This window comes from Eschrichtius robustus, chromosome 10 (assembly GCF_028021215.1).
Source record: "Eschrichtius robustus isolate mEscRob2 chromosome 10, mEscRob2.pri, whole genome shotgun sequence".
Taxonomy (NCBI): domain Eukaryota; kingdom Metazoa; phylum Chordata; class Mammalia; order Artiodactyla; family Eschrichtiidae; genus Eschrichtius; species Eschrichtius robustus.
In genome coordinates this window covers 3,355,975-3,426,155 of record NC_090833.1, presented here as the reverse complement: position 1 = coordinate 3,426,155, position 70,181 = coordinate 3,355,975, and the positions used below count along the sequence as shown (strand labels likewise).

General features: G+C 55.4%; 1 protein-coding gene across 1 annotated transcript; it reads right to left on the bottom strand.

Annotated features, from left to right (window-relative positions):
- Nucleotides 1-12,601: 12,601 nt before the first annotated feature.
- Nucleotides 12,602-39,668, bottom strand: OLFM1 (olfactomedin 1). The gene is made up of 6 exons (XM_068553317.1): nt 39,485-39,668; nt 37,346-37,495; nt 31,878-32,033; nt 29,071-29,290; nt 20,714-20,820; nt 12,602-14,285 (listed from the first exon to the last, which is right to left on the bottom strand). The coding sequence occupies exons 1-6, from the start codon at nt 39,632-39,634 to the stop codon at nt 13,611-13,613; spliced, it is 1,458 nt and encodes a 485-aa protein (XP_068409418.1). The 5' UTR covers nt 39,635-39,668; the 3' UTR covers nt 12,602-13,610.
- Between the last annotated feature and the right edge of the window lie 30,513 nt (nt 39,669-70,181).

The following is a 70,181-nucleotide window of genomic DNA, read 5'->3' as shown; positions in this document are numbered from 1 at the left end:
CAGAGAGATTTCTCAGCCGTGATGCTGATGTTATCGAAAAATGATCTGGCACGGTACACAAACAGATGGCCCCAGCGTAGGGCCGTGCCTCTTGGAGGAGCAGTGCCGGGGAAATTATCCCCACCCAGCCAGGCCCTGCAGCCTGCAGGTTCCCCCTTAATCAACTCAGTGGGCGAGGCTGCTGGAGACTCAGATTTACACACCATGGGGGCTGGGAAGGAAATGGAGGTCACCTCCCTTCGCACAGAGGGCACGTCTCCCCGACACCCCACCTCTGCTTGCATACCCCCAGTGCCAGGAAGCTCACCCCCGGGCTTCCTGAACCCGCTCCTTGAACCTGCCAGGCCCCTTGCTGGCTCCATCTCTTAAGGCTGAAGCGGTCCAATCCTTCCTCATCCAGAAGTGGGGAGGCTCCCGAGACTGGAGGTGGCCAGCCCAGCTCCTGCCCAAGTCACGGGGCTTGTCAGGCCATGGCTCTCCGCTGCTCCCTTTGATTCCATGCCCCTTCCCCCACCCCCCACCTCTCCCTGTCCTAGCTCTGGGCCTTGGTTCCCTTCGCCACACCTGACGTGGACCCTTTCCCCCTATCTGAACTCACCCCGGCCTCCCTGATCCCGCGGTGAAGCCTTGAACTAGGGCCTGCCGTCCGAAGACGCCTCACTCCACCCTCCTGCTTGGACACCTGCCCGACCCCGGGGCTGGGGCCTTGCTCCCTGCAGCCTGCTGAGGGGAGGCTGTGTTTCCCGCCCTGGACCCCGCCATGGGTGGGCCCTCCTGTCTCCACATCGTCAAACCCTCTCTCCTCCTCTCTGCGAAGACCCTGCCTCTTCCTGCATGGACCATGCTGGGCGGCGCCCCCCCTCGTGGCCCCGTTGGAGTTCTGCGCACGGTCCCATCCCAGTGGCCCCTCGGCTCCCGACTCCGACTCCTGCTCATCCCCCAGCCTGGCCGCCCTGGTGGTGGGCTGTGCCCTTGACAGCCCGGGGCAGCCCCTCCTCCTGAATCCTGGTTCCAAGCCTCCGTCTCAGACCTCAACTCCTCGGACGTGGCCACGTTCTCACTATGAAACACGGCCGCTCCCCTGCTCAGCCCGCTGGGTTTTCCGGACTCTGTCACGGCCAGTGCCATCGGGCTGCCCTTCTCACTCTTCCGCTCCCTGGCCCTGCCCCCCAGCAAGCCGTGTCTTCGTGGACCAGCTGGGAATACCCGGAGAAATGGCACCGTGGGGCATGGTGCTGTGGATCTCCTCTGAATTCTGACCACAGATTCCAAACGGGCACCCAGCACGGCCGGCGGACCAGGTGTCACCCTGCCTTTCAAACCAAGATACTTCCGCTTCCTCTCCCTGGAGTCCAACCCCATCCTCGTCCGTCTCCTTCCACTGACGTTGACCTTGACTCAGTTCATTGAGAAACAGGAACAGACAGGAAGGAACTCATGTTATCCCCCCAGAACCCCCTATCTGCCTACCCCCTGCTGTTCCCAGCCCCCCATCTCGGGCCGGTTTTCCTGTGTCCTCCCCTCTCGACATCCTAAGGGTCCATCTCCTGACTGCCCTGCATCCCCCTTCCTGCACCACCGGCTTCTCCTGCTCTCTGATGGTGCCGTGAACGTGCCCCACTTCAACAGATCTGCCCTGGGCCCACCCCTTCTCAGCAAAGCCCCTTGGAGGGGTTACCAACGTGGGCCTCTGGCTCTGCTCCTTCACCTGCATCTTCTCACCCTCCCTCCGGGCTCCAGCCACCTGCTGGCTTCCTTTGGCTTTACACTCTCCAGGTCTGTGTCCATCTTGGGGACTTGGATCCAGCTGGGCCGTTGTGCCTCCGAGAGGGTGCCAGCCTCCTTATCGCCCATCCCGATTCATCCGGGCCCCTGGACGGCATCTCCCCGTTGCCCCTTCCCCCTCCACCACCATGCTTGGCGTTTGTTGCTAACTCTATCCCCCCCACCATGCGGTAGGCCCACGGAGGGGGGTCCTTGCAGCTGCCTTCACCACTGTGTGCCCAGAGCCTGACACGGCATCAGGCACATAGCAGATGCTCAGGATACAGTGGAGGGTGGAGGGTGGCCGGTATTTGGATAACTGAGCCCAGAAGCAGATACTCACGGCCCCGATCAACCGACACATCAGAGCAGCCGCAGAATAGCCATTGCCCAGGCCCCGAGCACAAGCCTCTCTGCTCAGACACCTGGGTTGGTGGTTCTTCGTGTTCTCCGTGGCTCTGGGCGGGGCTTCCATGCAGCAGGTGCCCGTGGATGGAACCCCTGGATGTCAGAACAGAAGGGCCTTCGATCTTGGAGCCTAGAAAGGGAGTGAGGTTGAGAGAGCCACGGCCTTGCCCGGGCCCAGCAAGCCTGCCTGGGCTGGGGAGACACTGACCCACCCCTCCAGGTCCTGGGCATGTCCGTCTCTCCCCTCTCATGCTTGTGTGTCGACCAGGAGTCGTGGAGAGATTGTCCCAGGCTCGAGGGCATGTGCCACCTTGACAACTGTGTCCCTGTCTTCTTCCCCAGGGCGGCCAGACCCAGTGTCCCCACCTCCCTGCCCTGCAAGCAGGGAAAGTTCTGGACCCCTGAGGGCTTTGCCTGGCATGTTTGTTAACCGATGGTTCTAACACCTGCACCCTCGCTCTGCTCCCACTTTCCCATAGGGGATGCCCCCGTCTTGGGGCAAATAAGAGCTTGGCAGCTGAGCTAAAATGACCTGTGGGTGGGGCTGGCCCCAAGCATGCTGCAGACCCCGAGCCGGAAGCACCCAAGTTGGGGTGGCTGCGTAATAATAGGGGTCTTGCATTCCAACAAGGCCTCTGTCCCCCGCTTGAGCGATTTGCCTCAAGGCACGTTGGTGAGATCCCTGGCTGGGCCCCATCAGGCTGGTGGGGGTCACGGCGTGGGCTTTTCTGGGGTTAGGGACATAGTCTGGGGTCAGGGTGGGGACACACGTGAGGGGCTCACGAGAACGGAATGGAAATATGACTTAATCCATTCCAAGGAGATCTACGGGGCACCTGTGATGTGCCGGCCTCGGTGTGAGGCCTGGGGACCCGGCGGTGAGTGCGTCGGAAGGGCCTTTGTCCTCCAGGAGCGCGTGTGATAAAAATGGGGACCTGGGAGGTGGGTGTCAGCCTGCAGAGCAGAGCTGGCTGAAACTGGTTTGAGGAAAACAATTTACGAATATTGTTCTCGAGACAGCCGGTGGCGTCTAATCAAATAACACTTCCCTAACTCACCGCTAATTTGTTCTTAAGATCAACCTTAGGAATCCTTCCGACTCGGGATCTATTTTCTGATTCTGTACACAGCCCAGGTTTGTCGTTTCATTTGACTGTTCTGAATAATTCACATCCTCCAAATTGCTCCGGCTCCTACTGCCGGGCGCCGAGGGAGAGGCTGCACGGTGGGGCGGGGCGGGGTGGAGTCCCACCCCCCCAGCCTCCTCTAGTGGCCCCTGGGGTTCTGGGCAATTTCCAGCTAAGCAGGACCGGAAGGGACGTGACTGGCCTCCGCTTCCCCCGGAGGAACTCGGGGCTTTCTGGGTCCTTCTCTTCCTTTTTGTGCCGTGGCCCAACTTGGAGATATGAGAAGCAGAAAGATGTGCAGAGACTCCACTCCGAGGGTCACGAAGAATCATCACCGGATGGACGCCCCCAGGTCCCTGAGCCCCCCCGCTCAACAGGACGGGCGTGCCCGAGGGGGGTGAAAACTTCTCCTCATTCCCAGGGACTCAGCACTCAATGTGCATCTCTCTGGAGGTCTGGAAGGATCTGTTCCATTGGAATGGGGAACTGACTCCGGCCAGAATTTGATCTGCATTTGGAAAGCCCGTTCCCTCCTCAATGTTAGCATGTACTAGGAGCACACCTGTCATTCATGCATCAGCAAGCGTTCACTGCACACTTACTATGTGCAGGCCCAGGGCTGGGCGCTGGGGATGCACGCAGGTGGACCTCTCCCACGCCGTCATCTACGGGGGGCTGGACACACAGACACCACAGCCGGTGTCTGATGGACGCACTCCTGTAGGCAAGCTGACCTGCAGGCGGAGAAGCACTTGGCCGTGTGAGCATCGGGGCCAACGTGCCAGGTGGAGGGGACAGCCAGCGAGAGGGCGTGAGGCTTCATCTGCGTGCCCTGGAGACGGTCACCTGCAGTCCGACACAGGCAGTGTCCCCTTGAACACGTGGCCTCGTGGCTCTGAGACGGGCTGTGGCTCTGGCCATCGCTCTGTGGTCCGGGAGGCTGGTCTCTGAGCACAAGGTGGTCAGCACGCCAACCTGCCTGCAGGAGGTCCCCTGACTGTTCCCACCTGAGCCTCCCAACCTGGGCCCCAAGGACTGCCATGATGCTGAAATGAAGTCGTGACCTCAAGGGCCCAGCCTGGAGCCCAGCACCCTGGGCTCCGAGGAACAGGCAGCCAGGCCAGCCAGCCCCAGCGCCCACGTCCAGGGCCCTGCCTGGGTGCTACCTGAGGGCTGGCGGCTCAGATGTCCCTTGTGGTGACCTGAGGGTGGGTCCTATGTGGATCCCGCCCCTCCAGGGTCAGGGGTGTGGCCACCGTCACATCGCTGCCAGCGGTGGAGCAGGGATTTGACCAGGTCACACTGACCTCCAGCACCTTCTACCTTTTTCAGTGTCCATAGAATCTCCCTTGGTGGTAAGTTTCCATGTCCCTTTTGGATTCCTTTGTAAAGATGGCTCCCCCTGAAAGCCCGTGCTGGGGAGGAGAGCGGGAGAAGGTGGGCGCCTAAGAACGGGATGTTTCTTACCCAGAAGATCACCTTTCAGATGACTTTAAGCCTGTATTTATAGAACCACTGAGGGCTGGAAGAGTCTACCTGAATTTTTCTGTTATTTTATTGCGCTGCTATGGGTGAAACCAGCTGCTGGTTTGGTATCCGAGAACTGGGGCCTCGTGACACCTCTGGAACCGTCTTTGTCTCCTCTGCTGGACCGAGAATGCCTTGAGGGCTGGGTGTCAGCATGGAGCTCGGCGCAGTAACTGAATTGCAGGGCTCACCGCCCAGGGCGGCCTTCACGCCAGCCTTCCCGGAACTGGTGCAGACGGACAGCCTCCTGGGAGGAAGGACATGAGAAAATTCTCCTTCTGGACATCATGTCTGAAGCTCCGAGACGCACAGGCCAGGCCTGGAGCCGCTGAGCTGCAGGAAAGCTTTAACTGAATGTCTCCTTTCCCGGCCCTTCCTGAGTGAACATCAGCTTCTCTGAATGACCCGATGCAGCCGCTGTTTGTCTTCTTTATTATGGCCTGCCACTGCCAATATAACCGGGACACCGGCGCCCGCGTAAGTGAGATAAGCAGCTGGTAGGAGAGCCTGTCCCGCTAATTGAAGGAGATGGCGGCGGGAGCCAGGAGCTGGGCGGAGGGGCAGGGTGGGCGATGTCGTGGGAAGGTGGGCACCCACGCGGTCTCTGGCCCCGTGGACAGCACGGGGGTCTGCGCTCATGTTGCTGGCCAAGACCATGCTGTTCAGGAGATCCATGTGCGCCACTGATGGGAGAAGCTCCGGGGGTGGCGGGGCGGTGGGGTGGGCAGGCAGGGGGAGGTCCTCCAGGAATAACCCGAGATTCAATAAGCAGAAATGAAACAATGAAGAACGTGCCCAGCAACATCATTCTCGGCAACCTTATTTTCAAGCCCCTAGCGGGAAGGAAAAGATCAATAAGGAAATTGCTGTTTCTTTTCAGAGTCAGCTGCTGGGGCCACCTGTGTTGTCAGAGCCCTCTCTCCGGGGCCCGACAGGGGAAACAAGGAACGGCCTGGGGTGGGGGGCAGCCCGTGTCCCTCCCCGCAATCGTGGGGACTCGGGCCAATTAGCAGACAGTGTATGACATCCTACCGATTTCTCCAAACACAGCTCTTCATTTGACACGAGCCGAAGGCCGGGTGTCCGGGATGCCCGTCCCAGGTCTGCCACTGACTAGCCATGCTAACTTGTTGAGGTGTTAACTAGTCTCTGTGGGTTAGGTGCCTTCGAAGGGGAGCAAACGGCTGAGGGATCATCTGACGGAAGACACAGGTTTCACCAGGCAGGGGCGGGAGGTGTGAGAGGGCCGAAGGGCTCCTCGCCTCGAGGCTGGAACCCCTGAAGTCTTCCGACGTGACGCCCGGTGCTCCCACCAGCCCAGGCGGAGGGTCACAGAGAAGCGGTCGCCTGCCCGGGGGTCAAGAGATGCTCCCTCCACACCCCTCCCCCGAGGCCCCTGACTGCAGCCCGTGTCCTGTGATGTCACTCTTCAGCTGTGCCCTCCCTCCATCGACGGCACAGGGCTCGGACCAGGTTGGGAGGCCTGGACCAGGGCAGGCGGGATGCAGTCTCCTGTGGAAGCGGGCAGTAGCCCCTCCCCTTTTGCCAAAGTAGAAATTAAACCTTGAAGGGGCAGCCAAGGAGGCTTCCAAGGCCTGCTTGCTGACCTGCAGCTGCTCCGAGTCTGATCAGGTGCTTGGAATTAGCCAGCGTGTGCGCGCGTGTGCCGGTATGTGCACGTGGGTGCAGGTTTGTGTACACGTGTGTGCAGGTGTGCGCATGGGGGGATGTGTGTGCAGGTGTGTGCACATGTGTGCAGGTGTGAGCACGTGGGTGCACACGTGTGTGCAGGTGTGGGATGCAGCGGGATCGAGGGCACAGAGAGGAGAGGCCCCGTCCCCCACCTGCCGGCCTCCCCCAGCGACGGAGAAGCAGAGATGGATGCCAGCCCTCCGCCTCCCTCTGCTGCCCTGCTCAGCGCCCACAGCAGTGACTCACCAGCACCTGGGGCTGGGCTGCGGGGTGAGCCCGGATCCTTACGGGCACACCTTTCTGGCATCTTCTGCTGCCTGCTGTGTGATGAATAAGCGTCTAGTGACTCACCAGCTGGAGGACAGGCCATGTGTGCCAACGGCCAGCCGAGGGCAGGGTGAGCAGAGCGCAGGGTCCAGAGCAGCCCCAGGTTGACAGCCGAGCTAAGGCGCCACATGGGACAAGGGATTTCCCTGAAGATCCTCCAGAGGACGGGACCTCAGCTTGCTTTAGAGTCCTGGCCAAGTCCCTGGATTCAGACATTCTGTTTAGAACAACAAAGAACGGCCTCACAGGGACACAGCATCCCAAAACTACTTTAATCTTTGCTGATCTGACGAAATTGGTGAAGGCAAAAAAATCCCACTCAGGTTGAATAATTACCCCTGGGGTGAGACTTCACAATCACAGGGATTAGGGGTCCTTGTACACAAACCTTTTAAAGAGCACTTTAAAAAGCAATGGAGTGGGGACTTCCCCGGTGGTCCAGTGGTAAAGAATCCGCCTTACAATGCAGGGGACGCGGGTTCCATCCCTGGTCAGGGAACTAAGATCCCACATGCCGCGGGAAGCTAAGCCCAAGTGCCACAACTACTGAGTCCTCGCGCCTCAACTAGAGCCTGCGTGCCGCAAACTACAGAGCCCACATGCTCTGGAACCCGCACGCCACAACTACAGAGCCCGCGTGCCCTGGAGCCTGCACGCCACAACTAGAGAAGAGAAAAACCCGCATGCCACAATTAGAGAGAAACATGCACACTGCAACGAAGAGCCCGACACAGCCGAAAATAAATAAATAAATAAAAAATAAATAAATAATAAAAATAAATCTTAAAAGAAAAGCAGTGGAGTAAGTGCCTATGTCTTGGAGGCCATGCATATTCACCTCTAGGCAAATTTATGGAAATTTATGGAAATGGTAGAATTTCCAGTGACAGCATCAAACAGACTCAGAAAGAGAAGAACCCGGAAATGGAGCCTAAGTATGTGGGACCCTCAGCCTAGGACTCGGGGTGGGGAGCTGGGCCATGTAATAACTCATGTTGGGACAGCTGGGCAGCCTTTTGGAAAAAGGTCAAAGTGGACCCACACGTCACACTACATAAACCCCAAAGGCACTGCCAGTCTTAATGTAAGAAGCAAGCCCGCATCAGCACCAGAGGAAAATAAGTCCATTCATTATGACGGCCCTTACTGTGTCTCGAGAGCCAAAAGCATTAGAAGGATAATTGATAATTCTGACTACATTTTTAAAAACCCACCATCACCAAAATCAAGATTGACAAACCACAGGATATTTGCAACTCCCAGAAACACAAAAGCTGACTTCCCACATATACAAAGAACTCCTAACATTTATACAGGAGAAAATTCTCAGCAGCTGAGTAAGGAAAAATGGGCAAAAAATATGAACTGAGAGTTCCCAGATAAATATTGTCAATGGCTTTGCAACATACAAAAGATGCTTCCCTAACTCTTCATAAGAGAAGTGAAAATTCAAAGTGCTGGGAGATAACCACGTCTTACCTCCCAGACTGGAAAACTCCCAAAGATTTTCCAAGCACTCCATAGGGAAATCTGCACTCTCGTACACTGCTAGAAGGAAAGTAAAGTGGTGCAACCCCATGGAAGGGAATTCAACAATACTGGGCAGAAGGACAGAAGCGTTTACCCTCAGACCCTTTATTCCAAAGACACATATCATGTGCAATACGTGATGCGATTTTACACGAGGTTATTCACCGTGGAATGGTTTTTAAGAGCAGACTATTAGAAACAACCCAAATACCCACCATGGGGGTGCTGGTGACACACACCATGCCACATCTACACAATGGGATACACACATCAGTGAAAAGGATGAGTTCCATGTCCCTAATGTCACCTTCAGGGAAAATTATGTGAAAACAGCAAGATGCAGTGTAATTTACAAGCAGGGTTTAGGCACAAATTGATGCCTCTCTTTGCTATTGGGTTCAAAGGACTCTATATCTCATTCTTATAGCCTGTGAAAATAATCTCTAACAATAGATTTACTAAAGCAAAATCCTGCTACAGGAGACCTGTTCAGTAACAATTCAGCCAAAGGAAATCAAATGGAGATGGTTCTCACGAGAGCTGCTCCTCAATACCGAAGATCTGGGCCACCGAGAAAGGGACGTCTTACCTGATGGTGAGGAGACCAGCCCCTTCACACCCTTAAGGCTCTGCTCTGCCTGGGCCTGATGACGCAGGGCATCAGATGGATGATCTGGCTTTGAGCTCCTGAGCCCCGGGGACTCAGCCTCACTCTTCGCGGACCAACAGTCCCCGGATCATGCTTCTTTCAGTGAAATGTGTCACGTCTTCCTGGGCCACGCCTACACAGGTGTCTGGACAAGGATTGGACCCAAGTCCACCTTCCCTCCCAAATCCCCGCTCCAGCTTCTAGGAGCTGCCTCTTGGGGTTCCTTTCCCTGTGAGCCCCGAGGAATGACCTGCTGCCCACAGTCCCGGCCCAGCTGCTACCTTCTCCAGGGACCCTCAATGGCCTGAAGGTTTCTGATGTGTCCCCGTGTTGGCCTGGGCTGTCCTGTGCACGTGGACACTCTTTCGTGGGTTGGAAGCTCAGATGTCCTGAGACAGTTTCCATCTGAGGACGGGGAGCCTGGTGCCTCTTCTACAGGTGGCGTGAGGTCAAAGGGATGCGGGGGAAGCAGGTGTCAACATCGGCTTCTAAGCAGTGACTATGCCCAATCTTTACCACTTATAATCTGCAAATGGGATTACGTTAAGTGTTCCAATTAAAGACAACGTTCTACCCCCTACCCTGGCCCGTTCAGCTACCTGAAATCACCATTGCCTTCTTTTCCCTTCTCACGGGTGGAGCCTGGCACTTCACCAGTCTGAGACCCCGCACTTCCCAAGAACCCAAGAGATGCCTCCTTCCTGGTCACTTGCGAGAGCTCGGCCACCCTCACCTCACGCCTTCCCTAAACGACAAGGGCATCGCGACTCCCGGAGCTAGAGGTGAATTCCATGGGCAGCTGTGTGGGGTCACCCATCACAGGCCTCCTTCAAGAAGAAACCTGCGGAAACTAGAAAAGTTCCAGGCCTACCCAGCTGCACCCAGGACTGGGCATCTCATGCTCTGGCCTCCGGTACCCACCAAAGAACTGCTGAGTTCTGATTCCAGGCCAAACTTTTAATAAAGAAAATTCATCTACAGATGTTCTGCCATCAGCCAATATATTCAGTTATTGGAATCCAGGAGATTTAGTGGCAAGCCGGTTGTTTTATTTGCTCTCTGGATGGAACCATTTCTCTTGCGTATTTAATATCCTGGAGGATTATTTTCCCCGGCAAATACTCAGTCGGAGACAGCAAATCCATTCTGAACCTATCAGGTCGTTATTTTGTCTTCTGGTGACTCAGAGTAGGTATTTGTACATTTGCTGTCTCCTATGCCATTAAGGGGAAATTATGAAGAGTTCGGCCCATAATTGCAGCTGTAATTACTTAACAATCCCTGCCTGATCCTGCCTGGACAGACTCCCATCACAGCTTCACACCGGGAATAAAGTCGGTGGCGTCTTAGACTGTCTTACTGAAGTCGGGGCTGTTCTATGAAGAACCAGCTCCTGTCTCTCCCGGGGAGGATTTTGCGCGCCGGCTCCCTCCAAGGTAACTTGCAAACATGAAAGTAGGAAAATGCCTCCCGCTTCTAAAAGTTTGAATGCCATGGCTGTGGCAGTGGCCTGTGCAAGTCTTCTTGCTCGGGGAGGACTTGCAGCTAATGAGGCTCTAACTGAGTGTCAGGCGTTTCCTACCATCCCCACCCCGCTTCCTCCTCACAGTTCAGGGTATCTGGCGAACGAAACCCAGTAGCAACAAGAAAGCAAGAAAGGATTTTTTGGATTATTTTGTCTTGGGCTTGGTGAATTAAAAAAAAAACCCAGATCTTAAAGAATGTGCTGGGCATAAGAGAATCACAGATGCTGGGAAGATGGGGCAGTCCGGAGCATGGGTGATGGAGGAAGGATTTAAAGGAACAGGAAAGAAGCAGTGATTCTTCCTTGGAGATGGGGAACGGGAAGCTTCCAGAAGGCGGGAGCTCTGAGCTGGGAGGGGAGGAGGGACGTGGGGAGGGCACAGGTGAAGGGGCCAAGGGGCTTCAGAGCGCCTTGTGCCCGGAGGTGGAGACCTGCCCCGTGAGCCCCACAGCAACGTGTGGGCAGAGGCGAGAGGCTGAGGGGCGCTGGGGTCAGAGGTGGCCTGGGCCAGGCCCGAGGCGGCACCGTCCCCTCGCAGTGCAGTGTCTAGGCGGCCCCCAGCGTGTGGTAGAGACGTGGCCCCCGGTGTGGGGGGGTTGGAGGGTGGGGAAGGGTCCCAGGAGTGGCCCTTGACTATGCAAGGCCGCCACCCCTCCCCCAGGCTGCCCTGCTGGCCCACACCCCCAGCACTTTTCCAGGGTCCTCTGGCATCTCCCTCCCTCCCCACCCAGTGGTCCAGGGCCCACCCAATTTCTCATGGGCGAGCTGACTGCGATCCAGGGCTCCCAACAGCGGGCAAGCCCCGCCCAGTGGTCACTCCTTTCTGCTTCAGTGTGTTACTCCACCGGAGGGGTTGGAGAGGACAAGCGGGGCCTCCACCCTACTTCGCATCCCATATCTTCCCAGCAATCGGCCAGATCCCAAGGGCGCCCACTGTGACTAGCAGACACGGTCCCCACGCCCCCGCTGCCTCCTGGCCTGACCGGCTTGCCGTCTCAGTGGCTCCAGCCTCCGAGGGGCCCCGGGGACGGAGTCAGATGTTCTTAGATGTTCTCAGACTGACTCCGAGAGTACCAGCGCCGTGAACGCCAGCTACACCCCCTCTAAGTGCCGCCTACACCCCTGCCTGGGGACCCGCCCAGGTTCTTTCCAGGACACGTGATGGAAACTGAAGGAGACCGTTTCGGAAACACATCAGCTCCTCTGCTCTCTGGTTTGGGTGCGGTGCCAGCTGGGCTGAGCTCACGGGGGCTGCTGGCTTCTTCCCAGGCCCACAACACAGCCCTGCTGTCCAGCCTGCCAAGGAGGCCAGCCGCCCCAGAGCAGAGGGAAGGGCAGGGGACGCAGTGGGTGGTCACCGCATGCCACACCCTGCCTTGGCCGCTAGTGCTGAGGCCGGTCCTGGACTGTCTTGTGAAAGGAGAGTGACTTTGACCTGTGCCTTCTCTGGCCATGTGAATCCCCAGGGCACTCCAGAACGGCTCTGTCCTGCAGAGACCTCAGGGCCCACTTAGAGACGGAGGCTGGCTTGGTATCTGCAGGCCTGGCCGTGGTGGTCTGGGCTCCTCCGATGCACGAGGTTCTCTGTCTCCAAGGCTCAGGCACCCAGACCCCAGACAGGGCTGGCCACTCACCTCCTGGATCCCCAGTGCTCCTAGGGAGCCAACTGGCCAGAGAGGGCCTGGGTTTACCTTTGCCCACTTTTCCGCAGGGTCTCTGCGGATGCCCCCTGCCACGTGGGAAGCGGGTGCTTGTCCCAGGCTCCTTCCAGCTGTGACTTGGAGGAGCCTGGCGGGGTGGGGTGGGTGGGACTCCCAGTGGTGTAGTCCTTGGATTCAGATTCACCCAAGGAGTGGGGACCTCCACGCTGATTCTCGGGCTCCAGCCCTTGCGGGGGATGAGTGCCTAGGGACCCAGTGGGGCTTGTGTCCAGACCGTGCCCTGTCCTCTTCTGAGAGGGGCACTCGCTCTGGAATACGTCTGCAAGGATCTGGAAGTCTCGGTCATTTTGAAAACCTTCTGAAATGACAAACGAAGCAAAAACATCTCCTAATATTTTTATTGTTCCTTAGATAACCGGATAGTACAAAGTTTCCCTCTTTTTTACTTAAAAAAGGTACTTTCCGCACAGTTACCCTCAGGAGCATTTCTTTCCCGTTGGAAACCGAAGTTTCTCTAGATGAGCCCTTCTCATCTGTGGTTACACTATTTAGATAATTTAACAAGAAGAGGATATTTCCTTTCATGATTATCAACGTGAACTTGATCATCTCTCTATAAGGGCGAACATTGATGTGTTTTTTTAATTTCTCTTTAGAAACAAAAGCCATCCACTTACTAATCCAAACTACGGAACTGCATTTACAACATTCATGGCATCAACTAAACAGACAATTCACCACCTCGAGGAAACGACAGACGGACATTGCACGATGTATCTACGGGGTACGCGGATTCGAACGGTGTGGCACTGGGCCTGTCCAGGCCACACACGCCGGCCACCGCTCTCGGGGACTAACTCGGGTCCACGGGCTACTTGGAGTCTCAGCACAGTTCATCTAAGACACAACACGTGGTCAAGGATGGCAGCGGTGATGAGATGCGAGTTACACTAGCCTACGCGGCCCCCTCGGCTGCCGAGCAAGGCCCGGGGGAGGGGGGGGCTTCAATGAGACACGACACTCAGGTCCGTCGAGCTGACCATGATCTACGGACAAGTCCATGCGAGCCTAACAGTGGGTTGTTCTCGGTGAGAACTGGCCAACAGTCAGTGCCTTACTTCTTGAGTATATTGACCAGAAAGGGGACCAGGGCGGGGGAACCGGGGAGCCCTGGGCTGCAGTTCCAGCCGTAAATACGGGGGCTTCTTCCCACACCGGCCGCCCTCTGGCTGGAGCTGGAGAAACACGGGGGCAACGCCGCCCCGTGATGCCGGAGTCCACGCTGCTGCTGATTTTTCCAAATTAGCCTTGTTCGTCTCACCAGTGTTAACTTGGCAGCTGTTCCACAGGAATTTCCAGGTGGGTGAGGGCTCGGACCCTCGGCTTCCAGGCCGAGGGGATTACAACTCATCAGACCGGATGACGTGGAAGAGGGTGACGTTGTAGAGGATCTGGTGCCCGTTGTTCCAGGCATACAGGGCGCGGTCCTTGGGGTTGTAATCCAGCATGGAGATGTGCGAGTACTTGTTCTGGAAGGGGATGTCGATGTACTCGTAGGTAGAGGCGTTGGTTTGGTAGGCGTAGTGGACCTTGGTGCCCCCCGAGTAGCCGTTGGTGACGTAGAGGGTCCCGCAGATGATGAAGGCCTCGCCGGCGCTGCGCTTGGGGTAGCTGGTGTTCCAGGTCTGCAGCACCTGCAGGGAGACGGGGTCCAGCTTGCTGATGACGATGTTGCCGGCGTTCTGGTTGGTGGCATAGACAGCCCACAGCCCGTTCTCGTCCACCATGAGGTCGATGTCCGAGTGGCCACCCCAGGCGTAGTGGTACATGTTGTTATAGCCGGCATAGTCCAGGCTGCGCGTCTTGAGAATCGTCTCTGTCTTTAGGTCGAACCTGATGACGATGTGACTCTGGAACTTGTTGAAGTAGATGGAGCCGTTGTAGACCACCTGCCCTGTGCCGGACCAGGGGTGCGGGAGGCGGTGGGACGTGAAATTGTCCGTGGTCATGAAGGCCAGCATCGATCTGTACTCGCGGACAAAGCGGTTGTTGTGGTAGCCGTCCATGTACCAGACCTGCGGACACAGCGGACCTGTCAGTGGTGCTGAAGCGGGGGGACCCCTCCCGGGTAGGCATTCCCTCCTGGCCTTGGGATCTAGTGATTCGGCACCCAGAGAAGGAGCTGGAAGGACCGGGAGAGAATGGACTAAACAGGGCCATGTCATTCCCCCAAACCCAAGGGGTGCCTCTCACGAGGGGCCAGGGCTATCTCCCCACCAGGGGAGGAAGCGTCCAGCCTGCAGAAAGGACACCACGCACGTGGGTGTGGGAACCGACAGCCTGGGACCTGCAGCCGCGCCGCCGTGGGGCGTGGCTGGCACCCACCCTCTGCTGTTCCCGCCAAGTGGGTGGGGCTGCCCCCAGGCTGTGGGTCATCTGGGAAGGCTGGCCCTCCAGCAGCATGGGACACTGCCCTCCGGCAGGACGCTGTGGCAGAGGGCACAGCCGCCTGGGCCCGCAGGAGGACAAGTGCCCACAACACTGGGCAGTCGGCAGGGATGACCATTATCAAGGTCGTCAGGAAGGGCGATGCCCGATACCCCAGGGGGCGCGTGCGTCAGGCCTCTCCTTTCGTCCAGGCCCTCACAGCAGGTCGGACTGAATCACCAGTCCGGCGGGGGGACGTCATTCATTTGGCACTTGGGATGCTCCGAGTGTAATCACTCTGTCACGCCCAGTCCTGGGAAAGTGCCTCTCCCTGAGGAACCCGGGCTTCCAGAAGGCTCTGATTGCTCAAATCAACCAAGATAACAAACCCAGTAGAGGCCCAAGTTTGGGGTCACAAGAAGAAGAGCTTTCCGATCACTGCTTAAATGCCCGTTGACTCGAAAGCTGTCTAGACTTTGCACAAAACGCTTTAGTCATTTTCAACCAACATGAGAGCAAATTAGAAAGCAATGCAGGTAGTCAGAGGAAAATCTGCCGGGCTAATGCCGTTCCCAGTGCACCTGTCTGGCAAGAAGGCAGCTGCTTTATCCGTCAAGGGCTCTGCCGGCTGCAGGAGGGATTAAGGATGTGGGAGTTTTCAGACACGGTATCGCGCATGTGTTAAAAATTTTTTAAAAACCCCAAAAACCTGTAACCTTGCTCCTGAGACATCCATTCAGATGTTTAGAGGCAGATGTGCTTTTTGTTTTTAACAACATTTTTTTTAAAGACTGGGTCTCATTTGAGGCTTTTCCTTATCCTTAGCCTCTGTCAGAGCAGCCCTCAGCGATGAGGGTCATGCATTAGAACGGGGCAAGCGCAGGGCTGGGCGGGAGGTGTCAGAGGTCCGCAGGGTGATGTGCAGACGCCCTGACATCTCACCTCCTCTTGGCTACCTCCCAGACAGGGAGCTCACTGCTTCTCTCAAGACTTCGCTCAAGTGACAGCCCCCCTCTGCCCCCTCTCCTGACCCCCCATCTCAGCTCTGTCTGCCTCCCCCACGAGTGGGTCTTTGATGGTGGGGACCCGGTTGGGTTGATGCATCCCTGGACCCCCCAGGGATCAGCACCTCCTTCCTGTGGGCAGAGCTGGGTGAAGTCAGCATCCAATTTCTAAGGATTTTTAAACTGCCTTTTCCTCCGATAAACTGGCAATTTGGTCACAGGGGGCAACACTTGGAAAAGGCAATTTAGGGTGGGAGAGAAAATCAGCACAGGTGCTAAATGTGTTAACCACCAGCTCTCGGCCTGGAGGGTTTAAGCCACCAGTGAGCCCCTCTGTGCAAAAGAGGAGCATATCACGGGACCCCCAGGGCCTGCGATGAGGGCCCACCTTGGGCAGTGCCTCCCACCCCCACGAGTTCACTCCGGTCTCACCTCAAATGCCTTGCCCTTCCCCGCCTACTCCACGTTCCAAGGCTCAGATGGAATCCCATCCCCTCCAGGATGCCGCCCAGAACCGCTGCATCTGAACCGCTGAGGCCTGGAACCAGGGTCCTCAACCTGGCTCGGTCCCCTGGGAGCTTTCACACCCCAGAACAATGACACAGACCTTGGGGGTAGAGCCGGGCATCGGCTGGTTAAAGCTTCCAGGGGATTCTAATGTTCAGGAGGGTCCCCGAGACCACCTCTTCCAAGTCCCCAATTCGGAGAGGCCCAGGGATGAGGGTCTCGCCCAGGGCCACACGGTCTGTTCACCAGAAAGCAGACTGCATCTCGCACAGGACACACCCACTGCCTGTCTTCGCTGGGCCACTTCCTCCCAGACTCCCGAGGCCGTCCTCTGAAATGCCCAACCGACCCCATAAAGCAGGCTCTGTTCACGGGCACAGACAGAAGGGGACGGCGACCTTCCACTCGCTCATTCCTGGGCTTGACCACCATGCCCGCTTCACCCACCACCGCCCGCCAGGATGGCTCGGGTGGCCCAGGTGGCCATGCGCCTCCTGTTCTCCAAGTGATGGGAACTCGTTCCCTGCCCTCCGGGCGCTGGTGACCTCAGGGCCACGCTCCATGCAGGCTGCAGCTCCCTGTGGCCATCGTCCTGCGGGAAGGACCGTGGGGCACCAGGCTGAGGAGGGGGAGAGCTGAGAACACACCGGGGGACAGAAGCCAGGGCAGCCCAAGGGAACAAGGGGCCCTTGGGGCGGCAGGGCTCAGAGCCCCCGCTGCGGGTGCTTCTGTCAGCAGAAGGAAGGCCCCCCGGGCGAGTGGCGAGAGGAGCCCCCTCGGCAGGTCTGAGGCCAGTGTGCAAGCTCCCCCATCCACGAGGGTCCCTTTGCCAGAAAAGATAAAACAAAGCCACCTCCGGATTCTTTCTTTGTAAATGCCACGCCTTGAGTGGATGTGGCCTACCAGCTCACTGGACTCAAAACGCCCAACACCAGCTCCCCTGTAAGAAAACCTGGGTATTCCCACATCTTGACTGCATTTTGGTTCCACACGGTGGAGTTTACGGAGAACGTGGGGTTTTCCTAATTGTCCCTATTATTTTCATGTGCTTTTTAGTGAAGAGGGCCATCTCGGGGCAGGGCAGGGCAGGGCAGGGCGATGGTGTCGAGTCTGGCCCCATCTTACGTGATGCAGGGATGTACCCGGGAGGGGCGGAGGTGGGGAGGGAAGCTGCCCAAAGGGCCTGGCTTAGTAACGTGACCATGTCCTCTCCTCCCTTTGGCGGGGCAGGCATCTGTCACATGTCCTCCTGGCAGGACCTGACCTCAAGGAGCCAGCGCGGGTGGGAAAGATGCTCTAAAGGGAGCCCTTAGCTGAACAGGTGAGTGGGGAGGTGGGAGGCTTCACTGGGGAGAGAGGGTTGAAAGGGGGGCGAGGTCAGCAGCCCCAAGACCGTCCCCGACCACACAAAACAGTGTGATCGTGCAGTTCGGATAATATGACCTTGAGGAAGACGGATTCCGTGGGAATAAAATACCTGGATGGCTGTGACACTGTTTAGATGACAGGGAAGGACTTTTAAACACTAAACTGAGCTCACTGCTGTTTGGGAAACGAGATGTGTTCTAGTGGTGAGACCACCCCTCTGAACATGAACTTCCTGGGGGCCAGAGGCTGGCTGGTCCCCTTACCAATGTCTGATGTGAGCGGGCCTGGGACTTCTACAGCGGAAGCACGGCTGTAAGAGGGATGGTGGATGCCAGACCTTAGAAGGGTCCACAGTCAGAGGTACGCGCCTCAGCGTCTTGGTCTCCCGGGGGAGGGACACAGCCTGGGGGGACGAGAGCATGGCTTCCGGAGCTCTGGTGCCATCAGAAGCTTCTGGACCGGGTGGAGGACCACCGGAGCCCAGCACAGTGCCTGCACACAGGCGGTGCTTAATGAATGAGCTAACCTGGTTCTAACAGCTCAGCACAAAGGCAGGGGGACCCGAGAGCCCCTTCGAGGGCTCCTGGACAGGGGTCCCAAGGCAATTCCCCACCCTGGCTGTTGGCCACACCCCTCTTTCCTCGCCGTCTGTGGCCTCCTGCACTGAAGCTGACACTGATTTATTTTTTTTGGAGCGAGTTATTGGTCTCCTGCGTGTGATCAAAATTGGACGGAGAATGGAAACGATCCAAACAAAACAGCGCCCTTCCAGATCAATGGCAGGACCTGGGGACGTGTCACTTAGCAGGCTGTGAGTTGGTGGCTGTGCTGATCTCACGGCTTGGGGGAGGACTGCCGACTGCCCAAAGCTTTGGAGCAGGCCCCCAGGGTCTCCTGCCAGCGAGCTGGTCCCCTCCCTCCCTCCCTCCCCACGCAGTCAGCTCCCACAAAGGCCCCCCTTCCGCCTTCCTGCTTGCACTCTGTCCATCACCAGGGCCCCCTTTCCTGGAGGGTGATCAACTCATCAAGCAGAAAAGAGATGTCTAATGTCCAACAGCATCCATCACCACCTCAACGGCTTTGCAAATGAACCCACATCCTCACGGTACGGGGCATTCCAGGAGCCCTGATACGTGATCTCTGAGAAAAGATAATATGACGAGTGCTCACTACAACAAAGGAAATTGACATCAACATGGGGACCCAGAGGCACATCTGCGGTGTCAGATGGGGCGAAATCCTCTAGACCGGGGTTCGTCCTCTGCAGCACCAAGGTCATTGGTTCCAGCTCACGGATCCCAAGAGGCCTGCTGGGTCAGTGGGGTGTGAGTGGTGGGGCAGGCAGAGGGCAGGCAGGAGGTGGGGAGAAGGCAATGGAGAGGAGGGTGATTCGGGAGATTCAACCTGGAACATCGTGGTTAATAAATGGTTAATAAGACCACCGGCCAGCCTTTCCTGAGACCTTGGGCAAGTCACGTGACCCTCCTGGCCCTGCGTTTTCTCATCAACACAGCAGAGACAACTGTGATCTCCGGTGGGAGGGCAGCCGTGGGACCAAACCAGGCCAGGCACAGGTTCGCTCAGCTGAGGGCTGGGCGCACGTGTCGCTGCGTCCTAGAAACCAGTACTTCCTCTTGTATTTCAATATATACATCACGTGCTCAGGGTCTGCATCAACATCTTGTTTTCACGTCTGCGTTACTGTTACTGTCACTGACATCTGCGGCAAGAGCATACTCCTAACCAAACTCGGAACCAAAGTGGTGTTTTCCAGGGGGATGCAGGTGAAACTGAAGAGTAGTCAGGGTAACAATTGGCCAATTAAATGCTTCATTGGTAATTAATTGGCCAATTAAATTCTTAGAAAACTTCCAAGGACCAGCTAGCTGTCACCATTCAGAAAATAAAACACAAACAAGCTTCACCCCCAAGATACCGGACCCGGTCATTTCCCGGGTTTGCAGCCTGTAGCCGGCCCCCTCCGTCCAGAACTCTCTGCCTGCAGACCAGGGGATGAGGTCTGGGAAGAGGCTGCTGGCATGCTGGGGGGGTGGGTAAGGAAGGGGAGAGATGGGAGTTCCTCCCACTGGAGGTTGTGGGATAAAGACAGACGCCCAGATCGCTGGCAAGCCCGTCACGGTCCCCCAGGCGTCTCCCCCAGAAGGAGAAAGTGTGCCGCTTCCTGATCTAAACAGAAGCGATCACACCATCTAAAGGGTGGGAATGGGGTGGGGGAGCAGCAGAGATCAGAAGTCTCAAGATCCCTCCCCACTGAAGAGCCTCCAGACAAGGCTCGGAGGTTCTCAAATGCCTGAGCTCCTTTCTCAATCTGCCCAGAGGAAGAGTTGAGGTTTTTTTTTAAGTGTTTATTTTCTAAACGTCCTGCAGGCAAGGGGCTGGGTAAGAGAGGCCCTGGACTGTTGCGACGGTCCTCTCCGGGTGCCAGCGGTCAGGCTGGTGGACCACCAAGGCACAGGGATGCCCACGGCTCCTTTCCTCCACCGAGAGCCAGAACCCTGGGCATTCGGAACCTCCCTTCGCTGAAACGCTCCCAAAGGACGCTGTGGTGACGGACGGATGTTACCCGGGCCCAGTGGGCCAGGCGCCACCCTCCCAGCCAGCCAGCCCTCTGCTGCCCACGTCCCAAAGGGACTCCAACGACAGAACCCAGCCCCCCACCCCATCCCGATCAAGACAGACGTGCCGCTCGGTCGTCTCTCTCTCCTTTTATGAGGTTTTTACCCGGGGGGGAAAGTCTAGAAAAAAAAGAACATGGCTTTTTTCCTAAATCAAAAAAGAACATGAGTTTCCATCAGCCATGAAAGGAATGGCAGATGAAACACAAATGAGAAGTCATTAAAACAAGAAGGCCTGACCATGCTGTTCCTGAGCGGAGCAGGGGCAGGGCCAGGGCTGTGAGCATGGGAAGGTTTCAGCCCAGAGGCAGCCCCTCCGCTCCCAGGGGCAGAGCCACGCCCGGGGAGGGGTTCGCAGGCGTCCTCCTGCCCCGTCACCGCCACGGTCATCCTCACATCGGACCCGCCCCGGGGTCTGTGACTCTGGCTTAGTACAGGGACCTCGGCAAGGGACCTGGGCCGCTCCCCAAAGTCCCTGGAACCCCACCCCGGGGGCACCAAGTTTCGCTCGTCCACAGCCCCCCCGGCCCCAGACCCAGAGCCAATGAAGGAAGCACTTACCCTGTTATCACCTTCTGGGGCCAGAGGGTCCGTCATCCAGGACCCAAACCTCGAGCCGGAGGTCTTGATGGTCACGGGGTCACTTATGCCCGTCAGCTTGCCGCACGCTGGAAGAGAGGACACAGCGCAGGGGAGTGAGTGCCTGGGCGCAGCCCCAATACCTGCCCCTCCCTCGGCTGCCGCTCAGCTACTCCTGCCCTGCTCTTCCCATGGCACCCCCAGCCCCAAAGGCCAGAGAGGCCACCACGCCCTCCCCCAAGCAGAGAGCAACGGAGGCCAGGGCGGGTGGGGAGAGGGAGGCGCAGCCCCCTGGGCCTCGGGCCGGGGGTGCCAGGGCCGCACCTCCCGATGGGGCGGTCAGCCTCGCCCAGACGCAGTTTTCTCCTCTGGGAAGCGGGGGGCAGCAGCCGCTGGACCTCCTAAGGAGAAAGTGCATCTGCGGTCCAGCGCAAGAGGAAGGGCGCTCCTTCCCCCTGGAGGGCCTGTGAGCTTCCCTGCAGGGTGACGGCTCCCTACTGCCCGGAGGAGGTGCCCAGGGGCCGGAGGGCTGGGATTAGAAGTCACTGACGGAGCAGAGAGCACGGGGGTGACGGCGCCCTCCCGTCGCACAGATGGAGGCGGGAGACGGGCTGGGATGCACTCGGGGCCACACCGCCACTAGGGCATTCCCGACAGCCCAGCGCCCTTCCCACTGCCCCTGATAGCCCCGGGCGGCTACCATGCCCAGCAGAAATCCCCCTCCTGCCACCTGGATGCCAAGCTGTGTGCGCAGCCCTGAAGCCTTCCGGAATCAATAAACTCAGCCAGCCTCAGAAGGGCAAAAGTTTCCTGAGCCTCAGAAGCCGAGTGGCCCCTCGACGTAGGCAGTGGGCCCTGCCCTGCGGGGACGTGTGCCTTCTGGGACGCCCTCCATTTCTTCCAGGCCAGGCCTGCGTGTAACTCCCCAGCTCTGCCTGCTCTGCTAAACTGCCACTGTATTAGCAGATGTAGAGGTCACTCTGCAAAGTTCAGAGGAGACCTGCGCGTTTTCAGAAGATTGCCAGTGACTTAACCCAGGGACCGTGGTTTAGCAGGGAGTCATCCCGCCAAGTGAGGTGGGCCCGGCCTCGGGGAGGGGCCCATGGCCACCTCTGCGCTGTCTGGGGTGCCTCCCACTCTCTCCCCAAACTTAAAGTGGGGCGAGCAAATCCATCAGCATCACTGAACAAGACTGGAGAAGTGGACTCCCCGGACCCCCAGCCCAGCGCCTGGTGCCGCTGTCTCTTTGTGTTGTCAGGAGAGCTTGTATCTGGGCAACGCGGAGGCCTTGGACCGGGATTAAGAGCCAACTGCAAGCAGAAGAAAGGCAGCTTTACACCCAAATTCCCATCAAGTCATGCTGCCCCGCTCCTAAGCCCCAGCGGTGCCGCCCCCCAGGCTGCTGCCTCTGGCCCAGATTCGAAAAAGGAACTCAACTATTTTTACTCGTCCATCCCTTCCCAGTGTATATTTTGCCTGTTCCCCTTTCAGGAGGAATTGCATACTTTCCCACTGAAATACCTGTCCCCTCAAGGCCCGAGGCCATCACTTGCAGGGCAGGTAGGTGAGTCTGCAGACAGGCGAGGGTCCCTGCAGACAGCAAGTCTGCCCGGCCCTGTCCACACCCCCCATCTGCGGGAGGACAGACAGAGGACAAAGGGACTGGACATTACGTCCAGGTTAGCCAACATCTACAGCAACCAAAAGTAAGAAGAAAGTGGGTCCTTGGAAATCTCGCGAGAGCGTGTGTGCCCACCAGAGCCCCAGACCAAGTTCTCATCCCACGAGGGTTTTGAGAATTTGGGGTGGGGTTCCCTGAGGGTTCCGTCTGGAGGAGGGAGGGCAGGGGAGAAGCAGGACACTAGGCTGGTCTCCCCCAGCACCCTCTTTGTTTCTGTGACCCTGGGGGGTTCGGGGCTGCCCCCGGGAGACAGCAGACCCTCCAAGCTGGGTGGGAAATGCTAACAGGGGCCATCGAACACCAGAAACAGCCCTCCTCCCTGCTGCCCAGAGACCAGCAAAGTGCCCCGTGTGAGTGTCCTGTGCAGGGCCTCCCCACCGCTGAGTCAGGGACAGTGTTCCTGTCTGCCGCCCGGAAGGAGAAGTCCCAAGGCACCGTGGCCCCAAGGGCGTCACGGATCGGGGGCCCCGGGGGGGATGCCTGCTGGTGCTCCATCGCGGGCACACTTCCCAGTGGGATGTCCACTCACGCCAACGCCCTGCCCAGCCTTCAGCGGCCACACCCGGCCTGGGACGACCTCCCCCGAAGGAGACAGACGTCCATCCTTTACATCACACTCAGAAGGTGAAGATGGCAGGTGGACGCCCGGCTCAGTTCGGCCGCCTGCCCAGCTCTTCCCGCCTCCCTACCTTCGCTCAGGCCCACCCGCATCAGGAGAGCCAGACCCCCACCCCCGCTCCTGCCCTCCTGTCTTCCGTGGCTGGACCCACACAGATGCCTCTGCAGAGCCCGCTCCCTTCTGGACGGCACCCACCCTGCCTCCCCGACCCAGGCTGGGCCTGCACACCCCCTGGGCATGGACCCGGGCGTCCGGGTCTCACGGCCCCAGGCAGGACGCCCCTGCCCCCCACAAGGCTCAGCCTGGCGGAGCTGTCCAAAGTGAACGAACGAACCAACAAATGACTCACCTCTCAGGAACCGAGAGGTATAATTATCCATCTCCCAGAAAATCCTCGTCAGCCCACGGCTTTGCCACGTAACCCGCCAGAGGGGACGGGGGTGAAGGTGGGCCGCCTCTGCTGAGGGCGGCTTCCTTATCTGCCAGAAGGATACCCACCCCAGAGGCGGTTGTGGGAATTAAAGTAGTTAACCAGTGGGGAGCTTCTAGAAGGATGCCCGTCACGCATAAGTGCCCAGGGAGGCCAGCGGCCATGGATTCACACTGAGACTGTGGCCAAGTCCAGGCCCGGGGCTGCCCTGGATGGTCCCACTGCGTCCGGCCCACACGTGGCTGCAGAGAAGGGGAGACCGTCTGCGGGGGGGGCTGGGGGGTGGGAGGAGGGCGTCTGCACCAGCCCCAGCCCCGACCTGCCCTGGGCTGAGGTCTCCCCCAGTGCACCCTGGCCCGAGGGGCTGAGCCCACGCTCCCCCAGCCTCTCGGAGGGAGCCTTAAAATCATGGATGAGGAGCCGGCAGAGAAGGGCCCAGCTGGCCCGGGAGGCCTGCTCTTCCAGTTCCCGGCTGTGGGCTCAGCTCTCCACTGGGGATGGAGGCAGCCCGCCCTGCTTGAGTCACGGAGTTATTTTTGGTTCTCCATCCAGACTGGCTCTGCCAAGACCTCGGGAACTGACAGGATCTAAAAAAGCCCCGCGGCAGAGCCGCAAGGCAGAGTCTTGGCACGTTCCGTTCACAAAAAAGTGTCCCTCTCTTGTCATGAGAGCTCGGGCTTCGTGGATGGGGAGGGGAGGGAAGCCGAGCAGGTCCATCTCAGAGGAGGCTGGGCTCCAGGCTCAGCACCCTCAGCTGGGAGGGCCCTGAGGGCCCAGGACGGGTCTCAGGAGGGAGGCCGCCTTGCAAAGCTGGGAGCCTGGACAAAGCAGCCTCTGCAGATGCAATCCTCTGGCCCCTGCTATTCCTAGAAGGAGGCCACTTCTGAACAACAGCCCGAATGACCTCTGACAGGAGCCTGAGCAGGCCCAGGGCGACATGCCTGCCAAGGAATCGGGCCAGAGACCCGAGGGTCTCTGGGGGCTGACTGCTCCACAGCAGGCAGACGGGTCCCGGGGCCGCCGGCCTCCAGGCCCATCTGCCTCGGTCCCAGCTTGTGTCCCTAGAGACTGGGAAGAGTTGAGCTGGCAAAGCTGGGAGCTCAGACAGACACATGTCCTTGCAGAAGAGCTAACCTGGGAGGGAGCAGCCCCCGAGGGCCGCCCTGGACGCCCATCTCCCCTCCGCACCTGGGAAGGGACGGGGGCGCTGAGAGACCTCTTGCGATCCCGAGCACTTCCCGGAAGGAACCTGGGGGGGACACCTGCCTGCCTGCTGGGACCACTGAGGTCACTGCTGTGAGTGGCACCTGGACCCGGCTTCCCTCCCACCTCGCCGTCCTAGTCAGTCCCCTGCAGACTGAGACACCCTAAACTTCCCTCTCAATCCCGAGTGCAAATTCGTATGTGCTAACTTATCCACTGTCCTTGGGAGCAGCTCACTCGCCCGGCTCCATCCCGGCCTCTGGGGAGGAGGTAAGGGCCCCTCTCTCTGTCTCCTCGACCTTTCCTACAGAGGCCTTTAGCACCGGAGAACCAGGACGGTCCAGTTGGGGGAAGCCCTAAAGTCAGCTAGTTCCCCTCATTTTACAGACAGGACTGAGGGCTGACACGAACGGGCATGTGACATGCCCGGGACGCGTGCATGAGTACGAGCGACATTCTGCATCGGATCTTGTCTCTGCTTTTGGCTGGTTTAGCTGCTGGGGCATCTGATTCTGCAGGCTCTCCACGGAGTGGCAGTGAAAGCTCGGGGGACGGGGTTGCCGGGCAGCTCTGCCTCTCCCTTGCCTTGCCCGGGAACCAGAGGAACTGCAGGGGAGCCGTGGCGACCCGCCTCCCTTCTGGATGATGCCCGAGAGATGCTGAGCCCAACGCCCAGTTCTAGAAATCAGACTTTCAGATTCACGCTCTGGCTGGGCCATTAGGAAAAACATACAATCCCATCAAGAGAGGGGTTTAAAAATAATGGAAACAGAAAACCAATGGAACCTGCAGTCCTTGTTTTTTTTTTTTCCTGTGTATGGAATTGTCAGCAACATCAATTTGAAGAGAATAGAGACCTAATTAAGAGCACTTTTGGGAAACTGCAGGGAGACCCTCTTCCCCATAATTACACCAGGAAGGTAACCGAGATGCTATTCACCAGAGCAAGGAACCTACAGTCAGACTTCAGACCCAGGAGACAAGAGGCGGAGGTGGCGGGGGGCCGGGGGTGGGTGGGGGAGGCCGAGGAAGGAACTGCCGACCTCTGAGACACTGCATCTTCAGAAGTCCTACCCGCCCAGGACAGCATCAGTGCTGGCTTCCCCTGTTCTATGCTTACCGGCAACCTCCCAGCAAAGAAACAGGCTGCTAAGACGGCACCTATTTGCAAGGCTAAAATAAAGACTAAAATAAGCAGCCACAGGATATTGGTTGGGTCTTTAAGTTACCGAACTTGAATGAAAACCTAGGAAGTGGGAGAAGCAGCAGCAGCTAAATCTACGTATTACCTGTTGTCTGTCTACCTACCTACCTACCTACCTACTTATTACCTGTTGTCTACCTACCTACCTACCTACCTATTATCTGTTGTCTACCTACCTACCTACCTACCTATTATCTGTTGTCTACCTACCTACCTACCTACCTAATTACCTGTTGTCTGTCTACCTACCTACCTACCTACTTATTACCTGTTGTCTACCTACCTACCTATTGTCTGTTGTCTAACTACCTACCTACCTACTGACTTACCTACTTACTTATCGACCTATTATCTGTTGTCTATCCCACTACCTACCTACCTACCTACTTATTATCTGTTGTCTAATTACCTACCTACCTACTGATTTACCTACTTACTTATCGACCTATTATCTGTTGTCTATCCCACTACCTACCTACCTATTTACCTATTATCTGTTGTCTACCTACCTACCTACTTACCTACTTATTATCTGTTGTCTATCTACTACCTACCTACCTACTTATTATCTGTTGTCTACTTACCTACCTACCTACTTATTATCTGTTGTCTACCTACCTACCTACTTACCTACTTATTATCTGTTGTCTACCTACCTACTTACCTACTTACTTATTATCTGTTGTCTACCTACCTACCTACCTACCTACTTATTATCTGTTGTCTATCTACCTACCTACCTACTGACTTACCTACTTACCTATCTACCTGTTATCTGTTGTCTAGCCAACTACCTACCTACTGACTTACCTACCTACCTATTTACCTATTATCTGTTGTCTATCTATCTACCTACCTATCTACGTATTATCTGTCTACCTTCCTACTAACCTACTTATCTATCATCTGTCTAAATACCTACTGACCTACCTACCTATCATTGGTCTAGCTGTCTCTTTACCTAGCATTCATGTCTAGCTATCGTGAACTACCTACCCACCTGCCTACGTGTCCTATCACCACCTACTCTGTGCCGGGCACAGTGTGCAGCCCGTGATGTGAATGGTGTCTGTGGACTCACACAGTGACCCCAGCGCACAGGGACTCCTACGCCTTCATCTTACAGACGAAGAGAAAGCTGGAACGCAGAGTGGTCAGTGCCTTGGTTGAGCCACAGGGCCATCGAGTGGCACTTAACTACTTCAGGACACTGCCTCCCCCAGATGGGGGTTCTCAGTTCAGTGTTCACCCGCATCACCCACCCGAGGGCTGGTGAAAGACGGATCCCTGCCCACCAGCCCGAAGACTCAGCAGGTCCATCTACAGGTCAAGGTCTTTCTGAGCGCAGAAGTGACTGCACTCAGTGGTGGAGAACAGGGCTCCGGGGGCCTCTTTATCCTCTCTCCTTACTCCCAAGTTGGCCATTTCAGCGGCCCAAGGGGAACCATGTGAAAGCCACAAGATCCCAAGCCCTAAAGTGAATTCACCCAGCTTCTAAAAATAGGCTGAGTTCGGACACAAAGGCTGCTCGTCTGGGAAGGGCAGAATCCTCCTGGAAAGACCCTTAGCTTCTCATCAGTTGTAACTTTGCCCTCTGAATTTCCATTTTGCTCCTTCATCCGTTAATTGGAAAATGTGAAGGTTTAATCTTGGTTTCCCACTGGTCTACACGGTCTGTCTACCGGGGAATAAAAATGCTGCTGTGGAGAAATAAGTAACAAAGAAACCCCCAGGGGCCGAGAGCCCTCAGGGGGAGCGTTGGAGGGTCTGGAGAGAGGTGATGGGAGCTTAGGGTAGAGGGAGCTTTACGGGTAGAAACCCAAAGACAGTGCCCACCAGAAGTATTCATGTAGTCCCATAACCACTGATAAGCCTGATAACCAGTAACATTTCAAACATACCCGCTGCCTCCTGAATGCTGAAATGGGAAGAGCTGGTAGAGACCGTCCAGCCCAGACCCCCTCCCCGGGATTGTCCCAGGTCACCCAATCCCGGACACACCAGGACGTGGGTGCCATCAAGCACATCTGAAAAACCGCAGCAGATAATCCTTCACATGATGCAAGTGTACACATCACAAAGGATTTGTCCTAATGCCCCCAACATCGCTCACTGCCCTCTCCCGGACTGGGGAGCTTTACTAGGGCACCTAGAACGGCATTAAAAATAAACTAGATGTGGGAACAAACAAAAAGGTTGGCTGACTCGAGCTCCTTGCCCTTTGAACGTTCTCTCTCTCCTACTTAATAGCAATGGGGATTTTTTTTTTTAAGTATTTGTTCCTTTGGGATGTTTTAAGTTTAAAATAAGGCATTTGTAGTGTGTGTGGGGTGGGGGATGAAAAGGGAATCAAGTGAAAACATCAGATAAAACCTAAAGGAAACTTTTCCATAAAGCAGAATTACCCTCAAAGCTACCCTAAGTTACTCTTAAAAGTAAACCATATGAAAATGAACAACCTCTGTGTTAGAGAACAGTGGGTGGAAGGGCCAGCCAATCTTTCCTAAGAAAACCTGAAAATGGAATTGGGATTTAAAATGTGCTATTTAAAAGTGGACTCCGACGCCAACACGTTAAGATTTGCTAAAGCAGTTAACACGAAAGTTGATAAGGCGAGTGGGTATCAACCACAAATAAGACTCCGAAGGAGCCCAGGGGCCGCCGGCCCCCAGTCCCACCCCTTCCAGGCACCAGGAGGGACTCCCTGGCTTGTTGCGAATGGCAAGTCTTCCACTGTGACGTGATGGATTTTTCTGCATGATTCAGTATCTCAGGGAGCTCCATCAGCCCTCGTTCGCAAGCTGGAGGGAATCTAAGATGTATGTTTCCCGCTCTATGAAAACCTGTGTCTTAAAAAGTCACCCAACACACACATACACACATACACACACACACACACACACACACACACACACACACATTCTTCAGATGGTAGGTAACACCTAACATCATTTTTCCAGATGTGCAGCTCAATGGGGTCTGTGAGCTGGCCTCTGCACAGGATTGGACAAGGCCCTAGGACAGGTGGTGCCTACTTCCCTCAGCTATCTGTCAAGGTAGCCCTACCCAGGAGCCCTAATCCAGCCATTGCTCGCTGACGCCAGGCGGGCGCTGTCCACTTCAGCACCACTCCCTAAACCTGAGTGAGCTGAGCGGGGAGGTGGGAGGTGCAGTGCCCCGCCCCGCAGGGTGCCGGGCCTACCTAGTTTTTGCATGCATGCACGGAGCCTTTCTTCAAGATTGGACACTCTGCTCTGAAGTTCATCGTAGTCATAGGCGCCAATTTCTTCTTGCAGCTCGTTAAGCACTGACGTCAGATTCTGGACTTCCTCTTTAAACTGCAATACCAATTTGGCATCGGCCTTGTACTCTTCCAACACAGGTATCAAAGGCCTAAGTTCATCCATTTTCGCTTTTATCGCCTGCAAGGTTAAAATAAGCTGGGTTCAGTGCGATGCGTGCAAAAACTTGTAACACCCTGCCTTGGCCTGGCTTCTCCCTAGGTGAGGGAAAATGTCCACACTCCCGCTTTATTTATAGATTGATTTATTCTGGTCCACAGGAGTTAGAAGAGCATATTAAACAGTCTTCAGAACACCAACATATTTGGGAAAGGTCTTTATTGTCAGTTTAGAATGCAACATCTGAAGGTTACATGCTTTAAGTCACATACACAAAGTTTCTTTTTTTTTGGTTTTTTTTTTTCCAAAAAATGCATTGACAAGGGTTCAAACTATTCATGAAATGCATCTACAGTTGCATGCAAAAGAGATCCTGGCTGTATTCAAGGTTCCTTAGGGGTATGGTGCTAAGTAACGGGAAATAATAGTAAAAATGCAGGGTGCAAAAAAGCTCTCTGGCCCTCTGTCATGGTTACATGGGAGTGGACTGCTTCTTCAGTCACTGCAGCATTGAAAAAACTCTTTTAAGTTAGCCCTGCAAGCAAAAAAATGAAAACTGTTGAAGAACTAGCTTACTAGCCTGCCTTAAACAGATAGCCATTAACAGACAAATATTTTCACGGTCACTTAAAAAAAAAAAATCACACTTCAAGGCTAGAGTCAGTCCAGACAAACTGCTTTAACAGCTATGTAGATGCCCTCACAGCAATTTCTGCTGAAAGTGTTTAAGGCAATTAAAGTGTGGTCAAAGGCAAGGGCTGCTTTTCTTCCCTCAGAGCCATAGTGCCCCAGATTTGGGAACTGTGACAGAGTGCTTGCAAAGAGGAGCTAGCCCACAGATGCTGAAGACACCCTTAGAGGAATCTGAGTCTACCCCAGAGAAGGGAGTGCTGGCCTTACGAGGAGAGACACAAGCTCTTTGGGGTCGGGCAGGTCAAAATCTCTTTCCGAGATAATTCCTGATGACATGTCTGAAGCAAGGACACGTCCACCTGCACCCACCAAGAGCGATTGGCTCATTTCTCCTCAACAGGATCAACCTGCTATTATTTTATTTATAATATAGATTTATAACTTCATTAGCTTGCCATTTCATCTATATAATGTATTGCTTTTACAAGCGAACTGGTTCTTGCTTCATGCGAGGAGCATACATCAGAGGAAAACATTACCATAGAAAGGGCAGGAAGACCTAGGAGTATCAGCAGTTTCCAGTCCAGTGGGGCTGTGTAATTTGACCCATTCATTTAGATCTGGGCTAGGTTTCTAATTAACATGCATGTATACCTTAATTAAGGGGCATATAATTTGTCAATTTAATCATTTTGAAGCTGAGTAAACTCTAGGTGTATATATACATATTTGTACATATGTATATATAATTTTAGGTCAAACCAACTCCAGCTTTAATGTCCAGAGTTACATGGAGAAAAGGAACACTTACTGGGAAGTGAGAAAGATGTTGGCGTCTCTCTTCCTTCCCTGCAAATCTACAGTGAGCCTTGTCACAGCTAAATTAGGTCAGATGTGAAGAACTGCCCTGAGTGATCCCTGCTCAGAAATGGCTCTAATCAATTAAGCTAATCCTTGGCTAATGTGATTCACCTGCAGCAGCTGTTGAGTCAGGAAGGACCAATCACGTGCCTTCCTAGCTAATCTGCAACTTGGCTGGAGAAGCTGGGACCTGGGGCCCTGGCCTCAGAAGCTAATAGGTGTGAAAACCGCACCTCAACTCTGCCCCTTTCAAGGTGAGTTTCGTCAAACCAGGGTGAGGGCAGGTGGCCTCTCTGTTTCTAAGGAGTGCTGCCCTTTGCAAGAAAGAGAGCTTCCTTGCTGGGCTCCTCCCTGGCTCAAATTGCTATTCTGGAGGGAGAGTGGGAGCATGAAGGGGAACCATGCAGTCTCGGAGAGGGAGGAGGGAGGAGAAGGAGGAGGAGAAGGAGGAGGGAGGAGAAGGAGAGGAGGAGGGGGAGGGGGAGGAGAGGAGGAGGGGGACAGGGAGGAGGGGGAGAGGAAGGAGAGGAGGAGGGAGAGGGGGAGGAGAGGAGGAGGGGGAGGGGAGGAGAGGGGGAGGGGAGGAGAGGGGGAGGGGAGGAGAGGGGGAGGGGGAGGGGAGGACAGGCGGAGGGGGAGGAGGAGGGGGAGGAGGAGGGGGAGGGGAGGGGGAGGGGAGGGGAAGGGGGAGAGGAGGAGGAGGACAGGGAGGATGGGGAGAGGAAGGAGAGGAGGAGGGGAGGGGAGGGGAGGAGAGGAGGAGGGGGTGGGGGAGGGGAGGGGGAGGGGAGGAGAGGAGGAGGGGGAGGGGAGGAGAGGGGGAGGGGGAGGACAGGTGGAGGGGGAGGGGAGGAGAGAAGGAGGGGGAGGGGGAGGGGGAGGAGGAGGGGGAGGGGAGGGGAGGGGGAGGGGAGGGGGGAGGGGAGGGGAGGAGAGAAGGAGGACAGGGAGGACGGGGAGAGGAAGGAGAGGAGGAGGGGGAGGAGGAGGAGGAGGGAGGAGAGGAGGAGGACAGGGAGGAGGGGGAGAGGAGGAGGGGGAGGGGGAGGAGAGGGGGAGGAGGAGGAGAGGGGGAGGAGGAGGAGAGGGGGAGGATGAGGAGCAGCACACATACCTTGAACTGCCTGGCCAGGTGTTGCTTATGACTCTCCTCCACCTGTTTGAACTTGGACTCCAGTCCTTTCATCTGGTTCTCCATCTTCTCCACGTACTGCAAGTCCCTCTGAGTCCGCCTGTCCAGGACCTCTATGGATTGAGACATGTTTTGTACCTGTCAAAAAGGCAACAGATTCAAGGACGGAGCTGCGGCAGGTGCCCGAAGACCTCATCTGCCTCCTAACGAACGACAGTGACCTTTTCCACGTGGCCAGCCCACTGGGAGCCAGAAGCGGCTTGTGCGTGACTTACTAGTTAATCACCAGTAGCAGGGATTGTTATGACCAAGAAACCCCCAAACAGAGCAAATTGGTTCGGTCAACATTTCTTCTGCCATCTTCCAGGACGTGTTCTTACAACCAGGGGTGCAGGGACTTCTGGTTCCCTGTTGGTCATAGCTCCAGGCATATGGCTTTGGGTGATTTTTTTCTTCTTTTTTTTGGGGGGGGGGTTGGGCAGGTGATTGTTTCTAGTCTCTTTATTCTGCAGGATGAAATCAGTCAGGCAGGCATAAACACCAACAAAGATGAACAGCATAGCTGGGCTTCCCCCACCTCCAGGCACAGATCTCTTTCCCCCTAAATCTCACTGGGTGTCTCGCTGAGAGGGCTGATTGCATAAGCGCAGTGCTCGGGAAGCAGGGGACTGGGCTCCCGGATTCTGCATCTTGCACGTCATCCGTCACATCCCACAGTATCATAGGTAGATGACTGTTCTGCAAACATGTACATTCAGGACAGAGATTCAGGAATCAATCACCCAGCAAATGAAGAATCTCTGTTCCACATCTTTACAGGCAGATCTGAATTGAGTCTAGCCTCAAGATGAAACTTTAATATGCAACAGGGTTCCAGAGAGCTTCAAAGAAAAACAGTTTTAGTGCAGCCACCTGCCAGTGCATTTTATTTTCAGGAAACTGGCTTGCGCTTCTGTGCCAATGCATTTGGGGTGGCAGGGAGGTGGAAAGAGGCTCAGGGTGGCTGAAGTGCTATTTGGGTCATTTTCTCAGAATCGAATCCAATTACCAGTGGGAAGATACCTCCATAACTGCAAATCTTCATTTCTGGTTTTTCTGCTGAATTTGCAAATACCCTCCCTTTTTGGAACTAAATCATTTGGGTATGAGGCTTAGCTTTGCCTGGTCAGTAAAAGAAGAGATGATAGTGTGGTTTGCACTTCTTAAGGTATGTCCTTCACCCCCCACAAATAAAATAAATGAGAAAGAGCAACCAAATGGGGGAAAAACTGATACCCCTCAACTCAGTGCTTAAAAATGCCTGGGATTCTATGGCTTGTTATCTGAAAGTAATGCACACATATTCAATTTAAAAATTCAAGTTTGTAAAATACAGTTATGTGGGTGACTCTGACTCGCTCTGATCCTTTCTGTTTCGATGTTTTAGGGGAAACTGAAATATATTTGCTTTGTTACCTTAGGTCTTCCTGTCCCCCTCAACAGTTTGTTCTGTCACTTTGAATAACTGAGGACTTCTTTTGCGAAAAGCTGTACTTCCCTTTATCCTTCCAGGCCCAGCCCAAATGCCACCTCCTCCAGGGAGGCTTCCCTGATGAGCCAAGCCTTTATCCTTCCAGGCCCAGCCCAAATGCCACCTCCTCCAGGGAGGCTTCCCTGATGAGCCAAGCCAGAAGTGGCCGCACACCACTTGGAAACACCATCACCTTGTTGGCACCATGCCTGCATGGCAGTCACCCACACCCCTGTCTCAACTGCCTTGCTGGACAACGGGGGGAGGTGGACGGGCCTCGTTCACACCTGTGACCCAGCACCTAATGCACAGCCGTAGGGCGGGAGGAAGGAACAAAAATGACAGCTCCAGTCAAGACCCCTCCTCCTCCTCCTAGGGGGATTCTTGATGCGACAGCAAAACCCACAAGGTTGCCGGCTTAAACCTGCTGAGCAGAAGCCGCGGGACCCTCGCTGGCTTCAGCCTGGTTCTTCTGCTGGGGCCACACACAGCCCTCTGGGCTGTTCATCTGCCAGAGAAGGATGCTTTTAACAAATTTAAAAGTTTTTAAATTAAATTTTAAATTTAGAAAACATATTTCAAAGATGCTAAGTCACTCAGTCGCTTTAATACACCCCTCCTATAGTCCTTCCCAGGCTGGATAAGCACCTTCCTCTCCGGCTGATCAGAAAGCAGATAATCAAGCCCCAGGCAGCCATCACACTCCTGCATCCTCTCTGATCTCCTGGTCTAGAGGCCCCGCCTCTGAGCGTGTCCATTCTCTTACCTGTAGGATGTGTCCCTGAGAAGCCAACTGAGGAGTTCAAGGTCACACAGCTACCAAAGGCACAGTCCCCACCCCCCCACCCCGCCCAAGGTGGCTGCAGGTGCTGAGGGGGGAGGGGCGGCAGCAACCTGCGCACGCAGCAAACACAGCTGGCCTGGAGGCGACCACTGATCGCTAATACTTATGGGACGTTTTCTACGTTCCAGGCGCTGTGCTGAGGCCACATGGATCTCATTTGATCCTTACAAAACTCTGGGAGGTGGGCGCTATTTCAAGTATCATTGTACACAGAAGGAGACCAAAGGCTCAGAGAAGTTAAGTGCCTTGGCTACTGTCACACAGCAGACACCCACCATGCAAGGCCCGGACTGACTCCAGAGCCCACACTTTGAAACTCTGGGCCATGAGCTTCTTCAAAGAGAACAGAGCCTGAGGCCCCTGCCCGCCTTTTGCCGTGGGTCCTTGGCCCTAAGGCGGGGTGAGGGGGCTGGTTTTCACGAGACACTGGTGCTAGGCTCCGCTCAAGACTGCAGGCCAGTTCAAAGCAGCACCTCTGGGCTCGGGACCGAAGGCTCCACCTTTGGAAGCTCCTCAGGTGGGTTTTAACAGGACGCCAGGCTGGAGAAACAGGCACAGCTGGGACCACAGGCCCACGGACAGAACAGATGCTCAGACGGCGCCCACCGAGAAGGAACGAGGAGGAGGAGGCTGGGGAAGGAGTGAGGGACGCACGGCCCTGCCCTTCTCGTGCAGCAGGCAGGCCCTCTGTACAACAGACGGCTTCTGCCCTGAGAACACAGTGCCACGAGGGTGTAAAGGCGGGCTTTAAATTTTTAAGCAGTAACGCTGTGGCGTACGCAGGCAGGAAGGAAGCCTCCAAGGCCTGTGTTCCCAGGGGCTCGCAGAGCTTTCTGGAACTGAACATGGCCTCCCAAGGGCTTGAGTGGCCACCCCCCAGCCGCCCGAGGCCCCTCCGAGCTCCACCTCCCTCCTCTACAATAATGAATAATTAAAGGCCCAATTAGGCTTCGGTCTAGTCTGGTGTCAATGAATGTTTGTGGAACCTGTTACATGCATTTTTCTTTAATTCTTTTAAAGTGATTTACTGGGGTGGCCAAAGATGGCAGCACAAAAATGCACAGGTCCTCAGGGGAGCCAGGCGGCAGCTCCTCCAAGCCCTCCTTCTGCCCAGGCCCCTTCCACACAGCAGGGCCGCGACAGCCTCAGGGACCCCCCACCCTCCACACTGACTTCAAGAAAGGGACCTGCTTTGCCAGAACCTGTGTGAGGGTCTGTGCATGAGGCGGGCTTGAACCGAGCTAGGCGGACTCCGCCGGCTGCCGGGCCTCCCCCTGGGGTGGAGGCTTTCCTCCCGGCACAGGGCCCCCCAGCGCTCCTCAGCTGATGGAGAAGTCACGGCTTTACTGAGGGTGTGTGTGTGTGTGACGTGTGTACGTGTGAGGTGTGTGGTGACTGTGCATCTGTATATGTGTGTGTGGTCTCTGTGTGTATCTGTGTGTCCAGTTACATGTGGTGTATGTACATGTGTTGTGTGTGGTGTGTGTTCGTGTGAGGTGTGTGGTGACTGTGCATCTGTATATGTGTGTGTGGTCTCTGTGTGTATCTGTGTCCAGTTACATGTGGTGTATGTACATGTGTTGTGTGATGTGTGTGTAAGCGTGAGGTGTGTGTGGTGACTGTGCATCTGTATATGTGTGTGTGGTCTCTGTGTGTATCTGTGTGTTCAGTTACATGTGGTGTATGTACATGTGTTGTGTGTGGTGTGTGTAAGCGTGAGGTGTGTGGTGACTGTGCATCTGTATATGTGTGTGTGGTCTCTGTGTGTCCAGTTACATGTGGTGTATGTACATGTGTTGTGTGATGTGTGTGTAAGCGTGAGGTGTGTGTGGTGACTGTGCATCTGTATATGTGTGTGTGGTCTCTGTGTGTATCTGTGTGTCCAGTGACATGTGGTGTATGTACATGTGTTGTGTGTGGTGTGTGTTCGTGTGAGGTGTGTGGTGACTGTGCATCTGTATATGTGTGTGTGGTCTCTGTGTGTATCTGTGTGTCCAGTGACATGTGGTGTATGTACATGTGTTGTGTGTGGTGTGTGTAAGCGTGAGGTGTGTGGTGACTGTGCATATGTATATGTGTGTGTATCTGTGTGTTCAGTTCCACGTGCTGTGTGTGATGTGTGTGTGTGTCTGTGTGCGTGTGCGTACGTGAGCACGTGTGTGTGGTGTGGGAGGTGTGACCCCTCTCCCGCAGGGTGTGAAGGGGCCTGATGTAAAACGCACCCTCTCCCTGGGGAGGGTGGTGAGTGGAGCCGTAGGGCCGCCGTTTCTCCTTCTCCCCTCAGCAACTCCCAGGACAACCGGCGCTCAGGTTACCTGAGACCCCAGGGCGCCCGGGCGGAATGTTCCAGGAAGCGGGTTGCCAAGATCCATGGGGAGCGCCAGCCTCCGTGGGGGGCAGAGGTCACCGGGCCAGGTGGGAGGCCGGCCCCGGGTTTGAGAGCCAACCCGGCTCCCCTGCTCACTGGCTGTTTGCCTTGGGAGAGTCAGCCCACCTGCCTGGACCCAGATTTCCACTTCTTAAAACGGGGTGAAAATCTCACCACCTTCACCTGGCTCTTGTGACGATCAAGTGAAATAACAGATTCAAACCGCAAGTGCTGTGCCCAGGTGGGTTACAAAGGTGACGATTTAATCTGCTTTTGCACCGGGAAGGCAGCCACGGGCGTGAACGCCTGGTCTGGCTGTCGCTGGGTCCAACCACTCAGAAGCGGGACAAAGATCCCACCCAGCGGCCCTGCTTCCGGGCTCCAAGGGAGCTCTCCCAGGTTCTGCTCGGCGACAGCTCTGAGCCCTCTGGACCACAGGCTGTGGGCGTGACCCGGAGATGGCGGTGTGGGAGAGGAGCCCCAAATGCTCCCTCGCTAAAGCCCACGTGGCTCCCAGTGGAGCTTTTCGCCTCCTCCTGGGCAGCCCTGGGGGAGTCTCCATTCCTCCCTCCCTCCCTCCCTCCCTCCCTCCATCCATTTCATTCATTCACCAATATTCCCAGTGGGCCATGCCAGGGAAGAGTGAGGCCTTGGAGCTCGGACGGACCTTGCTGCCAGCGTGGGCACACAAATGCACACACACGTGCACACACCCTGCATAGACTCACCTTCTCCAGTAGCTGCCTCAGCTGTTTCGTGCGGGCATCCCGTGAACACATGGTCTGCTGGGGGGCAACCACAGTGCAGATACACCTGCCCTCACTGTCCTGGGCAGAGCTGTACACCTGCCAGCTCTCCTCAGGGTTGGTGGGCAGCACCTGTAGGGGAGCAGGTGGGGCGAGGGAGAGGGAGGAAGAGAAAGTGAGACCAGAAAGCAGCGCACCGGGGATGACCGTCCACGTCCAGCCCCCGGGAAAGGGCAGAAAGAAGTGGTCCAAAGACATGTGCCGACCGTGGGGAGGTACAAACAGGGAGGAACACAGACAGTCTCCCATCAGGATCCCCAGGGCTGGAAGGGAGTCAAACAGGCACGACTCTTTAAAAAATTGTTTTAATTCAAGGGATTTTTAAATTTAGGGGATGTTTGGAGTTTTGGCATCTGACCCAACTGATAGGTTAGGTGGAAGGGAGGGGTGACCGGAGACGGCATGCTGGTTGAGGAACAAGGCAGGAAAGCAAGTGGCTGGCTGACTCACAACGGCACATAACTGAGAAATAAGATCTCCTCCCGTAAGGTGAGCAGGGAAGGCTGGTGCAGCCTCTCTGCTGCTCCCTGGTACTGGAGAAGCAGCCCCAGTGGTACTAGCCGGGATCCAGCAGCCTCTTAGCCCAGAGCTGAGATGACCCCGAGCCCCAGCAGTGTTCCCGCTGGCAGTCTGGTGGAGGCTGCCCGCGAAGATGCTGGGCTTCAACTCCGCACAGGCTGCCACCCACTAGCCATTGGGCAGATGTCACCAAGTTGCTGGTGACATGTTGGGCAGGGGTCACACCCAACCTCACTCCTGAGGTGTGCCCAAGGACCCTCACGAAACCAGAGCTGCACATGGCCGCTGACATGGTGACATGGCGACATGGCTGGTGTCACCTTACAACACAGCTCAGGTGGTCCTGCCCATGTCCATGGGGCAGACAGACACCACTGTCCGAAAACACCCCGAGTACAGACCCTGCAGCCTGCCCGGTGGCCTCAGGGGGTCACCTCCCTGCTATTTTTAGCGTTGGTATGGGGAGAAGTTGGGTGGAGGGAATCCACAGTAGATACATTTCATTTCATTCATTTCCAACCCCAGGAGCTCAGGACCCAGAGGCAGGAACAAAGTCATCAGGAAGAAAATGCTGCATGCAATTCTCGGAAGAGCAGGTGAGGTGAACGGATGACGGTCTTAGAAGGGGTCACCAGGAGACCTCCTCCCCCAGCACTGCGCCCTTGACAGCCCAAAGGGAGCGGGAGAGGGAGCCGCGTGTCCTTCACCTCTCCTTTTGGCTTAGAGGAGGCGAGCCTGAGGCGCGCCCCTTCCTCCGCCGGCCCCGCCGCGGCCGTTCCCCGGTGGTTCCGGCTCAGCCCCGGCTCCCGCCACCACCTAAGTCAGTCCAGTCCAGAGGCGGCCCTGGCCGCTCACCCCCTCCCCCAAGGCATCGAGAAGCTTTTGGGTAGGCAGGGTGGGAGGAGGGCGCGGAAGGCGAGGGGCGAGCCCCGCAGCTGCGGCTCCCCGGGCCCCGCCCGGCCCCTCTGCACCCTCCGCCGGCGGGGACCTTGTGGATCTCCGCATGGGGTTGGGGAGAGAAAGACGCCTTGGGACTTTGAGGGCAAGAGCTCCGGGGCCCGCCCGCCCGGGCCCTCTCGGGCCGGTCCAGTCCGGCTTTTGCAAAGTGGGGCGGGCTCAGTTCCGAGCCCCGGCTGGACCCAGCCAGACTGGGGTCCACCGCGTCTCCACCCCTTACTTGCTGAGTGACCTTGGACAAGTCCCCAAGACCCCTGCTTCAGTTTCCTAACCTTATCAACAAGGGACTTATTAGTTGAATGAGGACTCCAAGCCTCTGAGTCCCTGGGCAGGCTCCCCGGCCCCGCGAGGGGACCGGGCAGAGGCAGGAAGCGCCACACAGAGGGGACCGCGGTCGGAGGAGTGGCCGAGGCTGGGGTGTGGGGAGCAGGGCCGCCACCGCAGCGCGCAGGAGCCGCCTCGGCCCCCGCGCGTGCCCTTGCCCCTGCGCCCTGCTCCCCCGCGCGGCGCCCTCCCGCCCGGGGCCGGGGACCGGGAGGGAGCGGGGGAGGAGGCCCCGCCAGGGCGGGCGGCGGGCGCACTTACGCCGGTGCTGCGGTCGAGCGTCCCGCCGCTGGCCGCCGAGAGCTTGGTGGTGTTGAGGCCCACCAGCGAGGGCAGCGTCTGGGACATCCAGTTGGTGATCATGGCCATGGTGCTGAGCACAACCCCGATCTTGAGCAGCGGCACCGACATCGCGCCTGGAATGCCTCCTGCGCCCGCGCCGCGCCGGCGCCGGCTCCGCGCCCCGGGCAGCCTTCAGGCGGCGGGCACCGCGGCGGGCAGGGGCGCCTGGCCGTGTCCCCGCGCCCCCTCGGCCCGCCGCCGCCCGCCCGCCGCCGCCGCCGCCGCCGCCCCGCGAGCCCCGGCCATGGCCGCGCCGCCCCGGGCGCCCGGGAGAGTGGCCGCCCCGCCGCTGCCCACTGTCCTCTGCCACCCGCCCGCCGCCGGGAAGAGCCGCCGGCTCGGGCTCTGAGCGCCGCGCGGACTGCGCGCGGGGGCCGCGGCCGGGAGGCGGGGACACGTCCGGGCGGCGGCCGACGCAATCTGCCCAGGAAAGGGGTGGATTTTTCCTCTCCACTCCGGCTCCCCGCCGCCCCCTGGCTGCTGGCAGCGAGGCCTGCAGAGCCCCGTCACCAAGGAGTAGGGAGGGGGTGGCCCCGGAGGAAAGACAGACAGACCACCCCCTTCCAAGTCTTCAAAATCCGCCCGCGCAGACGGCGGCATCCCTAGCGCATGGGCTGGCCGCTGCCCTTCCACCCTCAAGGCCGCCGGCCAGCGAGGCCTGGGCATCCCTCTGAGACCCACCCCAACCATGCCCAAGGCCTCCGCCCCGCTGCAGGGGACCTGCTTGGCGGTGGCTCCAGGCTTCCTCCAGCCCGGCAGCCCCCTGAAACCCAGCCAGGAGGGCAAACTCTTGGCGGGCTCCGAAAGCAGCCCCTGTTGGGGGGTCTCCAGCCCCGGCGCTGGGGGAGGGGGCTAGGGGAAAGGCCCTTCTTGGAGCCCGGGACAGCCAGAAGCCCTAAGGCCTTTGCTGGCAGCCGTGGACCCGCCCAGTGTGGGCTCCTGGGTCCGGGTGTGAGGGGTGCGCACGCAGCAGGGGTGCAGAAGCTGGGTGTGGGTTTGGGGCTCAGGCCTCCGCGCAGGGTTGCTAAAGTGGCCCCATCCGTGGTGAGTGTGGTGCAGGTGGAGCCCTGGTCAGGGGCCTGGGGTCTGTGGCTGGGGGGCAGGGGGTGGGGGGTGTCCTCACTGGCTCTCCGGGGTGAGGGGTCCTGATGCCCGGGCAGAGGGGCAGGGCAGGCTGGCACAAGTCCCCAGCCCTCGGCAGCATCGGTGTCAGGACACAAGTAAGTCTCCTCGGAAGCGCAGGCCTGACTGGGTCAAACATCTTTATAGGGCTTTAGAATTTGCTGGAGGCTTCTACCCGGAGATGAAAGGCACTTCCTCCAGGCCTCCCATTAAGCTTTTCCCTGCTCGGTCCCCCTATGTAGCGGGGACTCAGTTACAGCCAGGATGGTCCTGGCCTGAGCATTGGTGTGAGACCCATGAGCTGAAGGGGCTCCTTTGGTTTGTTTTCCTGGTTAATGCACGGAGCTGTGGCAGCCTCTGGGTTGGAAGCAGCAAATTTCAACAGTTGGGGAAGGGCGCCATCTCCTAGCTCCAGCGAGAACTGCAGGCTCTACTCAGCCACCGCGCTGCTCTGAGTCCCGCCAGCTGGGTCTGCGGGGGCAGCAGTCCCCCACTCTCCGCCTTTCTCCTTCAATGAATGTTTAACACCGATTTAGGGCCGCGAGCTGTGCCGACCCAAATCACTCACACCCGCTTCCCACTGCAGAAGGACATGGACCACTTATTTTGTTGGAACAACTTCAAATCCAACCCAATCCAATCTCCAAAACCTCACGCCGTCCATCGCAGGAGCTGCAGGTATTTACTTATCGCCTACTATGTGCAAGATGTGGGGTGCAGTGTGCTGCAGACCCCAGATCAAAACCACGACACGAGGTACAGCCTGCTGTAAACCCCGGGACAGAAGCAACAGCAACGCGATAGATCAGACTTCGGGCATGGTGCGTGAACGAAAACTTCCCTGCAACCAACCGAGCACATGCATCGCCAAGAGAGGCATCTCAGAGTGGTCACTCCGTGTACAGACTCTGGGGCCAGACAGCCTGGGTTTGAGCCCTGGTTCTGCCCCTTACTGGTTGTGAGACCCTGGCCAAGGTAATTAGCCCTTCTGTGCCTCAGTTTCCCCATCTGTAAAACGGGTTTAATAATAGCAGGATGTGTAAGGATTCAGTGAGTCAGTGCAGGAGCAGACACGGCAGCCAGTAGGGGTGCCCATCCTCGCCATCCCCGCTTTGCAGAAGACCAGAGGTGCTCACAGGGGACGCTCAGCTGAGTGACTGGTGCGAGAACCTGTGATGGAGCTGGGATTCAGTGCCCCTGGACACCTCTGCCACCTCTCCAAAGAGCTGCTTTTGGCTAAAGACCACCCACAAGAGATGCTGTTGATACAGACAGACAATTGCGGAGGAGGTATTGCTGGACCTGAAAACAGCTCCCAACACCCAGAGCTATGTTCTAGGAAGGTGAGCTCCAATTGAGCAGATACAGAGAATTAAAAAAAACCTCTCCTGATCTTGAAGAACTTCTGATCTGATTTCATGGCAGTAATGTCCCGCGGGATTTACAATGGGTACTCTAAATTAGAAGAGTGCCAACCTGGCTGGCTTGTTCAGGGGAGGAAATGAAATCCAGGTCATTTACACCGATGAAGCCAAGTCCTGCTCCAAAGACCTGCTGGAGACTAGACCACCCAAGGGTTGAGGAATGCCTTCAGCTCCCCTGGCCCAGGACTCTCCCAGACTCTCCAGGGGACAGGCAATTAGGGCCAGCCTGGAGATCTGAAACCCCCTTATCATATTTCTCCTGAGCTTGCAGTCCTGATAGGGAGCCTTAAAAGGGTTTATGGCATCCCCTGAGGCATGGCTGAGAAGCAGTCTTTTAAAAAGATTTGGGTTACTCACACTGGGCTTGCCAAATGTGGGCTGCGCCTTGGAATTCCTACAGCTCCCTGGGAACTCAGCTGACTCCAGGAGGTCAAAGCATTGAGAGGGATGGGAGGAAAAGCTGACTCATACCCCCCCCATGCCTTTAAATCCTAGTCGTCATCTCATTACCTGTTAGTTCTCTATAGAGAATTGAATAGATGCACTGTTTTCGCCCCTCCCACCCACCAGCTGACTGCCTGAGGTCCACCCTGGCCTCCTCTCACACCCTCTGCTCCCGCTCTAGAAAGTTCCATGCTCCTTTCATAAATGTTGCCTCAGACTGTCACGTCCAGACAATGGGAGGGAGGCCACAGCCCCACCTTGTCTTATTTGCTCCAACAGAAATGGGGTCCAGTTCGGGAGAGGCACTTTGAAGAACGGGAACAGGAGAGTTCAGTGGGCACCTGGCCCTCCGGGCTGAACGCATGGCTCTTGGGGCCCCACAAACATTACCATTTCCTATTTTCCGGGTAAGGGACCTCATCATAACTAGTGGAGGACGGTCTGGTTTCTATTGAGTAAGTAATCGATCCTGACATGAATTAGAAGGTGGTGTCATTATAGAAACATCTGAGAGTCAGCTCTGGGGTCCAGCTGGGTTAGGGTTAGGAAACACCCCAGAATGTAACACTTGCTCAGAGCAGAGGACTTGGTGCTGCCGGATTTTAGAGGCTTCCACACGTGGCCACTCCCCGGAGCACACACTCCGCCCTCAACACATCACCAGCATCTCAGACCAGCGAGGACCCTCTGCCTGCGGACCCCAGACGTGGCCTCAGAAACCTCAGCCCCTCTACCAACGGTTGGTGTTGACTCTGGAGCAATCCCTCGAGTTGCTTACGGGGTGACTCAACCAATGCCCTCTCCCCAGGGGCCACGCACCACTGATTCCACCTGTGCAGAGTCACCATGACCAGATTTGGGGGCTGGACTGCCTGGGTGGGGCACAGGCACCCGCCCATCGGACAGCAGAAGTGTTTATAACCCTGAGAACTCTTCTTTTGAGTCCTGCTATGCTGTCAGATTTACAAGCAGCATCCTGGGGTGATGAGTCAAGTTATTGATAATATTTATGAATACACCTCTGTTCTTTCTTTGACCCTCAGACCCCCAAAGCATCACTTGAAGCAAGTGGGAGTGACTTTCCTTCCAGAGCCACCTGTGAGAGCCATGTGCACCCTGGGGACATCATTGCTGGGAGGTTTAAGCTCCCGGAGGGTGTCCTGCGTGCTCACTACACTGTTGCACGGAACCGAATTGCCCTAGATGAGCGTCTCCAGGTGAGGGCTTCTGATGAGACAAAGCCTGGGGCTCCGGCATCTTCCATCCCTTCTCTCCCCTGGGCTCTTCAATCCAGACTCTTCCTAGTCACTCACTCTCTTACTGACCATCCGATTTTAAATGTCATCGAACCGTACATCACAAACACCCAGGCCAAGTCCCCACTGCCCAGACTAGAGCGAGGAGATGGGGAAGCCCGTGTCTTCTAAACACCGCTCGAGAGTGAGGAAGCCGCTCTTGCCCACTGTCACCTACGTGTTCGTCATGGGACTTAACCTGGTTGCAGAAGAAGGGGAGACCCTTTCAGCAAGGAGGAGCCGTCTCCTCTGCGGCTGCCCCATAATTATAAATTACGCCAAATGTCACAAACAGCGTAACCAGGACCGCAGGCGTGTGGGGCGATTTGGAGATTTAGATGTCACATCAGCTAAGAAGGTCTGTGTCCTTTTTCTTAATTCCTGGATCTCAGTCGTCAAGCAGATGCTGGGAGATTTGAGGGGTGCGGGGCTCCCTGCATGAACCTCTAGGCTGGAGAGAACCGAGGCGGGGGACCCAGTGCACCCTCGAAGGCGCCCTCCACCTCCTGGGGTGAAGGGGCTTGTCCGGCTCACTCAGCCTCAGTGGCAGGAAGCAGGCCACCCCCAAGGGGTCTGACACCCACCCCACTCCCCAGGTTCTTCCCCTTCGAAAAGCCAAGCTCCAAGTTCAGAGCAGCCTGAGCAATGGGCCACACGGTTAGAGACACGGCTCTCAAACCCTCTTCCAAAGGCCATATGAGCTGCCGTGACGGCACCAGCTGGTGTTGAGCCGTTTCTCTACTTTTTATTCTTCTCTCTCCATCTTAACAAGAACATGAACTCGGGTGCCAGACAGACCGTGAAGCTGCATCTGGGGTCTGTCACCTACCTGCTGGGCCACTGGGCAGGTTACTGACCACCCGCGCCCCCCTCTGCCCCTTGAGCCTCGGTTTCCTCATTTCGAGACCGAGGACAATAACACAGGGTCGCTGGGGCGGCTTCTACCCGACCCAGATTAAGCTCCTGGTGTGTGTGTGGGGGATGTTTGACACTTGATGACACTCCAAAAATATTAACCCTCGTGATTGGTTTCCTCCCTAGTGCTTTAAGCTCCTGGCCAGTTTCTGATAGGTAATAATCTGAAAAAATGAAGACATGTGGATTTTCCTGTTCCATTTTCTCCCCCCTTACCTGAGCCAGGGAATGACCTCACGGCTGCTGCTTCTGGGGGGCGGGGAGAGCATCTACAGGGCACCTCTCAGAGCCGAAAAGCGGCTCCTGTCCCCAGCAGCACCGGTCACAGCTGGCGTGTGTCTAATTCAGTTTAGCCAGTAATTAGCTTTGTATTACTTTACATGGGATGTTAAATACTGACTACAGGGCCTGATAACTTTAGTAATAAATACAACCCAGGGCAGAAAATTACCTTTCTTTTTAGTGCGGAAAGCTAAAGTCAGTGGGACGGGGAGCAAATTGCTTCCGGAGACGAAGCAGCTGCCTGACGCTGAGGATTTACAGCTCCTGCCCCCCTGGTGTTACAGAGCCTTCTCACTGAAAACGGGAGCCACTCTCTCGTGCCGGCTGTTTGTGTGTCTGGAGATGGTCTCTGGCCAGCCCCCGAGGCAGCGGCCAACCTCAGTGCAAAGACGGGGTCAATCCCATGTATGCTGAACTAACCGGTTTAGGAAAAGACCCCAATGGTCCTGAACCCCCCAACTCCCTGGACCACTAACACCCCAGCATCCAGGGCACACGTGGGCCTAAAATCTGGGGGACACGAGGGGCTGGGGCACATGAACAGGACATCAGTGGGATCATTGGGCCGAAGTTTTGATTCAAGCAGGTGACAAAATTCATGCTTCCGTCTGAATGGACGGTTTTATTCCTGTTCAATTTGTTCAGGGCAATGGGTTGGGCTCTTCCACTCTGGCTGAATCTGAGGAGGAGAGAACAGATTTGAAGTGATGGGATTCTGAGGGGCTAACTCCACGCCAGCCCCTCTGTGACACTTGCCTGTCCAGACACAGCACCCATCACCCACCCCCACCTGCCCGCCGCCGAGTCCACTCACATCTCTTCTCAGGTGCTGAGACCTGCACACAGCTAACCAAGCTCCAGAAGAGCCCACAGCAGTCACCCCGTAAAGCCTGAGGGCACACGACAGCCCAGGTAACAGCTGGCGCTCGAGGATGCCCTGTGCTCATTCACAGCTGGAAACCCCCCCCCCCCACCCCAAGGGGTCGGGGTCGTCATGTCGTTAAGAAAGACCACTTCTGGCTTGGGGACTAATGAGAAGAGATCCACTTGACTCCGGAGATAAAGCAAATCCCTCAACACTCCTTTGTTGAACTCCAGATACAAGAGCCAAGGTTCTGGGCCCTTCTCCACGCTGCGGTGTCTGTGTGCAGCCCCCCTTCTGCCCACCTGTTCCTTCCCATCTTCCTGCCCCGGCTCACCCAGGTGCAACCTTGGACCCCGCGCAAATGGCACCCCTTCTCCAAAGCGTTCTCAGCTCCCTCCACTCTGATCCCAGAGCCCTCATGCCTCTTAAACAAATAGATATGGCAGAGCCTCAGGTCTCCCCACTAAGCACCACGGCCCGGATGACAGACAGCTGTACTCAGCAACGCTAGCCCAGGTTTGACCGAGTCAAGCCCGACCAGCTGGCATCCGAGAGCTGCATGTGGCAGGAAAGGAGGACAGAACCAGAGTGCGGGTTTGTAGGGGGGAGCCATCTTCGAGCGTCAGCTAGCTTCATTCTCCTTGTTTTAAAATGGTAGACGTTCAGGCTGAAGCTCAGAGCCTTTCTCAAGGCAACCAGACAGTGGCTGGTGGGACGGGGAAGGGGAAGGGCAGCCGGGTCCAAGGTCATTGTCACAGAGCTGCCCACCCCTTTCATGCCATCACACACGGGGGATGACGTGCTTCTCTCAAGGGAAGGCGAGCTGGGCTGGGGTGGGCGGGGCTCAGGCAGCCCCAGCGCTGCCCCACCACCCCCAAGATGAGAGGTCAGCTCCTCTCCTGCATTCTGCTGGGAAGCTCCGAGGACACTTCTCAAGGAGCTTGAAACACCAGCCTTTTATTGAAAATCACAGAACAAGACCCAGTCAAGCATCTTTCCACCTGAGGACAGAGTTCATCTAGGCCCACAAACCTGGCGCGTAGTAGGCCATCCATCACTAGTTGGCATTTGACTGAGTGGCTCATTGTAAGCACGCTGTCGGGAGAACAGATGGCCCGGCCATGTGCTCTACACTCCCCCCCTCCCCCCGCCCGTCTGCCTGAATCCTTCGAGCAGCGCCTGTGAAGTGCAGGTAAAACCCATACGTTTCTGACTTGTTCCCATTTGGACGGGTCCTAATCCATAAACATGGTGGCCCTGGAACCTTGTGTCCACGTCCCTTGGAAGGGCCCTAAGACTGAGGGTGCCGCTGTGGGAGCAATTAACCTAAAGTGGAAGAGGGAGAGGGTGGAGGGGAGATAGACACAACTCAGTCACCACTGCTCTGCTCTCCTTTTCCTGAAGCCCAGAGGTATTTTACTCATCACCCATGTAGGCTGCATTTCTCCTGACACCATGCAATGTGGCTTCCTAGGATCGAATTACTTCGGGATCAAGAAAGCAAGGTTCTGAGGTAGGGGTGTCCCCAGGGAGCTCTCAGATTATTCAGAGCAGCCCAGCCCTGTACCCACACCCACCCCCAATCCCAGTCCCTGCCTTAGAGGTCACTGATAAAGGTGAGAGGCACCTGGCCTGACCCCGACGAAGCCCACCTGGGCAGGACCAGGGTAGCCGGGATCCCTGGAGCTGGTGGCTGAGCCACTCTCTGACCCCTTCACAGGTTTGAGCTGGTTGGAGAGATTTTCGCCAGGCGAGCCTTTGCTCCAAAATCCCACCACAATTAGGGATACTGGGGTCCCAGTGGAAGATCTGAAAGCACAGCCTCAGAGGCAGGCGCGGGGAGGGCCGGGCCTGCCTCCCGGCTGTGTTGAGGAAGGCATTCCCCTGAGAGATGCCACAGCTCAGCTTCAGAAAGAGGCGCCTTCCAAAGAAAACAACATCGTTTGCCTTCCTGGCCCCTGGAGGGCCTGGGCTCGGGGAGCTGACCAGGGTCCTGAAGGGGATGGTGTGGGCAGCCGCGTGGGCAGGGGCTGGCCACATTCAGACGGCTGGCGCCGCCAGCGTGGCCAGGCGAGGGCTCTCACCACCGAGACTAAGCTTCCAATTGAAGCTGAACCAAAAGTTTCTTCCAAGGACAGGGGACCTTTAAAAAGACTGAGAAGTGAACCTCTGGAGGAGGGCGGGGAACGAGGGCTCAGGGAGCCTGGAGGTGAGGAGGCCAGGAGGGCTTGGAGGGCCCAAGGGCAGCCACTTCCAGGGCCACCCAGACCAGCCATCTCTTTCCCGAGATAAGGCACACGCTGCCTGGCTCCATGTCTGTGGGGTGCGCGCTTGTGGAAGAGTGTGTGTGAGTGTGTGTGCACATGCATCCATACGGTGTCCATTCACAGAGCACGAGTCTGCCCCTTGGCCAGGCCTTCCCTGCAGCCAAGAAAACTTCACTCCCAGAGACCATGCAGAACCTCTCCAGGGGGCCTGCCTGGTTGTCTGCATGGCACCAGCAGGGTCGCTGAGGTTAGGTGGGACAACAAACACTTCCGATGCTGGGGCTGAGGCTGCACTTCCCGGCAGAGCCAGGGAGCCGGCAAGGGCTTCAAGGCAAAACGAGGGAAGCTTATTCCAGAGCCTTCTCTCCTGTGATCTACCTCTCACCCTCTCGTCTCTCCTTTGTTTCCTCTTTTATTCTGAGAGGGAGGGAGGCACGGAGGGAGAGAGGGAAGGAGGGTCGGGGCAGCTGGCTCTTGGGGCCAAGGTGCTGGCAGCCCACCCACTTGCTGGACTTGCAGCCTCTCCCAGCTCAGACCGTGGCACAGTGGCACCATCCAAAGGGCATTTTAATGTCACTCTGAGCAGCCTGGCTCCCGAAGCTGGCAGGCTCTTCCCAGCACCCTGGTGCCAAAGCAACACCTCCAGTCCGGCGCTCCCAGACAGCCCTTCTCCTCCCAGACGTGCCAGCTCCGAAATGCATTTTTAAAATGGAGAATACCAGCCGGAGACAGGCTCTCTAACGGTACATTGTTCAGGGATGGCGAGCCCACTTAAAATGCCCAGCGGTCCCCACACACGCTTGCCACTCACACTTCATGCCGCGCGTGTGGCCACAACCGCCCCCCAACCCTCCACATGGAGCCCACAGCGCACCCCAGCCCCAGACACGCCGCCTGCCCTCCCCGGTCTGGTCTCCACGGCACCATTCCCACCGCCAGCCCAGGGAGCCCCAAGGGCAGCATTATAGCCAATGCAGGATGCTCCAGAAGAGGGATGCAGGGGGTGGGAGTTAGGTCAGAGCCACCTCTGAAAACGCCAGGGGCTTGGACATCCTGCTCTGTCTTCCTCCCAGGTGACAGGAGCAGACAAATGACCCCCCCCCCCAATGCTGCCCTTTGAACTTCTCAGCAGGGAGTGGTCAGCCAGGGAGTCCAGGAGGGAGGGTTCAGGGCTGGGGGTCCTGGGGGTCACGGCAGCACTCTCGGGTCAGCCTTCACCCCTTCCTCCACCCCAGGTGCGCCTGGCACTCTGGCCGTGTCTCCCCAACCCCTTGGCTGGGCGCCCGGGCAGGGGTGCCGGGCCGCGCGGTAGCTGCTCCCCGACTTTGCCGGGCTCCCCGGGGCCGGCCGGGCGCCTCGCAGGCAGGGAGGAAAATGGCGTTGGATGCACGTACTTGAGTGAGTTCAGTGCCCATCAGGATGAGGAAGAGGAGGCTGAGGAGCTTCCGGGCCGGTTGCATGTCTCGCGAACACCTCCAACGTCCTGGCGTGCGGGGAGCCCTGGGTGCTCGGCGGCCGGCGGCTGCGTGGACGCGGACGCGCTCCCGGCTCTGCTGGCTCCGCGGCGGCGCCCGGCAGTGTCCCCGCGCCTTCAGCACCCGGAGCAGGCGGCGCGCGGGGTCTGCTGCGCGGAGCCTCTGCTCTGCATCTCGAGCGGCTCCGCGGTTGCCCGGCTGGGCGGCGGGCGGGCGGGCCGCCCCTAGGCCCCTCCTCGGCCCCTCCTCCTAGCGGCCCCGCGCCCGCAAAGCTGGGGCGGGCAGCTGGGCGGCCCGGGTGCCAAAAGTTTGCCGGGGAAGGGGAGGGGAGGGGCGGGGCGGGGGGGGGCTCAGAGGGCCCCGCGCGCCACGCTCACGCGCGGGAGCGGGGAGGGCGGCGGCGGCGGCGGGGAAGCCGACCGGGACAGGATGTGACATCAAAAAGGCGGGGGAAATTTAATCGGAGAGAAAACTCCACCCTGGCTGGCCTCGGCGGCGGCGCTCCAGGGCCCTGGCAGCCGGGATCGGGACGCAGGCGGATGGCGCTGGAGACCCGGGCCCCCCGGGACTCAACGAGTGGACGCGGAGTGGGGATGCGGAATGGCGGCTGCGGGAGGTGACCTTAGAGGCCACCCTTTAATGAGATAAACTGAGGCTGAGACCCAGGAAGGATGATTGGCGGTGGGCGGGGGGGTTAAGGGGGGTGTTCAGAGCTAGAAAGTGGGCCATCTGGCACTGACAGGTCTCCTTCCTCTCCTTCTGCGGTGGCCAGCAAGAGGGCGAAGAGGGAACAGACATTGCGTGCTGGGGCTTCTGTCCCCACGTGGGGCGTGTGGGTGAAGGTCTGTCCTTGTTTTCACGGTTCGCATGCATACATGGAGGTGGGCACGCACAGGCCCATGGGTCTGCCCTGGGTTGTGTGCACATGGGTTCAGATGGAAGCCAGACACAACTCTGCGTACCCAAGATACCTTCGCTGAACCAGGAGCCTAGGAGAGTGCGGTGGGCTTCCAGACCACCGAGCCCCGCCCGTTGTCTTACCCCCAGGCCTGGAGATCACCCTCCAGCTGGTGAGGAGATGTGCTTTCTCCCTTCGCCCCTCTCTGTGTCACCCCCAGGCTCTCCTTTCACATGTACTCCCAGCTCAGATCCAAGAATTAGACCCCAGGGAGCTTATCCTGGGGGCCACATTTTCCATTTAAATCCCCCATTTGGGGGGAGAAGTCCCTCAGCACCTCTGTTTTCTGAGAAGCTAAGATGGCAATAGGTATTTAGAAACACCTCTCTTATCTCTTTTCCAGTGTTTAGCATTTACTCTTTGGAAAATAAACTCTATAAAGGAAATATCTAGCAACAAGAGGCTCCAGACCTCATAATTACAGAATGCAGAGCAGCAGGGGGTGATGTGGCCCAGCCCTCTTACATCGCAGATGGGGAAGCGGGAGCCTGGGGGCATAACTTACATGGGGTCACCAGAGCAGGCATCCCAGAGCAAGGATGGGATGCCAACTCCTGCCCTGTCAGCGTCCACCCTGGCCTTGAGGGGCCTCTGCCTTGGAGGAATTCTGTCCTCTGAGCCAGGGGACAGAGCTACAACCAGGGAAGCCTGGTTGGACTTTCTGGTCCAGGGCTGGACTCTCTGGTAAGGAGTGAGCTTCCCAGCCCTGGAGGTGTTTAAGCAGAGAGAGTTCCTGTGGGATGCCCCCAGGCTGAGTGGACCCTGAGGGTCTGAGATGAGATGGGAGGAAAGGCGAGGTACAGCTGCGGGGGCTCTTTTCTCTTTGCCCTTCCTCTGTCTGATTTACCTGCGTGTTCTCCTTCTCCTCAATGAGAGAAAGCTGTTTGTCAGCCCCATGGCCTCTGGGCTCCTGGTGACCCATGAGAGATGCTGCGTTTGGAGCTGGAGGGGCTGATGCCTGGTCCTGGCCCTTCCTGGGAGTGGCTCTCTGAGCCTCATTTCCACTCCTGTAGAATGGGGTTGAATGATGCGGTGCTGCATGTCTCACAGGCTGTTGACAAGATCAAGGGCAGGAATGGGTAAAAGTGTTTTATAAGCCTGAAAGAACGATGAGGAAGGAGCTGACTGAGCCTTGCAGCACCCCAGACTCCACCCAGCCTCTCCCTCAGCAGCTGCCAGGGGCGCAGAAAGGGACAGAGGCTCGAGAGGGTGGGCGGCATGGTCACGGAGCTGGGATGTGACCCAGTCTTGGGGTTTTGTTTTATGGACGGGGGAGGAAGTCTGTGTTGATTTCCTCAGGTGGGCTGAGAGCTAAGATGTAAGAGTAGCAAGAATTGCTTTTTGTTTTAAAAATCATACAACTACAGTAAGTCCCCTACATACGAACAAGTTCCGTTCCCAGAGCACGTTTGTAAGTCTAATTTGTTTATAAGTCCAACAAAGTTAGCCTAGGTACCCAACTAACACAATCGGCTAGATAGTACTGTACTATAATAGGTTTATAATACTTTTCACACAAACGATACATAACAAACAAACACAAAGAACAAAGAAAACATTTTTAATCTTACAGTACAGTACCTTGAAAAGTACAGTAGTACAGCACAACAGCTGGCATACAGGGGCTGGCATTGAGTGAAGAGGCAAGAAGAGTTACTGACTGGAGGAGGGAGAGGAGGGGGGAGATGGTAGAGCTGAAGGGTCGTCAGCAATAGGAGACGGAGGGCGAGCTGCAGTTTCACTCACGCCTGACGTTGATGGAACGCACGTTCGCGTCTTTGAAAGTTCGCAACTGGAAGGTTCGTATGCAGGGGACTGACTGTACGTGAACCTGTAATTCCATGTCTGGGGAGATGCCCAAAGGAGTTGACAGCAGATTCTCACAGAGATATTTGCACACCCCTGCTCATAGCAGCGTTACCCACAACAGCAAAGAAATGGAAGCCCATGTCTGTTGATAGATGAATGAATAAACAAAATGTAGTATGTTCATGGAATGGAATATTATTCAGCCTTAAAAAGGAAGAAGATTCTGACACAGGCTTCAAGGATGAACCTTGAGGACATTACGCTGTGTAAAATGAGCCAGTCCCAAAAGGACAAGTGTTGTATCATTCCACGTACCTGAGGTATCTAGAATAGGCAAATTTCAGTTCGACGGATCTGAAAGTCAATTAGAAGTTACCAGGGACCGAGGGATGGATAGGGAGTCATTACCTGATGGTGCAGAATTTCTGTTTGGGGTGACGAAAAGGTTTGGAAATAGCAGTGACATTTGCACAAGATGGGAAATGTCATTAATGCCACTGAATTATACTTAAAATTTTAGTAAGTATATTTATATATTTTACTATAGTTAATTTTTACCACAATTAAAATAATAACGTGATGTACCCAAACCATTGAATTGTACACCTTAAGTGGGTGAATTGTATGGTCCGTGAATTATATCTTAAGAAAGTTGTTTTAAACAGTTACACAGACTCATTATTATACTGCTTTAAAAATTAACATACAGGGCTTCCCTGGTGGCGCAGTGGTTGAGAGTCTGCCTGCCAATGCAGGGGACACGGGTTCGAGCCCTGGCCTGGGAAGATCCCACATGTGTGGAGCAACGAGGCCCGTGAGCCGCAATTACTGAGCCTGAGCTCTAGAGCCCGCAAGCCACAACTGCTGAAACCACGTGCCACAACTACTGAAGCCTGCACTCGTAGAGCCCATGCTCCACAGCAAGAGAAGCCACGACAATGAGAAGCCCGCACATCGCAACGAAGAGTAGCCCCCGCTCACCGCAGCTACAGAAAGCCCGCGCACAGCAAAGAAGACCCAACACAGCCAAAAGTAAATAAATAAATAAATAAGTTTATTAAAAAAAAAAAAAAATTAACATACAAAGAAGAATGTAGCAACAGCAGCAAAAGCCCACTGCCCAGAATAAGCGGTGCTGTGTCTGGGTGGTCGTGATAAGACATTTTTTCCGTGCGTAGGTGCAGAGGAAATAGCAGGAAGAAGTGTCAGATCATGTCCCCTAAAAGCAAACCTGACCCCTGGTGTGCGGGGGTCACCCTCCCATGCCCGCCCCTTCTGCGGGATGAGGCAGACCCTACCTGCCAGCTGTGAGCAGTGGGGGGGGGGGTCACAGGCCCAGGAAATGCCCAGGACGTGCCAGGCTCACAGGCTGGAGGCAGAGGACAGATAGGCAGGCGCTGATGGGAGGGCCTATCACTCCGACAAGCAAGGAAATCCTAGCTTGCCCTTGAACTTGACAGAGGATGGGAAAACGAAGTCAAACTGAAGACAGTGTTAACTGAAATCTCGTTTATCCTCACGGCACAAGCTACAATCTCCTGGAAGAACCCTGTAATACGGAGGAAGAAAAGTCTGCATGGACCCTTCCCCATCTGGAGGTGGACGCGCCTCTGCCCCGGGCTTCCATCCTGCCCACATTGGCCACATCTGCTTTGAGAGACAGGGCCATGTTCCCTTCCTCTTCCTCTGGCCTCCCCTCTCCCTTCTCTGCATTTTCAGGGCTTGTATTATTTACATTACCGGGGTTTATCATATTCATATCCACTCCTGCCACCCAAGTCCCCTCGTTTTCTGGTCCTTGTTCTGGGCCAAGTGCCCACCCCCGTGGCCCCAGCAGCCCTTCCTGAGTTCTTTGCTCCCGTTCACCGCTTTGGGGTTGGCTGAAGTCGGTGTGCAGGGTGGCCACGGCCCCCGATGCGGCCTCACCTCTCTGCTGACCAGTTGAGGTTCCTGTCTTTCTCCTCGCGCTCCGGTTTTCCCACCCGGGAGACTAGGAAGCCCCCAGAGCAATGGCTCCAGGTAGAAGTGGGCTTGGGGCTTGGTTTAAGCATCAGTGGCCTCTTGTCCCTTCATGCCAGCCTTGAGCCCCTTCAGCTGGTACAGCAGGTCCCGGTCACCCCAGCCCCTCTACTGCTGTCCTGAGGAACTCAGACCAGAGCTCGGAAGGAGCTGAGTTCCTGCTGAAACTCCTCAGGACGCCACCAAATCTATGTGCTTCGTTCTCCTTTAAGACGGGCCGCCTTCCTCTGCCAGCCTCATTAGAATGTGACAGAGAAGTTGCCAAGGCAACGGCACTGACTCTCCCCTCTCCTCCCTGCAAATTTCCTGGCAAGTGGGCTCCAGCCCACGTGAGTTGAGTTGTCCGGCCTCCGGTGCTCAGAGCCGGTGGGCTACGCCCTGCCCCTTCCTCCATGTGCTGTGCCCAGCCCCCAGCCCCCGGGCCTCCACCCTCCCTTCTCAGCCTCCCTGGGTGCCCACTGTCCTTGCTGAACTGAATGGCAGGGGTTGATTGAGACCCACTATGTGACAGGCCTGGCCAGACAGAAGCCGTTCTCCGGGCTGCGAGCACCGGCCTGGCGATGGCCATGGGCTCAGACCCAGGACCCCAGCTGCCTTCCCTCATCAGCGTGTGGGCTGGTGCAGCCGGGCGGCAGGCTTCTAACCTTGGGAAGTCGTCTGGGGAGGAAAGGTGGCCGGTTCTGGATGCAATGCACTGTCACGGTGCAAGTGGCGAGCAGGGCAGTAGAGACCACAGCGCTGACGCCTTTCTCATCCCTACTGTGTGACCGGCCTGTGCTGAGGGCTTATAGGTCTTCTCTCACGGACCCCCCAGGCCTTGTGGGAGGTGATGTCCACTCTGCAAGTATTCATCCAGGAGCCAGTGGCACTGAGACCCCACTCCCTTGCTTGCAGCCCCTGTAAGCCTCCCCCGCAGCCTCCCCTCCTCTCTGTCCAGCTGGGCCCCCAGGAACCATCCTTGGAGCCACTCTCGGGCCTCAGCCCCCTGGCCTTCCCCAGCCTCCCTGTCCGCAGATGACTCCTATGACGGCTCCGGCTCCAACAGTCCCCGTGAACTAATGACTACCCCCCCAAGGGCGCCCTGTGCTCCCAGGAGTCCGGCCTCGGCTCCCTCCCCAGCTCCGACTCCCTGGCTGCTCTTACACACGTGGTCCCCTCCCCACACGCGCTGCACTGAGCACATCGGGGCTCCCACTAGGAGATCCGCAGTCCCAGGCGCTATGCCTGCTCTGTCCCGGCGGACTGTCTGCCCCGTTCGCACGGCCCTTCCCCGACACGTGTCTGCTCCTCCCCGTGGGACCATTCCCACGAAAGGTGGCCGTTTTCTCCCCTCTTATTAAGGACACCTCTTTCCCTTTCTTCCCTACACCATCGCCACACCTCTCTGCTCCCCTTTCCAGAAGCAAGGTCTGCGCTCACTGTGGCCACAGGCTCTCCGCCTGGTCTCTCCTGAGCCCACTGCTTAGAACTGCTGTGGTCCAGCTCAAATTGCCAAACCCAGCTGTCAAAGATGAGTCTTGATCTCACTTGAAAAAATCAGCGGCACCCCAGCGGGTTAATGTCCCCTCCTCCTTGGAGCCCTTCCTTCCTCTGGACCCGGCAGGCCACTCCCCGTGGCCTTCACCAGGCCCTCTGTGGTCCTCACCATCTTCCCGCCTCCTGCAGGTCTCTGCCAGGTGCTTCCTCCAGGCCCCGACGCCAACCACATGTCTATGCTGTCGCCCATTTGCATCTGGTGCAGACTCTTCCCTGAACCCCACACTGGTAGCCGAATTCCAGCCCGACAGCTCCCTGGCTGGTACACAGCTCTGTGTACCCCGCCCAAGCCAGTCCAGCTCCCGCCACATTCTTCCCCGTTCTGGTGAACAGTGATCCCACCCTTCCTATTGCCCAGGAGTTATGCCAGCCTCTCTCTGGAGGCTCTAGGGAGGGTCTTTCCTGCCTTTCCATCGCTGGTGACTGTCAGTGCTCCTTGGCTGGTGGCTACATCACTCCAATCTTCGAGGCCGGCATCTTCAAACTCTCTGCTGCATCTTCCCCTCGCTTCTCCTCTGTGGGTGTAAATCTCCTCTGGCACCCTCTTATAAGGACACTTGAGATTGCCTTGAGGGCCGCCTGGATAATCCAGAATGATTTCCCCACGTCGAGATCCTTAACTTGACCCCAGATGCAAAGGCACCTTTTCCGTAAGAGGTGACGTTCGCAGGGACCAGGGATCAGGATATGGACATCTTCCGGAGAACCATTTTCCAACCTAGATCAGGGACAGAAAACAAACAAGCAAGCAAGTAAAAAGCCTGGGTAAATATTGCCTGTGGAAGGTGTGTGAGGATAAGGATGAGGGTACTGGGCCGGGACGGCTTTGGGGAGAAGGTGGCCAGGCAAGCCCTCTGAGGAGACCATGAGGAGGGACAGGCAGCATCCCTCTGGAGGCTGGGGAAGGGGGAGAATTGGTGACTTTTGGGGAGGGGGACAGAGATGGCCAGCGTGGCTGGCGTGGGCTGAGGGGGCGGGGACTGGAGATGGGAGGTTGGAGCTGGACCTCGGCAGCCGCAGAGAGGCTTTTAGATTCTGTTCTCGGGACCTCCCTGGTGGTCCAGTGGCTAAGACTCTGTGTCCCCGATGCAGGGGACCTGGGTTCGATCCCTGGTCGGGGAACTAGATCCCGTGTGCATGCCGCCGCTAAAGATCCCGCATGCGGCAACTAAGACCCGTGCAGCCAAATAAATAAATATTAAAAAAAAAAAAAGTTCTGTTCTAATGACAAAGCAGCCATGGGGTTTGGAGAAGGGAGGTGACAGGGTGTGACTCGCACTTTGAGAACTCTGATTCTCTGTGAAGAAGGGAGCTGGGGGTGGTTAGAGTGGGACCACCCGAGGCTGTTGCCCTGGGGCAGCTGAAAGCATCCCAAGAGGGATGACTGGACTTGGCTGGGAGTGAGCCGCCTGTGGAGACGTTTAGGAGCGCTGATGCAGTGTTTTGTCCTGAGACTGGGGATGGGACGTGCTGAGGGCTGGGTGTGGGGCTTGGGAGTCAAGGATGGTCTAGAAGCTGGCTTGGGTCTCTGGGTGAGGAAACAGGCTTCCCCTGCAGGGGGAGACGCAGAGAGAAGTGGGTGGGGGGAGTCAGGAGCTCTGGGTGGGGCGTGGTCGTGGGTGAGTAGCCTGGGAGGAGATGCCGTGTCCAGGGGCCGAGGGGGAGGCCGTCTGCCGTCCGGGGCATGACCACAGGTGGCGATGGGCTACTGGGAGCGGGCAGCCCCCAGGGGTCCGACGGGCTCTGCGAGCTGGGTTGTCAGAGGAGACAGGGCTGCAGGGACAGGTGGGATGACCCCGTGTGAGCGCGGGCGGGAGGCCCCTGACCCTGAGGCCAGGGCTCGCCAACCTTTGCTGCTGTGGGGTTGGGTCCACTCAGTGCCCCCTACTTCTCACCTGAGGGCCCAGCCCAGCTCCCCAGCCCGGGCCTGGCTGGTTCCCGTGGAGGGGTTCCCATCCTGTAGCCCACCCAGCCTCTGGCTTTCTTCCTGGTCGGGAGAGAGGGAGGGACGGTGCAATTGTTAAACCCGCTGTGCTTCACGGCGCTGGGAACCGCGTGCGTGTGAAGTCTATTCTCACTGCGTCTATATTTAAGCCTCGCTGCTTCCACTTTTTCAGAGTGAGGAAATGGAGCCCCCATACGCAGCAGAGCTGCAGGGCTGCGGCGTCCAGCAGTGATCTTCTCGCTCCACCACATTGCCCTGCTGGGATGAGGGTCAGTGCCACCCTGCACCCCATCCCAGGGCTGGAGACCTCCTTCCAAATTCCACGCTTGCAGCCAAGAGCCATCAGGGGACACAAACAGGCCAGAGAGCTGCCACTTGCTAAATAATGAGCCTGAGCCAGGCCCAGGCTAGAAACCGTTGTCTGTCTCCTGCTTTTACATGTGGGGAGACTGAGGCAGGGACAGGGGAGTCACTGCCTCAAACCCAGGCCCCTCAGGATCCAGAGCCAGGCTTTCCCCTGCCCAGCTGCCCCTCCTCCACGCGAGGCCCCACTCAGCCCCGCGTCCGAGTCTGCAGAGACACACTCTCGAGTCTGCAGCTTCACCTGATTGTCTGGTTCCCCCGGGTGCAATTTGAGAACAAAGGCAACAAGGAAAGCAAAGGCCATGAAATGCCCTAGCGAAGGTCGTGGTTTAGAAAAAAGGCAAGAAGATAAAATAAGGCACATCAACTTCCATGGGTTCTCCCGCTAGTGTTTTGTCAGCAATGACAAAAAAAATTTGGAGACAGTCTGAAATTCTGTAGCCAATCTGCTATTTAGGGAAGATCCCCCGGAGGGCCTTCTGGGCCATCCCGATGCATGGAGATGAAGTGGGTAACCACTTCTGGGTTACTTCTGAAAGTCTTTGTTTTGGTTAAGAAACGCGGGGCTGCCGCAGGTCCTGGTGGGAACTAAGACCCAACAGGGGGCACTTTCGGGGCTTGTGAGGCGATGGCCCCAGCAGAGGGTTAATCAGAGGCTTCCACAGAGCTTCTGTCTCATAAGTAATGGATCCACGGCACCAGCATCATGCTTCCTTTTGGGGTTTGCTCAGAGGGCACAGATTTGGGAGAAGTGCAGGAGGGGCTGGCACAACCTGGGCCGCAGAGGTGAAGGTCTCTGGTCCTTGTTCCTATGGAGACAGTACAAGCAATTATTTCAACCCCAAAGAGAGACTGGGTTACTTCTTCTCAGATCTGTATGCTTTTACTTCTTTGTTTTCCTTCTGCGATGGCTAGACTCTTCAGGAGCCAGGAGAGCAGGAATCCCTGCCTGTTCCCAATCTTACGGGGAAAACCTTCGCCACCATTAAGTATGATGTTAGCTTAGATTTCACATACCTACCCTGAATAGCTCTATTCTGAGGTCCCTGAGAGTTTTATCAAATTTTGTCAAATGTTTTTTTTCTGTATCTAATTTTGTCAAATTTTGTCAAATGCTTTTTTTCTGTATCTATTACAGAAGAAAATTTTGTCAAGTGCTTTTTTTCTGTACCTATTACCATGATCATGTGGGTTTTCCTCTTTATTCTGTTAATACGGTAAATTATGTTGATTGATTTTCTAATGTTAAACCATCCTTGTATTCTGACATAAACCCTACTTAATGGTAATGCGTTATCCTTTTTAAATGTTGCTAGATTTCCTGAGTTGCTAGTATTTTGTTAAGGACTTTCTTGTTTACAATCATAAGAAATATTCATAGTTGTTCTTTTCTTTTTTTGCAATGCCTTTGTCTGTTTTTATATTAGAATTATGCTGGCCTCATAAAACAAGTTGAGAAGTTTCCCCTGCTCTTCTGTTATCTGAAAGGGTTTGTGTAAATTTGATGTTATATCTTTTTGAATATTTGATAGAATTCACCAGTGAAACCATCTAGGCCTGGAATTTTCTTGGAGGGAAGGTTTGTTCGTTTTTATTTTTAAAAAACTCATTTTAAAGAATAGCTATAGAAATATTCAGCTTTTCTCCTTCATCTAGTGTGAATTTGGGTAATTTTTTGAGGAAGTTGTCCTTTTAACCAAAGTTGTCAGATTTTTTAGCATAAAGTTACTCATGATATTCTTTTATTAATTTTTAATGTTAGTGAATTTATCAGCATTAAGTTATTCATACTATCTTCTTATTATCTTGTTAAGATCTGAAATAGCAACCATTCTTTTATTCCTGATATTGATGATTTGTGGTTTTTCTCATTTTGGGGGGTTAGTCTTCCTAAGGTTTTGCCAATCATTTGAGCTTTTTGACAAATCAGCTTTTGGTTTTGTTTATTGTCTCTATTTTATTGTTGGTTTCTTATTTCTTTGATTTCTTTCCTTATCTTTAGCTTTTCTCCCTTCTATTTACTCTGGGTTGATTTTGCTCTTCTTTCAGTTTTGAGGTAGAACATTAAGTTATTGATTGTAGACCTTTATTCATCTCTGATACAAGCCATTTAAAGCTATACATTTCCCTCGAAGCACTGCTTTAACTGCATCCCATAAATTGTCATAAGTTGTCCTTTCATTACCATTCAGTTTGAAGTATTTTCTACTTTTCATTGTGATTTCTTCCCTGAGCATGGATTATTTGGATGTTGTTGATCTCCATATGTTTGAGAGTTTCCTACATATCTTACTGTCCTTGATTTCTAAGTCAATTCCACTGTGGTCAGGAAACATGCTGTGTCTGACATCAATTCTTTTACATTTATTTTACTTGCTGTGTGGCTCAGAATATGGTCTGTCTTGGTGAGCAGACCATGTGCACTTAGAAAAAGCATGCATTTTCCTTTGTTGGGTGTAGTGTTTGATACATATCGACCATGTCATGGTGATAGATAGTGTTGTTCAGGTCCTCCAAGTTTTTATTGATTGTTTTGGTCTCCAGCTCTTCTGTCAATTGTCGGGAGAGGGGCATTAAAATATTTTACTACAATCTTTTATCTCTTCCTTCAGTTCTGTCAATGTTTGTTCCATGTATTTTGAGGCTCTGTTATTAGGTGCACACACATTCATGATTGTTTTGTCTTCCTGATGAATTGGCCCTTTTACCTTTATGAAATGTCCATCTCTGCCTTTGAAAACATTCTTTGTCTTGGTGTCTATTTTATCTGATATTAATAAAGCTACTGCAACTTCTTACTTGTATTCTTTGCATGGTATATATGTTTTCATCCATTTACTTTCAACCTGTTTTTGTCTTACTAAAGTGCTTCTCTTGTAGACGGTATAGAGTTGGGTCTTGCTTTTCGAAAAAAATCCATTCTGATACTTCTAATAGGAGTACTTATTCTGTTAATATTCAGGTGTATTATTTTATATTTGTTTTCTGGTTTTTCCTCTGTTTTTTGTTGTTTGTTATTGTTGTTCCTTTCCTACTTTCTTACTTCATTTTGGATTATTTGACTGTTTTAAAAATAATTCCATTATAATTTACCTTGGGACTTTTGAGTTGTATATCTTTGCATTGTTATGTTAGTGATTATTTAGCAATTACAATATACACTCCCTAACTTTTCACAGTCTGTGTGGGTTAATATTGTGCCACTTTACAACTCCATAGATCCAGTCACACCTTCATCCTTCATGCTATCATCGTCAAATGTATTACTTCACATGCATTATAGACCCCAAAGACAGTGTCTACGTGTTCCTTTAACCAGTCACATGTAGTTTAAAGAAATTAAGGGGAAAGTGGTCACTTTCTATTGACCTAGATACTTGCCATTTCTGATACCCTTCATTCATTCCTGAAGGTCCACATTTCCACCTGGCATCATTACATTCTGCCTGAGGAACACCCTAGCATTCCATGTAGTGTAGCATCTGGAGAAGGGTGCTCTTTGCTGTCTTGTAACAAAACATGTCTTTATTCTTCATTGTTGAAGTTACTCTAATTGGATGTAAACGTCTTGGTTGAGAGGGTTTTCTTTAAGGATGCCCTCTAAGATGCCATTCATTTTCTTAGTGGTTTTTCTTTCTCTTCTTCACGTTGGGTGATTTCTATCAATATATTCAAGTTCACTGGTTCTCTCATCCATCATCTCCAATCTGCTAATTAAGCCCATCTGGAAAATTTTTAAATTTATGATGTTTTATTTTTCCATTCTAAAATTTCCATTTGGATATTTTTACATTTTCTATTTCTCTGCTTGATTTTCTGTCTCTCCATTCATTGTGAGGGTATTTTCCTTCCCTCACTGACATAGTTAAAAATGGCTGCCCTTGTCCCCTGATTTCACATTTGGTCCATCTCTGGATCTTTTCCTTGTAAACATACCACATTTTCCTGACTCTTCAATCGTTGAATACCCTTGGAAACTATTATTGCTTTGTTCTGAGACTTTGGATTCTGTTGTATGGCTCCAAAAGATTGGTATTTTTAAGGCAGTTTACTTGGTTAGACCCAAACTGTGAACTCTGTCACACCTGTGGATGACTGAGCCTAAATCCCAATTCACCTGCTCTTCGTCTGCTCCATGGGCATGTGCTTCAGGGTCCAGCTAGAGTCCCAGACTGAGTCTTTGTATAGAATATGGGCTCCCCTTCTTGGCTCTCTCCTTTTCTGGGTCCCCCTCACTCTTGCCTGGGCTCCTTCCTGAGGTTCATTCCCACCAGAAGGACAGCAGGTTTTCCCATAGGAGTGCCAGCTGCCCGGCACTGCCCCTGTGACCAGGGCCGCCCTGTGGACACAGCTGCGGAAACCTAAGACTCTCCACGCACACTCACTGCCTCCCCGTTTTTATCCCCATCCTATATCTGCCTGCTTGCGTCCACTCCCCAGAGCCTTCCGCTAGCCTCACGGACCTGGAGGTTTGTCTCTTCCCCACTCTGTCTGGTCCACAGCGCTGCTTTCCTCCTCACTGTCCTGACATCTGGTCCCCTGGGTGGCCTGAGGACCCTGAGCACTCTGGACTCAGTGCAACAGGTCCAGTGTTACAGCAGGAGTCGGGGAGAGGTGTCGTGGGGCCAGGCCTGTCTAAAGCTTGTGACACAAGGTCAGAGGGCACACAGCAGGCAGAGCAGGGGTCAGTGGGCAGGCAGAGCCGGGGTGTCAGGCAGTCACCTAGCCTAACGTATCTGATGAGTCTTTCCAGCTCTGGGATGCTGCTGTGATTCAGAACGAGAGAGCCTGGCTCTTTGCGCGTCCACTGTGAGTCGAGGCATCCACCAGCTGTGGAGGGTCAACCTCCACGTCCGGCCCCTGACCCCGACCCTCCTGTCTTGGAATGAATGGAAGGCAGCCCCATGAAGACTTTTTTTTCCAGCTGGTGTGTTATGGACAAGATGTGGAAGAGACATTTTTGGAAGGAGCTGACATTACTCCTGGAAATGGGAATGGAGTTTGCACAAAATCCCCCCAGGAATCCTCCCAAGCCTGAGGTGAGCTGAGCTGAGTTGAGATGGAGATGGAGGTAGGCGTGGGGTGGGGGAGAGGAGGGGGTGGGGGTGGGGTGAAGGAAGAGGAGGGGGTGGGTGGGGGAGGGGTGGGGGTGGGGGAGGGGTGGGGGAGGTGGAGATGAGGGAAGTGGGGGGAGGTGGGGTGCAGGAGAGGGAAGTGGGGGGGAGGTGGGTGTGAGGGAGGGGAAGGGGTGGGGGAGGGGATGGAGGTGGGGGTGGGGTGGCCAAATCTCTGTTCTGCAAACAGTGCTGCCAGACTGGCTTTCAGATGAGCATCTCCCCAGCATCCAGTTTCCAAGGCCGTATTCAGGGAGCGATGGTGCATTTGTGTAACACACTGTTTTGTCACAGACGAAAAGTATTGATTGAACAGCTCAATTCTCTTAGCAGGTGCAGGGCCATCCATCCACATTAGCTGCGACATGGGGGATTTATTCTTTAAACAGACGGCCATCTGTATGGGGCCCCTCACCACCGGCCAGGGAGCTGCTGTGGGAGACGTGGGCATCTTGAGGTCAGCGGGCTTTTCTCCCCATCATTTCCCGTGGCACTTCCTCCTCAGGCAGCCTCCTGCTCTCCAAAGAGCAGAAGAAAATAGGCCCATTAATTACCCATGCAGGCAAATTTGGGAGTGTGAAGAGAGATGAAACAAAAACATTCCATACCTAGTCAAGTTCCTGTTGAAATTGATTTTCAGAGCTCACTCACCACGGGGTCCAGAGCTGTGGAAATGCCGTTATTCAGAAGCGGGGAGAAGTAAGGACGCAAAGCACAGCTCAGGCTGGCTTACTGGCCACTTGCATCTCTCCGGGTGGCCCTCTGTTTGGGATCTGGGGACCGAGAATCCAGAGAGCAAGACAGGGTGACCTCCCATGGGGCCCAGAGGCGGTCCTGTCCTCCTGCCCAGCAACCGCTGTGCCTTTAATGGAGCTTTCAGGTCACTTGGGGGCCTGGAGTGTGGGACAGGCAGGCTTTGAGGGGAGCTGGCTTCAAGGGTCGTTCTGAGCCAGAGCAAGAACCACCTGGCCGGGGAGCCCAAAGACCCCTTCAAGTCCAGGGCTGCTCAACCCTCACGGCACGGTGGCAGAAGCTCAGTCCCCTTCTCTCTTCCCTGACCCTTGAGAGCCTCCTCTGCTGGCCCGGGGCAGGAGGGGAAGCAGCTCTGTGGGGTGGGGTGCACCCCTTTCTCACGCTCTGGCTTGTCCCTTCAGCCTGCCCAGGACACAAGTGGGTGGGTCTCACTTGAGACACAACAGGGATGGTCCCTTGCCCCACCCCCTTCACCCAGGGTCCAGGCCACCATTATCCCCAGGATGCTGGTGGTGAGATCCCAGCCCAGCAGCTATGGGAAAGCCTGAGGATTCAGAATCCCATAAGCGGCCCCGTGTTTATACAGCGCAGGACATCCAGCTTGTTGTGATGGTCCTGGATGGCAGCTGACAGATGCTGAATGGCGCCTGTATCCTTGGCTCTCAGTGCGGCAGGGCAGGCAGCAGCCAACAAAACACAGCCTCAGTCTCTCCCTCCCACTCGCCCACCCGCACCACAGCCTGGGCCCTGGGCAGCCTCCGTGCCCGCTGGCTTCTGCTTCTGGCACCCCCCTCCCTAAAACCATGATTGGGTCTCTCCCACCAGCACGTTCTCCAACAATGAGAAACCAAAGCTGTCCAGTCTCTGGGTGCTGCAGACCCCACTCCATGTCTTTGCCTTATTTTACCCCAAACCAACTCCGAAGAGCATCTGATTCCCTGGCCCAGCTCCCTCCCCGCTTCCCCCACCCTGTGCCCAAACCGCCCCAGCACTCTGTCCAGCGGCCCCACCCCTGGCCAGCCCTTTGGTCAGTTCCCATTGGCATCTCACTCCATTTGGCAGCATTTAGAACTGCAGACGGCAACTTCTGGAAGCAGTCTGTTCTGCGGCTCCCAGGACCCTCCTGACGGGGTTCTCCCCACCTGTTCTATTTCTTTCTCCCCCATCCTGTCCTCTGCTCGAGCATCTCTCTCTGTGGCCTCTACTGTCTCCAGGCCATTGACGCCACCATTGTGGTCACCGCTCCCGGGCTTGTCTCCCGGGACGCCCCGCCCAGCTCCACCTCCTGACCCGGCCCCTCTCAGGGGGCCCTGCTCTGTGCCCCAGCTGTTCAGGCTCAAACCGTGGCCTTGTTCTCGATGCTTCTTTTCCTACATCCAACCCAGGAGCAGATACGGTGGCTCTACCGTCACAATGTATCAGGATTCACGGCTTGGTGGTACCACGGTCCACATGGCCAGGACGGCTCCACGGGTGGGCATGGGGCCTGTGCAACCCCCCAGGGCCCTGCGCTCGTCTTACTGCTCTGTTGCTGGAGTTTTGAGGTTCTGCGTGATTTCTGAGGGGCCCTCCCTGCCTTTTCACTTGCACTGGGCCCCCCAAGCTGTGTAGGTGGTCCCACGTGCCCAGAGAGAAGCGACCTCCTCCTTCGTGAATCATTTAGAGCCTCTTGCTGTCTAGCCCTTTATCATCCGGTCCCCATGAAGTGGTCAAAGTGGTCATTAAAAGCCCATGTCATACTGGCCCCCGTCTGCCCAGCCCGTCCCCTGCTTTTCCCGTCACTGAGGGAAAACACCAAATTCCCGCAGTGGTTGACACGGCCCTCCTTTCCCCCAGGCCCTCCCCCTCCCTCTTCCCCTCAGAGGTGCTTAACTGCCCCCCCCCCAGGCTTTGCCCTGCTGCGTCCTCTGCCCAGAATGCCCTCCCCCTGGCATTGCCCTCCCCCCACACCTGTGCTCCAATCAAATGTCACCTCATCATGAAGCTTACTTAAAAGTTACGCCTGTCTCCCCAGCTAATGCACTGTATCCAGGACATCAGTCACAACCTGGTGTGCTTGCTGGGCTGGAAAACCGTCCCAAATCTGCCTATGTCCTAATCCCTGGAACCCATGAATGCCACCTCTTATAGCAAAAGGGACTTTGCAGATGTGGGAACGATCTTGAGGTGGCAGACTGTCCCGAAGTGAACACAATCACCCCCCTAAGAGGAGTCAGGTTGATGTAACAAAGTGACCGAGGTTGGAGGGATGCACTTTGAGAGTGGACGAAGGGGCCACTAGACACCGAAAAGGCAGGAAATGACTCTCCCTGGAGCTTCCATAAAGACCCAGCCCTGCCCACACCTGGGCTTTAGTCCAGTGAGATGGAGTGCAGACTTCTGACCCCCAGGACCGTAAGAGAATAAACTTGTGTGGTTACAAGCCACTGATGCAGTGGTAATTGTTACAGCAGCAACAGGAAACTCTGGCAGACTGCATGTTTTACTTGCCTATTTATGTATCATATTTTCTCCCCAACAGAGCGAGCTTAATAAAGACAGGAGCTTGGGTCTGTCTTGTTCCTGGTTATGTGCCTGGTGACTGACTAGAAGCCCTGGCTCATGGTAAGTACTCAGTAAAATCTTTTTGTCCTTCAAAGAAAAGTGAAATGGGAATGTCCCTTAAACACATGAAGAGATGCTGAACCCCACACACCGTCCGAGAAATGCCAATTACAGTGAAAAGAAGACACCCTTTCTCAGTCACCAGACTGAAAACATCTGAATGTGTGACAGCCTCCTCTCCTGGTGGGACCGTGGGTGAGCTGGCACCTGCATAATTTGTTGGTAGGAATGTGTTTGGGGTTGCATTGTGTCCCCCAAAGATAGGCTGCAGTCCTGACTCTTGATCCCCGTGGACATGACCCTAATTGGGAACAGGGTCTTCACAGATGTAGTCGAGTTAAGATGAGGTCCTTAGGGCGGCCGCAATCCAATATGACTGTTGTCCTTATAAGAAGAGGAGGGAGACCCTGGGAAGAAGTTGCCATTTGATGATGGAAGCAGAGATTGGAGTCACGTGCCTACAAGCCAAGGAACGCCAAGGGTTGCTGGCAACACCAGAATCTGGAAGAGGTAAGGCAAGATTCTCCCCTACACATTTCAGAGGGAGCAGGGCCCTGCCGACGCCTTGATTTTGTACTTCTAGCCTCTGGAACTGGAAGAGAAGCTACTTCTGTGGTCTTAAGCTGCCCAGTTTGTGGTACTTTCTTATGGCCACCCCGGGAAACTAATATAGAATGCAAAATAACAGAATCCCCGAGGAGGGAAATCTGGCAAGATGTAATAAAAGTCCACTAGCTAGAATATAAAATGCTGTGGGTACCAGACTACCAGTTAGGGACAGGGGAATAAAATACAGAACGTGCTCAGTTGTTCTAGGCAGCTGTAAAAATAAATCAAGGCCTCCCTACATCCTGACCTGGCAGGACCACTGGGACACGTCGGAAGCAAAAAGGACAGATGTAGAAAAAAAGTGTGTGGAGGCCACCTTTAACCTAAGAAAAGGGCTGTGAATACAGATAATATATGCAAATACACACACTTATTGTAACTTATATTGTAAAACGTGGAAGGGTGAATTTTAAAACCTGGTGAAATAGTTGTCTCTGGTGGGAGGAAACAGGGAGGGGGCAGTGGAGGGGAGCTGGTCTTCTCTGCAAGTGCCCTCTTGTGAGTTAGTTCAGGAAACTTTAGAACACTGTATGTACCTAGTGAGCTGTACCTTGTATGTCCTTCTGAAGAAGAGAGGGAAAGCGATCAAATGCTTTTTGGCATCTGTGTTGTCAGTGAGAATATTGACATTGTTATTCTGAAAATATTAGGTATGTGTGTTGGAAGAGCACACACAGTGGGATAAGCAATTAGGATGAAGATGATGAATGCAAGAGAAAAGAAACACAAATATCCGGGGACTTCCCTGGTGGCACAGTGGTTAAGAATCTGCCTGCCAATGCAGGGGACACGGGTTCAATCCCTGGTCCAGGAAGATTCCACATGCCGTGGAGTGACTAAGCCCGTGCGCCACAACTACTGAAGCCTGTGCTCTAGAACCCGCGTGTCGCAACTACTGAGCCTGCGAGCCACAACTACTGAACCTGTGCACCTGGAGCCCGTGCTCCGCAACAAGAGAAGCCACCGCAATAAGAAGCCCGCGCACCACAAGGAAGAGAAGCCCCCGCTCGCCGCAACTAGAGAAAGCCCTCGTGCAGCAATGAAGACCCAATGCAACCAAAAAAAAAAAAAAAAAAGAAACACAAATATCCAATGAAATAAATTACATAAAAGCCAGTAATCCTATATTTGAATTGGAAATATCACTATGACATTGTGATGTATTTTCCCCTGTGTGTGTGTGTGTGTGTGTGTGTGTGTGTGTGTGGTGTGTGTGTGTGTGAGAAAAGGCCTATAAACAATGACCATCCCTTGCACCCAGATTATGATCCATATGTACCATTTTCCCACTAATAGGACCCAGGGTTCTTTGGAGAAAGGAGTGGTCCAGTTTGGGGTCAAGAACCACACAAGTTGACCCTGGAGTATCTTATGAAGCCAAAAGCAAGGGATGCATCAAGACATCTGGGTTTCTGTTCAAAGGGCCTTGAGTCACACAGAGAAAAGGAAAAACTTTAACTGCAACTGTCCTTTCTTTATAAATCCTCTGTGTGTAGCACGTTTCTCCACCCACCCTTCACGGATGTGCCACCTTGACGCTGGGGCCGGATCCTGAGAAGGGAACAGAACCGGTGCCTTTAGGGAAGTTTCCTGGGAGAGAGATGCTGGCCCAGTGGAGAGACGAGATTCAGTGTAATTTTCCTATGAGCTGGGAAGGACCAGCTCAGCCTAGGAGAGGCTTCCAGGGGAAAGAAGTGGCACCCACGAGCATCAGGGGATACAGATGGTGAATAAGCTATTTCAACTCAGTGATATACGGGCCAGGAGAAAGGGACCCATGTATTTCTGGAGCTGCACAGTGCAGGCAGACTTTTTGAAGGAATTGGTTACGAATAATTAATGTCGACTTTTCCAGTTTTACGCGATGAAAATATTTCCTGGTTTGTCCTCCTTTTACAATCTTTTTCGTTGGTATAGGCCACAGACTTTTAAAGGTATGCATATCCATAGTTCCCTTTTGCATGTATTTTTTATTACACTTAAGGTGAAATGCTGCACCACAAATGGAAGGAGATAGCTTCCAATGCTTTTCATCTTTAAAGAAAAGATGTTAGCTGGCACTGCACACACATGCCTTTCCTGCTCACTAGTGAGCGTGCATAGCCCCTGCGTGCTTCCTACACAAAGCAGGTACCAAGTAAAATTTGAGTGAATAGGCATGTAACCTGAAAAATACCTTCAGAAATTCTGGAGTCTTGCATACCTGGGTGAACGGTCAGCCTTATTTTGAGTGAATTTTAGTGGAAATCCAATCAAAGGAGAGAGTAGGTGAGCTGGGTGGAAGATGTGATCTCATCTTTCTAAATGAAAGGTCAGCCTGGGGTCCAGGTACCTTCAGAACTGGCTCCCTGGGGGTAGGACCTTGAGCCAAAAGCATGCAGGGCTGACCCTGGAACTCGATGACAGTTGTCTGTCTCGGGGGCTCTCAGGACCCCCCTGTGAGCCGTGCACTTGGCTTCTGTCCCAGACCCATCACTTCCGAGTGCTGTCATCTGCCTGCCTGCTGTCAGTTCTCCTGGAAGAAGCACATCTGGGCAAATCCAGCTCTGGGCAATTAAGAGCCAAGCCCAAATGTGAGTGTCCCCCCTGGATGGTGAAGGCTCTGTGACCAGGGGAGGCTGGAGACCCTGGTCAAAGTGATTCTGACTGGGCTGTGAGCATGTGCTTCTGGAGGCTGCAGTCTGGTCCGGCCATGGCCAGTGGCTTCCGCACGTTGCCCAGTGACCCAGGGCGAATTGGGGGTGGGTGCAACCAGAGCCCATCGGGGATCCCAAGACACGCACCCCACAGTGTGTCCTGGGTTCCCCGCCCTTCTCC

Excerpts from the sequence above, each read along its gene's own strand:
- OLFM1 (XM_068553317.1), bottom strand. The coding sequence starts at position 39,634 with ATGTCGGTGCCGCTGCTCAAGATCGGGGTTGTGCTCAGCACCATGGCC. Across the intron at positions 29,291-31,877 it reads ACCTGGCCAGGCAGTTCAAG|GCGATAAAAGCGAAAATGGA; the intron begins GTATGTGTGCTG and ends TTAACCTTGCAG. Across the intron at positions 20,821-29,070 it reads TGCATGCATGCAAAAACTAG|CGTGCGGCAAGCTGACGGGC; the intron begins GTAGGCCCGGCA and ends CCTCTCTTCCAG.